This window comes from Zea mays, chromosome 1, assembly GCF_902167145.1.
Source record: "Zea mays cultivar B73 chromosome 1, Zm-B73-REFERENCE-NAM-5.0, whole genome shotgun sequence".
NCBI lineage: Eukaryota > Viridiplantae > Streptophyta > Magnoliopsida > Poales > Poaceae > Zea > Zea mays.
Genome location: NC_050096.1, coordinates 179,543,665 through 179,615,753, shown reverse-complemented (window position 1 = coordinate 179,615,753; position 72,089 = coordinate 179,543,665). Strand labels below are relative to the sequence as shown.

Below are 72,089 nucleotides of genomic sequence, written 5' to 3'. Positions count from 1 at the left end.
GTACCTCGGGAGCGCAACCCGAGCCTTGGTTATGTATCGAACGTACCCATGGTCATCCCTCGCTCTGTGTCTGAGGCGGTTGTGAACCCTTCGGGGGCCAGCCTTCGAACCCCTGATCAGTAGTGGGCGCGGAGCCCGAGTAGCCTGAGGCGGCCGTTGAACCCTTCCGAGGGGCCGGGCTTCGAACCTCTGACCAGTAGTGGGTGTGGAGCCCACGTGCTCTGAGGCGGCTGTTGAACCCTTCCGAGGGGCCAGCCTTCGAACCTCTGATCAGTAGAGAGGCTCGGAGCCTGGTTCCTTCACAAGGAAGGATCCTTTTCAGGGTATCCCCCTTTCCCGGTCCCTGTTGCAAGAGAGATAAAGAGGAAAAAAGGAAAAGGATACGAAATCGAACGATGTGGCGTACCTTTTCTGACGCGGTCATTATGGCAAAGGCGAAGCGTCGCCCGCTTCTCCTGCCAGAGGCGCCGCCTGTCCCGCCGCAGAGTTAATGCGACGGGGCGAGTGGTTCGCGGGGCGGCCATTGCGCGTGCGCGAGCCATTCGAGGAACGGAACACGGGCGCGTCGTCTTCACGCCGTGAGAGAGGGTTCTCTCGCTGCCCCTGGATGGGACGTGAGCTTGGCTGACGATGTGACCGCTGCTCCTGCCCACCTGCCACCGCCATTACTGCCGGCCCATTTTTGGCCGCATTGACCGTCGCGCTAGGCTGGCGCTGCTGGGTCGTGCGCTGGGTCGCCTCGAGTCGTGGTATTGGTTCCGCAGTCGAGGAGGCGCGGCGGTGGCGCAAGCGGCAGTGCAGCTGCATGCACGAAACATTCGGCGCGCCGGTTGCATGACGCGTGGGCCTGGGCCTCCATGCCGGGCGTGTTGGGAGTCGGAGAAGTGCGCCCACTTGGCGCGGTTGCATGCCGCCTGCATGGCTGCCTGCCCTTTCGCCTGCTGGTCTGGGCAAAAGTGGAGAGCCGCTTGTAACCGCTAGGCGGTTGTACGCACCGCGCACGGCGGTTTGGCTTCTTCTGCTCTGAGCCGGCTTGCATGACGTGTGGGACCCAGCCCCCGCGCCGTAGGGGAGGACCTTGGAATGTGTTGGAGAAGACTCAGCCCACGACGGCTGGGGACGCAAGTAGGGAGAGTCGCCTTTAAAAGGAGGGTGACCCCCTTGGAAGGCGACCATGTCTTCGCGCTCCCTTATGCATCGTGTCTTTCCACCTTCCAAGCCCCCGAATGGGGGATACCCGCCGTCTTTCCGCCTCGTCGTTGGAGGAACGCAACTCCGTGGGAGTTGGTACCTTTCAGCCATCGTTCGGCTTCAAGGATTTTCATCATGCAGCCCGGTTGCACCCCTCCACCGGCGGTCACCCAAGATGGTGACCTCCAGTTCGATGGCGGGGGAAAGCAAACCGGGCCGCGGCCTCTGCCCCTCCCTCAGCCTCAAGGATTTTCATCACCAGGGCTGGGGAGGGGAGTGTGCCGAGTTGGGGTCGGCCCCTGCGTGGGCGGCGGTCCGCTCCTTCCCTGAGTGATCGGGGGGAAGGGCGGGAGTCGTCCGTGGCACTGGCAGCTGCAGCGTGCCCGACTCTCTGAGCGGAGCGGCTTCGGAGCCGCTCCCGGTACCGCCTTCCGCCACGGCAGCTGGAAGAGGTTCCGCCGCCGCCGAGCTTGCCGGCGCCACCCGCGGACCGACCTCCAACTCTACGGCCTTCTGCCCGTCCTTGCCTCACGAGTTTGGGCACGGGCGGGGCCCTCCTGGCAGCAGCATCCGCCCTGAGGTCATCGCTGCTGCTGTTTGCCCCCCGGAGCAGAAGTCTTCATCGTCACCGCTACTGGGGCGGGCGACGGTGAGCCGTTCGTCAGTCTTCTGTTGCTCCGCAGGCCCCCCAGTCACGTGGGGTTGTTCCTACCTGCGGTGGTGGAACCGGAGTTCCGTTTGTAATGGCACTTCGAATGCCAGTGTTTTTGTTCATTGTGGCTGTCGAGGCCTGAACATGTATGTAATTTTGGCACGGAGCCGTGTTTTTTCCTCATTTTCGAGCACTAAGACTCGCCTGTTGGTTGTCTGAACCGCTTCACCAAGCGTGAGTCGCCCCGTGCAAAGGTGACGAGCGAGGTATCCGTATCCCGGAGGCGTAGGAGTCCCTCAACTCGGTCAGCCTTGTTGCCCGAGGCTTCTCTTGCTCATTTAAAGGAACCCCTCGGCCGCTCTTCGATGAGCCGAGGCCAGGGGTAGCGGTGTCAGCGCGAACAGAGGCAGAGTTGGCCCGAAAAGAAGACCTGGTCGGCCGTAGCCTGGCCGGGTTGTCCGTTAGCGGGACCGACGCTGGAATTGACCTGCCGAGGCCTCGGGTCGGGCTGATGTCCGCGGGGAACAGCCGGCCGAGGCCTCGGGGTGACCAGCCGAGCCGCCTGCCCGAGCCGGATTCTCGGAGAAGACCCTGGCGGCGATGGCCCGGGCGTGGCGATGACGCCGTCCTTCAGAGTGGAGATCTTCGGACCGCGTCGCCGTCCGAGGCTAGGTCGGACCTCACCGAAGGTGTTGTCGACGCCGAGGGTGCTGCTGCTCCCTTCGAGCGTCAAGATCCGAGCCTGCAGGATCGGATTGTCTTGTAGCGTGTGTTTCCTGCGGCCGCCGAGGCCAAAACACACCCTCGCCGTGTTGTAAAGCTGCGTCTCTTTTCCTCTTGTTTCGAGTATCTAGACTTTTTTGTCGGTAACAGAATTGTTTGTGCGAGCGAGAGTTGCTTCTCACGGAAGGTGACGAGTGAGGTATCCGTATCCCGGAGGCGTAGGAGTCCCTCGGCTCGGTCGGCCTTGCCGCTTACGCGCACTCTTACCCGTCCATGGGGTTCTGTCACCGACGCAGTTGAGAAGGCTCGAAGAATCGCTCCGGCAGAAGAGCTTCCGAGCGTGAAGACTTGTTCGGTCCGTGGAATCACTTATCCGAACGTGAGTTACTTATCGCAGAAGGTGATGAGTGAGGTATCCGTATCCCGGAGGCGTAGGAGTCCCTCGGCTCGGTCAGCCTTGGCTGCTTACGTGTACTCCATCGTTTTCGGGATCCACTTTCGAAGTAGTCGAAAAGCACGAAAGACATTCTGGCAGAAAAGATCTTTTTTCGAGGAAAATTTCGACGCAGAGGGGGTTCCCCCCCTTTTAGCCCCCGAGGGAGGGTCGGGCTTTGCCGAGGCAAGGCTGACCCTTCCTTGATGACTAAACTTTGCGTGGGAGCGAGGTATATGAACAACTTGAAAACATCTTAAGGGTAGAAGCGACGTAGCTGTTGGATGTTCCAAGCGTTGCTGTAGACCTCGCCCTGACTGTTGGCCAACTTGTACGTTCCAGGCTTCAGAACTTTGGCGATGACGAAAGGCCCCTCCCAGGGGGGCGTGAGCTTGTGCCGCCCTCGGGCGTCTTGTCGTAGCCGAAGCACCAGGTCGCCCACCTGGAGGTCTCGAGACCGGACCCCTCGGGCGTGGTAGCGTCGCATGGACTACTGGTACCGCGCCGAGTGTAGTAAGGCCCTGTCCCGAGCCTCTTCCAACTGGTCCAGCGAGTCTTCTCGACTAGCTTGGTTGCTTTGGCTGGCATAGGCCCTTGTCCTCGGGGAGCCGTATTCCAGGTCTGTGGGCAAGACGGCCTCGGCCCCGTAGACTAGAAAGAACGGCGTGAAGCCCGTGGCTCGGCTCGGTGTTGTCCTCAGGCTCCAAACCACCGAGGGGAGTTCCTTCATCCATCGCTTGCCGAACTTGTTGAGGTCGTTGTAGATCCGAGGCTTGAGCCCTTGTAGAATCATGCCGTTGGCACGCTCTACTTGCCCATTTGACATGGGGTGAGCTACGGCGGCCCAGTCCACCCGGATGTGGTGATCCTCGCAGAAGTCCAGGAACTTTCTGCCGGTGATCTGGGTGCCGTTGTCGGTGATGATAGAGTTTGGGACCCCGAAACGATGGATGATGTTGGTGAAGAACGCCACCGCCTGCTCGGACCTGATGCTCTTTAGGGGTCGGACCTCGATCCACTTGGAGAATTTGTCGATGGCGACCAACAGGTGCGTGTAGCCCCCAGGTGCCTTTTGCAAGGGGCCGACGAGGTCCAGATCCCACACAGCAAAAGGCCAGGTGATGGGTATCATCTGCAGAACCTGAGCGGGCAGGTGGGTCTGCCTTGCGTAGAACTGACACCCTTCGCAGGTGCGGACAATTCTAGTGGCGTCGGCCACCATCGTCGGCTAGTAAAAACCTTGTCGGAAAGCATTCCCGACAAGGGCTCGAGGCGCTGCGTGATGGCCGCAAGCCCCCGAGTGTATTTCTCGCAGGAGTTCCTGACCTTCGGCGATGGAGATGCATCGCTGGAGGATGCCTGAGGGGCTGCGGTGGTAGAGCTCCTTCTCATCTCCCAGCAAGACGAACGACTTGGCGCGCCGCGCCACCCACCGAGCTTCGGCTCGGTCGGAGGGTAGCTCCCCTTGGTGGAGATATTGCAGGTACGGGGTTTGCCAGTTTTGATCAGGCGCAGCCCCACTTAGCTCCCCCCCGACGTGCAGCGTCTCGCCCTCGGGGGCCGAGGGTACCTCGGGCCGAACCGAGGGTGCCTCGAGCCGAGCCGAGGGTGTCTCAGACTGTGCCGAGGGTACTTCGGGCTGGTCCGAGGGTGCCTCGGGCCGAGCCGAGGGCGCCTCGGACTGTGCCAAGGGTACCTCGGGCTGGGCCGATGGTGCCTCAGGCTCGGGCGTGCCGTCGATCTTGACGGAGGGCTGATGCAGATCTCAGGAGAAGACGTCCGGGGGAACCGTTGTTCGCCCCGAGGCTATTTTAGCCAGCTCGTCTGCAGTCTCGTTGTAGCGCCGAGCGATGTGGTTGAGCTCGAGCCCGTGGAATTTGTCTTCCAGGCGCCGAACTTCATCGCAGTAGGCCTCCATCTTCGGGTCGCGGCAGTGGGAGTTCTTCATGACTTGGTCGATGACGAGCTGCGAGTCACCGCGAGCGTCGAGGCGTCGGACCCCTAGCTCGATGGCGATCCGCAATCCGTTAACCAGAGCCTCGTACTCAGCCACATTGTTGGATGCCAGGAAATGGAGACGTAGCACGTAGCGTAGGTGCTTCTCGAGGAGCGAGACGAAGAGTAGGCCTGCGCCGGCTCCTGTCTTCATCAGCGACCCGTCGAAGAACATGGTCCAGAGCTCCGGTTGGATTGGAGCTGTTGGAAGCTGGGTGTCGACCCATTCGGCCACGAAGTCCGCCAGGACCTGGGACTTGATGGCCTTCCGAGGGGCAAACGAGATTGTTTCGCCCATGATTTCCACCGCCCATCTTGCGATCCTACCCGAGGCCTCCTGGCACTGGATGATCTCCCCCAGGGGGAAGGATGACACCACAGTTACCGGATGGGACTCGAAGTAGTGTCGCAACTTCCGCCGTGTCAGGATCACCGCGTACAGCAGCTTCTGAACTTGTGGGTAGCGGATCTTGGTTTCGGACAGTACCTCGCTGACGAAGTAGTCAGGCCTCTGAACAGGCAATGCATGCCCCTCTTCTTGCCTCTCGACCACAATCGCGGCGCTAACCACCTGAGTGGTCGCGGCGACGTAGACCAAGAGGGCTTCTCTGGCAGCTGGGGCACCAAGATAGGCGCCTTCGTGAGGAGCGCCTTCAGGTTCCCGAGGGCTTCCTCAGCCTAGGGGGTCCAAGCGAAGCACTCGGCCTTCCTTAAGAGGCAGTACAGAGGTAGACCTCTTTTGCCGAGGCGTGCGATGAAGCGGCTCAGAGCCGCGAGACATCCCATGACCCTCTGTATGCCTTTCAAGTTCTTGATGGGCCCCATGCTGGTGATGGCTGCGATCTTCTCTGGGTTGGCTTCGATGCCCCGCTCGGAGACGATGAACCCCAAGAGCATGCCTCGGGGCACCCCGAAGACACACTTCTCGGGATTGAGCTTGACGCCTTTCGCCTTGAGACATCGAAATGTCACTTCAAGGTCGAAAAGGAGGTCGGAGGCTTTCCTTGTCTTGACTACGATGTCATCAACGTAGGCGTCGACCGTGCGGCCAATGTGTTCGCCGAACACATGGTTCATGCACCGCTGGTACGTCGCGCCCGCGTTCCTCAAGCCGAACGGCATGGTGACATAGCAGTACATACCGAAGGGTGTGATGAAAGAAGTCGCGAGCTGGTCGGACTCTTTCATCCTGATTTGGTGATACCCTGAGTAGGCATCAAGGAAAGACAGGGTTTCGCACCCAGCAGTGGAATCCACGATTTGATCGATGCGAGGCAGAGGGTAGGGAACCTTCGGACATGCTTTGTTGAGACCAGTGTAGTCTACACACATCCGCCATTTCCCCCCTTTATTTCTCACAAGCACAGGGTTGGCAAGCCATTCGGGATGGAATACCTCCTTGATGAACCCTGCCGCCATTAGCTTGTGGATCTCCTCGCCTATGGCTCTGCGCTTCTCCTCGTCGAATCGGCGCAGAGGCTGCTTGACGGGTCGGGTTCCGGCTCGGATGTCCAGCGAGTGCTCGGCGACATCCCTCGGTATGTCGGGCATGTCTGAGGGACTCCACGCGAAGACGTCGGCGTTCGCGCGGAGAAAGTCGACGAGCACTGCTTCCTATTTGGGATCGAGCTAGGAGCCGATCCGGACTTGCTTGGAGGCGTCACTGCTGGGGTCGAGGGGGACGGACTTAACCGTCTCCGCTGGCTCGAAGTTGCCGGCATGACGCTTCACGTCAGGCACCTCCTTAGAGAGGCTCTCCAGGTCGGCAATGAGGGTCTCGGACTCGGCGAGGGCCTCGACGTACTCCACGCACTCCACATCGCATTCGAACGCGTGTTTGTACGTGGGGCCGATGGTGACGACCCCGTTGGGACCCGACATCTTGAGCTTCAGGTAGGTGTAGTTGGGGACGGCCATGAACTTCGCGTAGCATGACCTCCCCAGTACTGTGTGGTAGGTCCCTTGGAACCCAACCACCTCGAACGTCAGGGTCTCCCTTCGGAAGTTGGAGGGTGTTCTGAAGCAGACGGGAAGGTCGAGCTGTCCGAGGAGCTGGACACGCTTCCCGGGAATGATCCCATGGAAGGGCGCAGCGCCTGCCCGGACGGAGGACAGATCGACACGCAGGGGTCTGAGGGTCTCGGCGTAGATGATGTTGAGGCTGCTGCCTCCGTCCATGAGGACCTTGGTGAGCCTGACGTCGCCGCTGACGGGGTCGACGACGAGCGGGTATTTCCCCGGGCTCGGCACATGGTCGGGATGGTCGGCTTGGTCGAAGGTGATGGGCTTGTCGGACTAGTCTAGGTAGACTGGTGCCGCCACCTTCACCGAACAGACCTCCCGACGTTCTTGCTTGCGGTGCCGAGCCGAGGCATTCGCCGCTTGCCCACCGTAGATCATGAAGCAGTCGTGGACCTCGAGGAACTCTCCTGCCTGGTGATCTTCCTTCTTGTCATCGTCGTGGGCCCTGCCACCCTCCGCGGGTGGCCCGGCCCTGTGGAAGTGGCGCCGAAGCATGACGCACTCCTCAAGGGTGTGCTTGACGGGCCCCTGGTGGTAGGGGCACGGCTCCTTGAGCATCTTGTCGAAGAGGTTGGCATCTCCGGGGGGTTTCCGAGGGTTCTTGTACTCGGCGGCGGCGACAAGGTCTGCGTCAGCGGCGTCGCGTTTCGCTTGCGACTTCTTCTTGCCCTTCTTCTTGGCGCCGCGCTGAGTTGACGCCTCGGGGGCATCTTCCGAAGGGCGGCCCTGGGGCTGCTTGTCCTTCCGGAAGATAGCCTCGACCGCCTCCTGGCCGGAGGCGAACTTGGTGGCGATGTCCATCAGCTCGCTCGCCCTGGTGGGGGTCTTGCGACCCAGCTTGCTCACCAGGTCGCGGCAAGTGGTGCCGGCGAGGAACGCGCCGATGACATCCGAGTCGGTGATGTTGGGCAGCTCGGTGCGCTGCTTCGAGAATCGCCGGATGTAGTCTCGGAGAGACTCTCCTGGATGCTGTCGGCAGCTTCGAAGGTCCCAGGAATTCCCAGGGTGCACATACGTGCCCTGGAAATTTCCGGCAAAAGCTTGGACCAGGTCGTCCCAGTTGGAGATCTGCCCCGGAGGCAGGTGCTCCAACCAGGCGCGAGTGGTGTCGGAGAGGAACAGGGGGAGGTTGCGGATGATGAGGTTGTCATCGTCCGTTCCACCCAGTTGGCAGGCCAGGTGGTAGTCCACGAGCCACAGTTCCGGTCTCGTCTCCCCCGAGTACTTCGTGATAGTAGTCGGGGGTCGGAACCGGGTCGGGAACTGCGCCCGTCGTATGGCCCGGCTGAAGGCCTGCGGACCGGGTGGTTCGGGCGAGGGACTCCGATCCTCCCCGCTGTCGTAGCGTCCCCCACGCCTGGGGTGGTAGCCTCGGCGCACCCTCTCATCGAGGTGGGCTCGGCGGTCATGGTGGTGGTGCTCGTTGCCGAGGCGACCCGGGGCCGCAGGCGCGGTGTTGCGCGTGCGCCCGGTGTAGACCGAGGCTTCCCGCATGAATCGGGAAGTCGCGGCATGATGCTCCGAGGGGTACCCCTGCCTTCGGGAGGCGGAGCTCTCGGCGCGCCGGACCATGGCGCCTTCCAGGAGATTCTTGAGCTCTCCCTGGATTCACCGCCCCTCGGTGGTTGATGGCTCCGGCATCGCGCGGAGGAGCATTGCTGCTGCAGCCAGGTTTTGGTCGACCCCACTGGATGCGGGTGGCGGCCTGACCCTGACATCGTCGGCGATGCAGTGCTGGTAGCCCTGGGGTAGATGACGTATTTCTCCGGCCGGAGGTTGGCCCGCCCATGCCTGCCCGACGTCCCGGTGGATTGGCTCAAGCGCTCCTGCTCCCTCGTCGAGCCTGGTCTGCACCCCGCGGATTTGCTCGAGCTGTGGGTCATGGCCCCCCGCCTGAACGGGGACCACAACTAGCTCCCGTGGGATATCAACGCGAGGCACCGGCCTAGGGAGATCACCGTCCTCCGGCATGCCGAGATGGTTGCCTTCGGAGGGGCCCCCTAGATCGACGTGGAAACATTCGCGGCTTGGGCCGCAGTCCTCGTCGCCGACGTCACATGCGGTCATGAAGTCCCGCATGGCACTGGGGTTGCCAAGTCCAGAGAAATCCCAACAGAAGCTGGGCTCGTCGTCTTCCTCGGACCCAGAGGGCCCGTAGGTCGAGACGTCCGTCAGCCGGTCCCAAGGTGACCGCATACGAAACCCCAGAGGGTTTGGACTCGCCTCTACGAGAGCACCCGCCAAAGCGAAGCCGCTAGGCGGGTCGAGGCTGAATCCGAAAGACATGGGATGGGAATCGGTCGGTATCTCTTGGTCGACGGGCGGCGATGAGGTCACGTCGGGGACTGACTGCACCGTCGTCTCAGGTACGAGGGTGACGTCCAGCAAGCCTTTCGCGAGCGCGCTGGCATCGTCCGTTTGCCCGGAATCGGCGCGTTGCGGGGAGATGGCGCTCGTCTTCGTCTCAAGCGCGAGGTCGATGCCCGGTGCGCCCCCCGTTGGGGTGCTGGCGCCGTCGACTCGCTCGACAGCCGACGAGGCGCTGCCTCCTGCTTGTCCTTGGTTGCCCCGCCTCCTCCTCCGTCGGCGGGGGAGAGGACGGGGTGAGCTCGAATGTTGTTCTTCCACCACGCGGGGAAGACGTCGTCAATTCCGCCGCCGGCGGGCGGGCTGTCGGCCGCCATTGTCGCTGTCGCACGACGGTGGAAGGAGTATCATGTCGTAGCTGCCGTCGAGGGACACGAACTCAAGACTCCCGAAACAGAGCACCGTCCCGGGTTGGAGAGGTTGCTGGAGACTGCCCATCTGGAGCTTGACGGGAAGCTGTTCGTCAACACGCAGCAGGCCCCTACCTGGCGCGCCAACTGTCGGTGTTTTGAGACCGGGGGGTCCCTAAGCCGACGAGTGAATGTCGCCGCGTGCCCCAGCCCAGATGGGTCGACGCGAGGCCGAGCACGAAGGGGGGAAGTGAGGTGGCCGGAGACAGGCGTGAGAGAGGTGGGAATCCCGCGGCCTTCTTGTTCGTCCCGAGCCCAGGTCGGGTGCGCTTGCAGTAGGGGATTACAAGCGTCCACGCGGGAGAGGGAGCGAGCGGCTTCAAGCGAGCGCCTGTCTCGTCCTCGTCCCCGCGCGGCCAACCCTCTGTAAGAGGGCCCTGGTCCTTCCTTTTATAGGCGTAAGGAGAGGATCCAGGTGTACAATGGGGGGTGTAGCGGAGTGCTACGTGTCTAGCGGAGGAGAGCTAGCGCCCTAAGTACATGCCGTTGTGGCAGCCAGAGAGATTTTGGCACCCAGCTGGTGTGATGTCGTGGCCGTCGGAGGAGTGCTGGAGCCTGGCGGAGGGACAGCTGTCGGAGCTGTTGAGTCCTTGCTGACGTCCTATTGCTTCCGTAAGGGGGCTGAGAGCCGCCGTCGTCACAGAGTATGCGGGGCGCCATCATTGCCTATCTGGCGGAGCGAGCCAGATGGGACGCCAGTCTTGTTCCCCGTGGCTCGAGTCAGCTCGGGGTAGGGTGATGATGGCGCCTCCTGTTGACGTGGCTGGTCTGCGCCCTAGGTTGGGTGATGTGGAGGCTCCTCCGAAGCCGAGGTCGAGTCCGTCTTCCGTGGCCGAGGTCGAGTCCGAGCCCCTGGGTCGGGCGAGGCGGAGACCGTCGGCTGAGGCCAGGGCGGAGTCCGAGCCCTGGGGTCGGGCGAAGCGGAGTTCGTCATCTTCCGAGGCTTAGCCTGAGTCCGAGCCCTGGGTCGGGCAGAGCGGAGTTCGCCGTCTTCCGGGGCTTAGCCCGAATCCGAGCCCTGGGTCAGGCGGAGCGGAGTTCGCCGTCTTCTGGGACTTAGCCCGAGTCCGAGCCCTGGGTCGGGCGGAGCGGAGTTCGCCGTCTTCCGGGACTTAGCCCGAGTCTGAGCCCTGGGTCGGGCGGAGCGGAGTTCGCCGTCTTCCGGGACTTAGCCCGAGTCCGAGCCCTGGGTCGGGCGGAGCGGAGTTCGCCGTCTTCCGGGACTTAGCTCGAGTCCGAGCCCTGGGTCGGGCGGAGCGAAGTTCGCCGTCTTCCGGGGCTTAGCCCGAGTCCGAGCCCTGGGTCGGGCGGAGCGGAGCTTCCTATGGTGCCTGCGGCCGGGCCTGACTGCCTGTCAGCCTCACTCTGTCAAGTGGCACCGCAGTCGGAGCGGCGCAAGCGGTGCTGTCTTTCCGTCAGGCCGGTCAGTGGAGCGGTGAAGTGACGGCGGTCACTTCGGCTCTGTTGGCTGAGGGGCGCGCGTCAGGATAAAGGTGTCAGACCACCTTTGCATTAAATGCTCCTGCGATTTGGTCGGTCGGTGTGGCGATTTGGTCAGGGTTGCTTCTTGGCGAAGACAGGGCCTCGGGCGAGCCGGAAATATGTTCGCCGCTGGAGGGGGGCCTCGGGCGAGACGGAGGTCCTTCGGGGTCGGCTGCCTTTGTCCGAGGCTAGGTTCGGGCGAGGCGTGATCGAGTCCCTCGAATGGACTGATCCCTGACTTAATCGCACCCATCAGGCCTTTGCAGCTTTATGCTGATGGGGGTTACCAGTTGAGAATTAGGAGCCTTGAGGGTACCCCTAATTATGGTCCCCGACACAGCTGTTTGGCTGAGGGGTTTGGTTTGCCAAAAGCACTAGCTGAGTCTAAAATCAAGTTTTAGCTTTTCAAGTTTTAGTATGATCCTTTTAGACTAGATGTGTACCTAGCTATTCATACATGGTATCAAACATTTTATCAATCAACATCTTTTTGCCAGTCACCTCATTTCCACTTATTACTCAATGCAGTATAATGGATCAAGCAGTCTCATTAGCTGCGAGAAGCAGACGATTCGAATCGAGTTTTTATCCTTGCAAGGTAAACCTAAACACACGACATGTAGGGGCACTCCGTCCCCACACATATCAACCGTCCCCATCGATTCCCCGTCAGCAGATATGGGCTAACCGCCTTGGCGTACAATGCCTCACTGACCCCGACTGCCGTCGTGCAGTGACCGCACTTGTACCCACCATAACCGGAATGGGAGACCACGACTTAGGTCGCGTGAGGGGTAAAGTCCACTGCCAGGTTCAATCAGGTACTAGGCTTACCGATTTACCATATTTCTCGGCATGTGCTTAGTACGTTCAAACGCTTGACACAGGTATCCGCACGTTAATCCTTATTCCAATTTTCATCTTGTAGACCACGCGTCCCCATGGACCCGTGTCCAAAGACCATCACCATTCTGTTATCAAAGTGGATACAACCAATTCCTGACCTCGCGCGAGTGCTAGAAAAATCACTCGACTTCTACCGAGATCCTAATTAATAAAGCAGCTACTCGACCTAGCATACTAGTATTCATCTCAATAGGATTCTTGAGATCATGCAACTAGGGTTTAAATCAACTCCTACACTTAAGTGCACAATACAAGCCTACAAACATTAAGTGTAGTAAAATATCATATAGAACTGAAAGGGAATTAGGCTTACACCTAGTTCCTAAATAATTTTGGTGGTTGAATTGCCCAACACAAATAGTTGGACTAACTAGTTTGCTCTAGTGTATAAGTTATACAAGTGTCAAAGGTTCACAACAAGCCAATTAAAAAGACCAAAGTTGGGTTCAAAATAGAGAGCTAAAGGCATCCCGAAAGGCTCCCTGGTTTGGCGCACCGGACAGTGTCCGGTGCACCAGGGGACCTCGCGCAGAACTCCTCAGCCTCGGAAATTTTCAGAAGCCGGCAGACTATAATTCACCGGACTGTCCGGTGTACACCGGACAGTGTCCGGTGCTCCAAGAAGACGCGGCTCTGGAACTTGACAGCCTCGGGAAATCATAACGGCTGCTCCGCTATAATTCACCGGACATGTCCGGTGTACACCGGACTGTCCGGTGTAACAGCGGGGCAACGACTACTTCAGGCGCCAACGGCTACCTGCGACGCAATAAATGCGCGCTAGCGCGCGCAGTGGTCAGGCACGCCCATACTGGCGCACCGGACAGTCTACAGTACGTGCCCGGTGCGCCACCAGACATCCAGGCGGGCCCAGAAGTCAGAGCTCCAACGGTCGGAATCCAACGGCTTTGGTGACGTGGCTGTTCACCGGACTGTCCGGTGTGCACCGGACTGTCCGGTGCACCATTCGACAGCCAGCCTGCACCAAACGGCTAGTTTGGTGGTTGGGGCTATAAATACCCCCAACCACCCCACATTCAAGTCATCCAAGTTTTCCAGCTTCCAACCACTATACAAGAGCTAGCATTCATTGCAAAGCACACCAAAAGAGATCAAATCCTCTCCCAACTCAACACAAAGCCCTAGTGACTAGAGAGAGTGATTTGTAGTGTTCATTTGAGCTCTTGCGCTTGGATCGCTTCTTTTCTTTGGCATTCTTTCTTGTGATCAAACACTCACTTGTAATTGAGGCAAGAGACACCAATTGTGTGGTGGTCCTTGCGGGAAGTTTGATTCCCAAGTGATTTGAGAAGAGAAGCTCACTCGGTCTGAGGGACCGTTTGAGAGAGGGAAGGGTTGAAAGAGACCCGGCCTTTGTGGCCTCCTCAACGGGGAGTAGGTTTGCGAGAACCGAACCTCGGTAAAACAAATCCTTGTGTCACACTCCTTATTTGCTTGAGATTTGTTTTGCACCCTCTCTCGCGGACTCGGTTTTATTTCTAACGCTAACCCGGCTTGTAGTTGTGTTTATATTTGTAAATTTCAGTTTCGCCCTATTCACCCCCCCTCTAGGCGACTATCAATTGGTATCAGAGCCCGGTACTTCATTAGAGCCTAACTGCTCGAAGTGATGTCGGGAGATCACACCAAGAGGGAGATGGAGACCGGCGACAAGCCCACTACGAGCCAAGGGAGCACTTCATCGGAAGAGTCCCGCACCAAGAGGAAGGAGAAGAAGAAGGACTCCTCCAAACGGAAGGAGAAAAGATCTTCTTCTTCACACCACAAAGAGAAGAAGGAAAAATCTTCTTCCCACAAGTCGCATCGGAAAGACGACAAGCATAAGAGGATGAGGAAAGTGGTCTACTACGAGACCGACACTTCATCAACATCGACCTCCGACTCCGATGCGCCGTCCGTAACTTCTAAGCGCCAAGAGCGCAAGAAGTTTAGTAAGATCCCCTTACACTATCCTCGTACATCTAAACATACTCCATTACTTTCCGTTCCATTAGGCAAACCGCCAACTTTTGATGGCGAAGATTATGCTAGGTGGAGTGATTTAATGAAATTTCATCTAACCTCACTCCACAAAAGTATATGGAATGTTGTTGAGTTTGGAGCACAGGTACCATCTATAGGGGATGAAGACTATGATACGGACGAAGTGGCTCAAATCGAGCACTTCAACTCTCAAGCTACAACCATACTCCTTGCCTCTCTAAGTAAGGAGGAATACAACAAGGTGCAAGGGTTGAAGAATGCAAAGGAGATTTGGGACCTTCTCAAGACCGCGCACGAAGGTGATGAACTCACCAAGATCACCAAGCGGGAAACGATCGAGGGAGAGCTCGGTCGCTTCCGTCTTCGCCAAGGGGAGGAGCCACAAGATATGTACAACCGGCTCAAAACCTTGGTGAACCAAGTGCGCAACCTCGGGAGCAAGAAATGGGATGACCACGAGGTGGTTAAGGTTATTCTAAGATCTCTCATTTTCCTTAACCCCACTCAAGTTCAATTAATTCATGGTAATCCTAGATACACACTAATGACTCCCGAGGAAGTAATCGGGAATTTTGTGAGCTTTGAATGTATGATTAAAGGCTCAAAGAAGATCAACGAGCTTGACGAACCCTCCACGTCCGAAGCACAACCGGTGGCATTTAAGGCGACGGAGGAGAAGAAGGAGGAGTCTACAGCGAGTAGACAACCAATTGACGCCTCCAAGCTCGATAATGAGGAGATGGCTTTAATCATCAAAAGCTTTCGCCAAATCCTCAAGCAACGGAAGGGGAAGGATTACAAATCCCGTTCCAAGAAGGTTTGCTACAAGTGTGGTAAGCCCGGTCACTTTATTGCTAAATGTCCATTATCAAGTGACAGTGACAGGGACAACGACAAGAAGGGCAAGAGGAAAGAAAAGAAGAGGTACCACAAGAGGAAGGGCGGCGATGCCCACACGTGCCGCGTGTGGGACTCCGACGAGAGCTCCACCGACTCCTCCTCCTCCGACGAGGACGCCGCCAACATCGCCGTCACCAAGGGACTCCTCTTCCCCAACGTCGGCCACAAGTGCCTCATGGCAAAAGACGGCAAAAGGAAGAAGGTTAAATCTAAATCCTCCACTAAATATGAATCCTCTAGTGATGACAATGCTAGTGATGAGGAAAATAATTTACGTACCCTTTTTGCCGACCTAAACATGCAACAAAAGGAAAAACTTAATAAGCTAATCAGTGCCATCCATGAAAAGGATGATCTATTGGACTCCCAAGAGGACTTCCTAATCAAGGAAAATAAAAAGCATGTTAAGGTTAAGAATGCTTATGCTCTAGATGTAGAAAAATGTGAGAAATTATCTAGTGAGCTAAGCACATGCCATGACACTATTGCCAACCTTAGAAATGAAAATGCTAAATTAATTGCTAAGGTTGATTCTCATGTTTGTATTGATTCAACTTCCAATCCTAGAAATAATAATGTTGATTTACTTGCTAGGATTGATGAGTTGAATGTCTCTATTGCTAGCCTTAGAAATGAGAATGAGAAATTGATTGCTAAGGCTAAAGAATTAGATGTTTGCAATATTACAATTTCCAATCTTAGAGATAACAATGATATTTTGCGTGCTAAGATTGTTGAACTTAATTCTTGCAAACCCTCTACATCTACTATTGAGCATATGTCTATTTGTACTAGATGTAGAGATATTGATGTTGATGCTATTCATGATCACATGGTATTAATTAAACAACAAAATGATCATATAACAAAATTAGATGCTAAAATTGCCGAGCATAACTTAGAAAATGAAAAGTTTAAATTTGCTAGAAGTATGCTCTATAATGGGAGACGCCCTGGTATCAAGGATGGCATTGGCTACCAAAGGGGAGACAATGTCAAACTTAGTGCCCCTCCTAAAAGATTGTCTAATTTTGTTAAGGGCAAGGCTCCTATGCCTCAGGATAACGAGGGTTACATTTTATACCCTGCCGGTTATCCCGAGAGCAAGATTGGGAGAATTCACTCTAGGAAGTCTCACTCTGGCCCTAACCATGCTTTCATGTATAAGGGTGAGACATCTAGCTCTAGGCAACCAACCCATGCCAAGTTGCCTAGAAAGAAAACTCCTAATGCATCAAATGATCATAACATTTCATTTAAAACTTTTGATGCATCTTATGTTTTGACTAACAAATCCGGCAAAGTAGTTGCCAAGTTTGTTGGGGGCAAACACAAGGGCTCTAAGACTTGTGTTTGGGTACCCAAAGTTCTTGTTTCTAATGCCAAAGGACCCAAAACCGTTTGGGTACCTAAAGTCAAGAACTAAAATTGTTTTGTAGGTTTATGCATCCGGGGGTTCAAGTTGGATACTCGACATCGGGTGCACAAACCATATGACAGGGGAGAAGAAGATGTTCTCCTCCTACGAGAAAAACCAAGATCCCCAACGAGCTATCACATTCGGGGATGGAAATCAAGGTTTGGTCAAAGGTCTTGGTAAAATAGCTATATCTCCTAACCATTCCATTTCCAATATTTTTCTTGTAGATTCATTAGATTACAATTTGCTTTCCGTTTCGCAACTATGTCAAATGGGCTACAACTGTCTATTTACTGATGTAGGTGTCACTGTCTTTAGAAGAAGTGATGATTCAATAGCATTTAAGGGAGTGTTAGAGGGTCAGCTATACTTGGTAGATTTTGATAGAGCTGAACTCGACACTTGCTTAATTGCTAAGACTAACTTGGGTTGGCTTTGGCACTGCCGACTAGCCCATGTTGGAATGAAGAATCTTCATAAGCTTCTAAAGGGAGAACACATTTTAGGACTAACAAATGTTCATTTTGAGAAAGACAGGACTTGTAGCGCATGCCAAGCCGGGAAGCAAGTTGGCACTCATCATCCACACAAGAACATCATGACTAGTGACAGGCCACTGGAGCTCCTACACATGGACCTATTCGGCCCGATCGCTTATATAAGCATCGGCGGGAGTAAGTACTGTCTAGTTATTGTGGATGATTATTCTCGCTACACTTGGGTGTTCTTTTTGCAGGAAAAATCTCAAACCCAAGAGACCTTAAAGGGATTCTTGAGACGGGCTCAAAATGAGTTCGACTTAAGGATCAAGAAAATTAGAAGCGACAATGGGACGGAGTTCAAGAACTCACAAATAGAAGGCTTCCTTGAGGAGGAGGGCATCAAGCATGAGTTCTCTTCTCCCTACACCCCACAACAAAATGGTGTAGTGGAGAGGAAGAATCGAACTCTATTGGACATGGCAAGAACCATGCTTGATGAGTACAAGACACCGGATCGGTTTTGGGCGGAGGCGGTCAACACCGCTTGCTACGCCATCAACCGGTTATATCTACACCGAATCCTCAAGAAGACATCCTATGAACTCCTAACCGGTAAAAAGCCCAATATTTCATATTTTAGAGTTTTTGGTAGCAAATGCTTTATTCTTGTTAAAAGAGGTAGAAAATCTAAATTTGCTCCTAAAACTGTAGAAGGCTTTTTACTAGGATATGATTCAAACACAAGGGCATATAGAGTCTTTAACAAGTCCTCAGGACTAGTTGAAGTTTCTTGTGACGTTGTGTTTGATGAGACTAACGGCTCTCAAGTAGAGCAAGTTGATCTTGATGAGATAGGTGAAGAACAGGCTCCGTGCATCGCGCTAAGGAACATGTCCATTGGGGATGTGTGCCCTAAGGAATCCGAAGAGCCTCCACATGCACAAGATCAACCATCCTCCTCCACGCAAGCATCTCCACCAACTCAAAATGAGGACGAGGCTCAAGTTGATGAAGGAGAGGATCAAAGAAATGAGCCACCTCAAGATGACGATAATGATCAAGGGGGAGATGTAAATAATCAAGACAAGGAGGATAAAGAACCAAGGCCGCCACACCCAAGAGTCCACCAAGCAATACAACGAGATCACCCCGTCGACACCATCCTCGGTGACATTCATAAGGGGGTAACCACTCGTTCTCGTATTGCACATTTTTGTGAGCATTACTCTTTTGTTTCCTCTATTGAGCCACACAGGGTAGAGGAAGCACTCCAAGATTTGGATTGGGTGGTGGCGATGCAAGAGGAGCTCAACAACTTCACGAGGAACGAGGTATGGCATTTAGTTCCACGTCCTAATCAAAATGTTGTAGGAACCAAGTGGGTCTTCCGCAACAAGCAAGATGAGCATGGTGTGGTGACAAGGAACAAAGCTCGACTCGTGGCCAAGGGGTATTCACAAGTCGAAGGTTTGGATTTTGGTGAAACCTATGCACCCGTAGCTAGGCTTGAGTCAATTCGTATACTATTGGCCTATGCAACTTACCATGGCTTCAAGCTCTACCAAATGGACGTGAAGAGTGCCTTCCTCAACGGACCGATCAAGGAGGAGGTCTATGTTGAGCAACCTCCCGGCTTTGAAGACAGTGAGTATCCTAACCATGTCTATAAGCTCTCTAAGGCGCTTTATGGGCTCAAGCAAGCCCCAAGAGCATGGTATGAATGCCTTAGAGATTTCCTTATCGCTAATGGCTTCAAAGTCGGAAAGGCCGATCCTACCTTATTCACTAAAACTCTTGAAAATGACTTGTTTGTATGCCAAATTTATGTTGATGATATTATATTTGGGTCTACTAACGAGTCTACTTGTGAAGAGTTTAGTAGGATCATGACACAAAAGTTCGAGATGTCTATGATGGGCGAGTTGCAGTATTTTCTAGGATTCCAAGTCAAGCAACTCCAAGAAGGCACCTTCATTAGCCAAACAAAGTATACTCAAGACATTCTAACCAAGTTTGGGATGAAGGATGCCAAGCCCATCAAGACACCCATGGGAACCAATGGGCATCTCGACCTCGACACGGGAGATAAATCCGTCGATCAAAAGGTATACCGGTCGATGATTGGTTCATTGCTTTATTTATGTGCATCTCGACCGGACATTATGCTTTCCATTTGCATGTGTGCAAGATTCCAATCCGACCCTAAGGAATCCCACCTTACGGCCGTAAAACGAATCTTGAGATATTTGGCTTATACTCCTAAGTTTGGGCTTTGGTACCCTCGGGGATCCACATTTGATTTGATTGGTTATTCGGATGTCGATTGGGCGGGGTGTAAAATCAATAGGAAGAGCACATCAGGGACTTGCCAGTTCTTGGGAAGATCCTTGGTGTCTTGGGCTTCAAAGAAGCAAAATTCGGTTGCTCTTTCCACCGCCGAAGCCGAGTACATTGCCGCAGGCCATTGTTGCGTGCAATTGCTTTGGATGAGGCAAACCCTGCGGGACTACGGTTACAAATTAACCAAAGTCCCTTTGCTATGTGATAATGAGAGTGCAATCCACATGGCGGATAATCCCGTTGAGCATAGCCGCACTAAACACATAGCCATTCGGTATCATTTTCTTAGGGATCACCAACAAAAGGGGGATATCGAGATTGCATACATTAACACTAAAGATCAATTAGCCGATATCTTTACCAAGCCACTTGATGAACAAACTTTTACCAAACTTAGGCATGAGCTCAATATTCTTGATTCTAGGAATTTCTTTTGCTAAACGTGCACACATAGCTCATAAGTATACCTTTGATCATATCTCTTTTATATATGCTATGACTAATGTGTTTTCAAGTATATTTCAAACCAAGTCTTAGGTATATTGAAAGGGAATTGGAGTCTTCGGCAAAGACAAAGGCTTCCACTCCACTCTACTACTCATCCTTCGCCGTCGCTCCACATCACTCTTCGTCTTTGGTATAATCTTAACTCATTTATTTATGACCAAAGGGGAAGAAAGTACTTCGAGGGCTCTAATGATTCCGTTTTTGGCGATTCATGCCAAAGGGGGAGAGAGTGAGCCCAAAGCAAAAGGACCGCACCACCACCAATTTCAAAAATTTAGTTTTTCAAAGAGTATTCTCAATTTGTATCTTTTTTGTGCTCAAAAGGGGGAGAAAGTAGTATTTCAAAAATGATATATCAAAACCCTCTTGAACACTAAGAGGAGGATCTCATTTAGGGGGAGTTTTGTTTAGTCAAAGGAAAATCATTTGAAACAGGGGGAGAAAATTTCAAATCTTGAAAATGCTTTGCAAAATCTTATTCATTTACCTTTGACTACTTGCAAAAGAACTTTGAAAAGGATTTACAAAAGAATTTGCAAAAACAAAACATGTGGTGCAAGCGTGGTTCAAAATGTCAAAAACAAAGAAACAATCCATGCATATCTTGTAAGTATTTATGTTGGCTCAATTCCAAGCAACCTTTGCACTTACATTATGCAAACTAGTTCAATTATGCACTTCTACATTTGCTTTGGTTTGTGTTGGCATCAATCACCAAAAAGGGGGAGATTGAAAGGGAATTAGGCTTACACCTAGTTCCTAAATAATTTTGGTGGTTGAATTGCCCAACACAAATAATTGGACTAACTAGTTTGCTCTAGTGTATAAGTTATACAGGTGTCAAAGGTTCACAACAAGCCAATTAAAAAGACCAAAGTTGGGTTCAAAATAGAGAGCTAAAGGCATCCCGAAAGGCTCCCTGGTTTGGCGCACCGGACTGTCCGGTGGCGCACCGGACAGTCTCCGGTGCACCAGGGGACCTCGCGCAGAACTCCTCAGCCTCGGAAATTTTCAGAAGCCGGCGCACTATAATTCACCGGACTGTCAGGTGTACACCGGACAATGTCCGGTGCTCCAAGAAGACGCGGCTCTGGAACTTGGCAGCCTCGGGAAATCATAACGGCTGCTCCGCTATAATTCACCGGACATGTCCGGTGTACACCGGACTGTCCGGTGTAACAGCGGGGCAACGACTACTTCAGGCGCCAACGGCTACCTGCGACGCAATAAATGCGCGCCAGCGCGCGCAGTGGTCAGGCACGTCCATACTGGCGCACCGGACAGTCTACAGTACGTGTCCGGTGCGCCACCAGACATCCAGGCGGGCCTAGAAGTCAGAGCTCCAATGGTCGGAATCCAACGGCTTTGGTGACGTGGCTGGGGCACCGGACTATCCGGTGTGCACCGGACTGTCCGGTGCACCATTCGACAGCCAGCCTGCACCAAACGGCTAGTTTGGTGGTTGGGGCTATAAATACCCCCAACCACCCCACATTCAAGTCATCCAAGTTTTCCAGCTTCCAACCACTATACAAGAGCTAGCATTCATTGCAAAGCACACCAAAAGAGATCAAATCCTCTCCCAACTCAACACAAAGCCCTAGTGACTAGAGAGAGTGATTTGTAGTGTTCATTTGAGCTCTTGCGCTTGGATCGCTTCTTTTCTTTGGCATTCTTTCTTGTGATCAAACACTCACTTGTAATTGAGGCAAGAGACACCAATTATGTGGTGGTCCTTGCGGGAAGTTTGATTCCCAAGTGATTTGAGAAGAGAAGCTCACTCGGTCCGAGGGACCGTTTGAGAGAGGGAAGGGTTGAAAGAGACCCGACCTTTGTGGCCTCCTCAACGGGGAGTAGGTTTGCGAGAACCGAACCTCGGTAAAACAAATCCTTGTGTCACACTCCTTATTTGCTTGAGATTTGTTTTGCACCCTCTCTCGCGGACTCGGTTTTATTTCTAACGCTAACCCGGCTTGTAGTTGTGTTTATATTTGTAAATTTCAGTTTCGCCCTATTCACCCCCCCTCTAGGCGACTATCAAGAACAGGTTATGCATAAAACCGGGGCTTGCCTTTAATTTAACACTTAGGTAGTGTTTGCTGGGGGAGGTACTCGCTTGGCGAGCATCCACTGGTTAAGTTCATCCTTCCTTGGGTTGTCCACCATCTGCAGCTTGTGGTTGGCACCACGCCAGTTGCTCGATCATCCTCTCTCGGTCCTAAATGAGATGCAAGATGCATATGTATGAATACAATGAAAGATATCACAAGATATATAGTTACACGGTAGCGAACTGACATTTAATTGTAAGACACCGTAAACAACCACACGCTAACATTAGCTATTTGCACGTTATCAGCGTTTCAACATCAACACCATTAAAAAGACGACAACATTTTATTTAATTACGCAACCCAACTACGACATCACAAGTACGCGCATTTTATTTATTTGGATACGGCTTTTCATTAGTTCTTCTAGTGATCATACAAAAGCATCCCAAACACAAGTTTAACAGAGGACACAGCAAGCAAGCACATGAATCATGGAACATATGTTAACTTAAGTTTAGACATTACAAGTCTAAGTCCGTTAAGTGCTAACTAAGCATTTTAAGCCAAAAGGGTGAACTAACAATCAAATAAGCACTAGCAGAATTTTTGGACAGCAATACAGCAGTCACTTGTTTCAGTCATAACTCACAAGATATTTAACCAAAAATAGTAAACTAGGACTTTCTAGAAAGCTTGAAAAGTGTTTTACAACTTTGGTATTGTCATCACAGCATGATTAAACACTTAGCAAGGTCAAAAGGTGTTAACACAACAGCGCTGTCCAGATTTGGACAGATTCAGACTTATGACTTTAAAAATTCATAACTGAAGATTCAGGCATCCAAACAAGATGATCCTAGACTTTCTGGAAAGGTAATAAAATTGTCTACATATCATTTATAAACATCTTAAGGTGATTCAATATTTAACTAAGGATAAAATACACTAGAAGGCTTTGCTGTCCAGAATTGGACAGATCCAGTCTTCAGACTTTAAACATCCATAACTTAATCTTCAGATCACCAAAAAGAGTGATCCAAGACTTTTTGAAAAGCTTGGCAAAAGCACTACATAACTTTTATAATCACCAAGAATTGATTCTATGTTGAACTGAATCAAACAATTCAGTTTTCGAAATCTGTTCTGTCAGTGGACAGAACACAACAACCAAGTTGTAAAATTCATAACTCTTAAACCGTCAGGCCTTTAGTTATGAAATTTTAACACAAGCAAGATAAGAAAAGCATCTACAAATTTATTATAATCTACAAGAACTGATTCAAACATTAACTTAAGCAAACAGTACAGTCTCTGAAATCTGTACAGAAATTGGACAGATTCAGTTACTGAATTTGTAAAAAGCATAACTCCTAAACTGTCAGACCTATGGCTGTCAAATTTTAACACCAGCAAGATAATAAAGTTATCTACCACTTTTCTATAGCACATATCTACAGAAAACACAATTTAGTTTATCAAACATACAGCACACCGAAAACAGTACGTGCAGCCCAAAACAGCAATCAATACATTTCAGCTTCTATACAATTCAAGAATTGCGGCGTTCTAGAGACTTGAATTATTATAACACTTTGACATTTATTAGAGTTAAAATAACCAAGTGAGAACTAACAAGTGGACTTACTAATTTTTATCTGTGTCATTATGAGCACTAGAAGTACCATATTTAATTAACAACACATTCTCCCCGATAATCGATATCGAAGTGTTGTTCACATAATAATTTGCATTTTAACTTAGACCTCACATGAGCACTAATACTTTTCATCCGCGACTATAACCATACGTATTTAGACTACAACAAGCAAATCATCGTGAACACGAGCTTAACTAAAGTCATCTAACAAGTTGGTTAACCAGTATAAAACTTAGCAAGTATTTTAGACTTCGCAACTCAAAAACATAGGTGGGAGCAGGTTAATTAGTTTTTCTTAACCACTTTCTCAACTTAAACTGGACAACACCCAAGTCACTTAAAACACCATATTTTAGGAGACCTCACATGTCGAGCATCAATTTATAACCTAAGTGACTCAACCTCTATCACGCTTGACAACTACCACATCACCCGATTTATCTATTTAGAACACCGCCTGCCTGGCGTACTACTAGTACCCCGCATTTTGACTCGACTTAAAAACATAGAGGAAGCGATGACTACTTCGGCATGTCACCACCTCACTACACAAGCCAAAAATTATTATTATTTAACCACACGCCTAGATAAGCATGATTTCAATTCAACTTGCCCATATTTTAAATCTCGGCATAAGCTTGGCTATTGGCTAACGAAGTGACCATTTTCTAATTACCAACATACACCACCTTTCACCATTTGTGGATACTTGCACGACACACGGCTATTGTAATACATCACAAGTACATACAACCTCATCAGTAAAGCACCAGCACATTTCCAAAAATTCCCCGAGACTACGACGACAAGGCTTCGATCCACCATACAACAAAAATCATGATGAAGCCGATAGGTGCTATCAACTAATCGTTAAAAAAATACTAGACTTACTTCTCGCCTTGCCACTACAACACCCTTTAGTCACATGACCCTCGGAAGCCTCCTTCACACGGTTATATAATAGCGACCTAAACGTCGTGTTACACAATACATACATCTTTCCTCGTCGCGAGTATAACCATATTACGGCATATACCCGCGCACCTCAAATAAATATCTCATGCCACCACTACTATATCACACCACGGCACACACACACCTACGTGCACTAATTAAATCCTCGCATCCCATGTATTTCCAATTTACTCATCACATTAAACAACACAACATATTTGCTTACCAAAACGTGAAGGAAACCATGCTACGACATATAACCAAAACATTTTATACCCACACACACTCCAACACCAATGTACACCACATCGACAAAAAATATAATTGTACAAACTACAAATCACACACATCCAACCACATCGCATAAATTTCTATCGAAATATAAAAACATTTGAGTTCTTTTCTACTTCTTTTTCTTTCGCCACGAACTTCAATCCATACCAATACATTTTCTTACACATATACACGCATGCACAACATCGACCAAGGCTTAAATAGATTAATCCACAAAATACCAAGTGAACAACCTGGACGAATCGAGGCTAGTAACATGGGCTGTCCACAAGGCTTGGCGTTTCGTCGAACGGGCCAAGCGCGAAGCGCGGCGTCGACCACTAGCGAGGGTCGATGACATAGCGGACGGGGCTGTGCACAACACATTATTTCTCACGGGTATTCCGTCGAACAGCCAAGGGGCATTGAAGAGAACAGCAAGGGCGCTCAGCTATGGGGAGGGAAGCAGGGGCGCCATGGAGGTTGCTGCCGCTGCTTGGTGTTTTGAAGGGTGGGCTGTTGTTCTTCCCTGCGCTTGAGGGGTTTCCTGCGCACGAGCAGAGAGGGAGGGAGGTGCCATGGCTGCCACAGAGGGCGTCGGCCAAGGGAACTGCTCCCTGCGCGCAGGGGAGAAAAAGGCTCCCTGCTCTTAACGCAGTGGAGAAGAGGGGGCGTTGGGCAGAGGAAGAAGAAGGGCTTGGGCGCCATGGCTGAGGAGCTTCAGCGCGCCGAGGAAGGAGGGGGCGCGGTGGAGAGAGCCTGCAGAGCTGCGACCGAGCAGAGGCATTGGGGCCTGGGCGAGCTCGGCCATGGAGCTCCTGCGCGCCGGGAAGAAAAAGCACCCTGCTGCCGACGTCGTGGATAAGGGGGCGCTCCCATGGGTGCCCTGCTCCCGCGATGGCGTGCTGCTGCATCCTAGGGAGCCGAGGGGGAAGAATGGTGCTGTTGCTGGGTGGCCATGGTTGGAGCAGAGAGACCCGCGCCCATGGAGCAGGGAGGGCGTCGCTGGTGGCTGTTGCTGCTGTGAAGAAGAAGAGGCAGGGAAGAAAGAAGGTGGCGGCTGGGAAAAATGGAGGGGTGGGAGTGCAAAATTGCCAAGGGCAAGGGAAGGGGTCCATATTTATAGAGAAACCCTAGGGTTAGGGTTCCCTAGTGGGCCAAATGGGCCGAGTTAGGCTGGCCCAAAACACTCAAACGGGCTGCGCTAATTTATTTCTCGGAATAAAAATGCTCTCGCGAAAGTCGTCCGTGTAAAAATAGAGCGAGCTGGTGCTCGGTCGGACAGAACGACGGATTATCCGTACTAAGAATTTAAATTTGTTTAGCGTCGCTCGAAAACAAAATAATTTCTCGCACCCAATTAGGAATAAAATGAATTGAGACCGATTGGTTTCGGATTCGTGATCGAGATCAATCGGGTCGGGTTAATAAAATCATTGCCGGTGTTGATTTTCGCATTTCGGATCAAACACGGAGGTATTAAGCCGAGTCGGATAAAAATTAATTAGAGGATGACCTACTGAGTATTTCGTTTGAGAGTACGGACTCAGATTAATTTTTGGACATAGATCGAACATCGAGAAAATTGGATTCAGACACAGCTCGACTAACAACTGTCGAGCGCTTGATTAAACGAGCTTTAGACGAGATTTATAAATCAAGAATGATTAACAAGTTGGCATTCGTGCCGATAAATAAAAGTTTTAACAGGCTCCAAAATTGGCCTTCTATGAGACTGAGTAACTCCGAATTCGGTGAAACGTGAATGAATAATCTGGATAATCAGGGACATACGCGAGCGAGAAATAGAAATTTTTACTGAGCATCCGAGATTGGGATAAATCTCCCGATATAACGCGAAATAGACACCTGGGGTGTCACAGCCTTCCCCCCTTAAAAAGAATCTCGTCCCGAGATTCGAATGAGGATATTTAAGGGTGGAGAAGCATGTAACTCCCAGACTGAAGATAGATGCAAATTCATGAGAGGGTATCTCACAAGATACTGAAGACAGATTTGGTCAGAATATCGCGACATATCGAGACAAAATGCAGCGATCATTCTGAGAGTGTCCACAAAAGATAGCACATCGGTGTAGTTCTATAATGGATCGCAACTATTAATCGTGATACCAGCGTGTACCGAGCAGCTGAACCATGTGTGCACCATAGTAGGCTCTCGGTTTCGTCGCGGCACCATCAGTCGTTAGTCATGACACCATTACCAAACATAACCAATGAAAAATTTATGTGGCTTAAATTAGATGGAGCCCATGAGAATATGGCTCAGAAAATGTGACTGAAGTTGAGGCAAAGATTGTTGGCAAAAGAGCATCACCTGAGAATTTTCTTCAACTCAGAGAACTATTTTATGCCCATCACGGGGATTATCAGCCAAAGATTGATACGATTTTCAATATGAGGAGGAACCAACCATGAGATCAAGATTGATGAGCTTTTAGAGACATGAGAGAACTAAAGTCAATAGCATAATCCATTGAACCAAATGGATCCACTTCTTAGAGATAAAATCGATAAAACAACGTCATAATCCTCAGAGAAGGGGGTATGAGAATGATCAGAAATGGGAGGTTTAGGCGAGATCAACATCCGATACTTGAGAACAGGTTATAGCAGATAACCAGATAACGGGGCAGAATCGATGAAGGATCCAGGGATTCGGATGATAAGCCACAACATGATTCATAAAGGTAACGATTTACTAGATCCAGGTGAAAAGAGAGGCAGTCGCATGAGATCGCTTAGGATGAGCAGCAGAAAGGTTATGAAGATTTGGGGCAGGATCTATGGAATGAAACATGGCCTTGATAGGGTTTGCGCAACTAGACACCAAACGATTTTTTTGACACAAGTGCACAAGGAGACTTGGGTTGATCTAGCGGTCAAGCTATGGGCGTCTATAAGTTGTGCAGGTGCAATTTCAAGTGTAAAACACACAAGGGCTAGAAACACCAAAACAAGCACGTGATTTGATATTTTTTAAGGGTTTCACTAGGGAACCACTAGATTGTTTGGGGAAGGGGTCTTTTCATGAGCAGGACAGACAACATTTTTTTTGGTTAGAGGCAAAATGGACTAAACAACTATCGTACCTTCTAGAAAGCAAGGCAAGAGAAACACATATCACGACCTAGTCAAGAATTACCAATCCGATACAAGGTAAAACATTTCTTATAGTTCCTAACATAGCAGTACATCACATTATTCACAAGTTATTATTGGAATAAAGGTGAGAGAAGCATGTTGATGCATAAGAGACAATTATAATGCGACAATCATGATGCATGCTCATTCTAGTCGTCTTCTCAGACCTAACTAATTTTTCGGGTGCTTTTACGGCATCCTTATTAATAGTAGTAGCAGCCTTTATGACTTATATAAATATAGTCACCTAGCTACCCATCTATTTTCCTAAGGCTTCACGTCCTAGGTCTATCCTGATCGTCCTGACGATCTATCCAACATTGGTTTCTAAGCAAGTTTTACTTTAGAAAAGTTGGTAATCATGACTTATTGACTTCTCTGTGATGGTATTCGCTCCGATACCAGCTGTGGCGGAACCACCCGAATTATTCCAGCTTAAGTGCCCAAGTTGCACCCATAAGGGCAGCAACACACTTAAACAGGAATAACCCGTCAGTCCCTCGGATCTAGTCCGATAAAGCCACTTACCAGGATCGAATACCACTAGCTCACACGAAGGTGAGGCACAGAGAAATACAATAAAACATAATACCACAAATTTAATAAGTATCATTAGTGATTACATTATCAGAGTTTCAGAAATAATAACCATAAATTTTAATGCAGCGGAAATAACTAACGGAGAAAACCGAGTAACATGGCGAAGCCTGGCCACGCTACTCCTCCTGGTCCTCTCCTGTGGAAGCAGTAACCCACTCGACCATCTATCCCGGTGGCAGGGACGAAGGCCAAGTCACACCATCAACCAATCATCCTAAGGAGTACCTGCAAAAATTATGCCACAAGCAAGGCTAAGTATACTAATACTCAGCTAGACTTACCCGGTGTGAGGAGTCTACTCCTCTACCTCTAGACATGCAGCTGTTTGGCTGAGGGGTTTGGTTTGCCAAAAGCACTAGCTGAGTCTAAAATCAAGTTTTAGCTTTTCAAGTTTTAGTATGATCCTTTTAGACTAGATGTGTACCTAGCTATTCATACATGGTATCAAACATTTTATCAATCAACATCTTTTTGCCAGTCACCTCATTTCCACTTATTACTCAATGCAGTACAATGGATCAAGCAGTCTCATTAGCTGCGAGAAGCAGACGATTCAAATCGAGTTTTTATCCTTGCAAGGTAAACCTAAACACACGACATGTAGGGGCACTCCGTCCCCACACATATCAACCATCCCCATCAATTCCCCGTCAGCAGATCAGGGCTCACCGCCTTGGCGTACAATGCCTCACTGACCCCGACTGCCGTCGTGCAGTGACCGCACTTGTACCCACCATAACCGGAATGGGAGACCACGTCTCAGGTCGCGTGAGGGGTAAAGTCCACTGCCAGGTTCAATCAGGTACTAGGCTTACCGATTTACCATATTTCTCGGCATGTGCTTAGTACGTTCAAACGCTTGACACAGGTATCCGCACGTTAATCCTTATTCCAATTTTCATCTTGTAGACCACGCATCCCCATGGACCCGTGTCCACAGACCATCACCATTCTGTTATCAAAGTGGATACAACCAATTCCTAACCTCGCGCGAGTGCTAGAAAAATCACTCGACTTCTACCGAGATCCTAATTAATAAAGCAGCTACTCGACCTAGCATACTAGTATTCATCTCAATAGGATTCCTGAGATCATGCAACTAGGGTTTAAATCAACTCCTACACTTAAGTTCACAATACAAGCCTACAAACATTAAGTGTAGTAAAATATCATATAGAACAGGTTATGCATAAAACCGGGGCTTGCCTTTAATTTAACACTTAGGTAGTGTTTGCTGGGGGAGGTACTCGCTTGGCGAGCATCCACTGGTTAAGTTCATCCTTCCTTGGGTTGTCCACCATCTGCAGCTTGTGGTTGGCACCACGCCAGTTGCTCAATCATCCTCTCTCGGTCCTAAATGAGATGCAAGATGCATATGTATGAATACAATGAAAGATATCACAAGATATATAGTTACACGGTAGCGAACTGACATTTAATTGTAAGACACCGTAAACAACCACACACTAACATTAGCTATTTGCACGTTATCGGCGTTTCAACATCAACACCATTAAAAAGACGACAACATTTTATTTAATTACGCAACCCAACTACGACATCACAAGTACGCGCATTTTATTTATTTGGATACGGCTTTTCATTAGTTCTTCTAGTGATCATACAAAAGCATCCCAAACACAAGTTTAACAGAGGACACAGCAAGCAAGCACATGAATCATGGAACACATGTTAACTTAAGTTTAGACATTACAAGTCTAAGTCCGTTAAGTGCTAACTAAGCATTTTAAGCCAAAAGGGTGAACTAACAATCAAATAAGCACTAGCAGAATTTTTGGACAGCAATACAGCAGTCACTTGTTTCAGTCATAACTCACAAGATATTTAACCAAAAATAGTAAACTAGGACTTTCTAGAAAGCTTGAAAAGTGTTTTACAACTTTGGTATTGTCATCACAGCATGATTAAACACTTAGCAAGGTCAAAAGGTGTTAACACAACAGCGCTGTCCAGATTTGGACAGATTCAGACTTATGACTTTAAAAATTCATAACTGAAGATTCAGGCATCCAAACAAGATGATCCTAGACTTTCTGGAAAGGTAATAAAATTGTCTACATATCATTTATAAACATCTTAAGGTGATTCAATATTTAACTAAGGATAAAATACACTAGAAGGCTTTGCTGTCCAGAATTGGACAGATCCAGTCTTCAGACTTTAAACATCCATAACTTAATCTTCAGATCACCAAAAAGAGTGATCCGAGACTTTTTGAAAAGCTTGGCAAAAGCACTACATAACTTTTATAATCACCAAGAATTGATTCTATGTTGAACTGAATCAAACAATTCAGTTTTCGAAATCTGTTCTGTCAGTGGACAGAACACAACAACCAAGTTGTAAAATTCATAACTCTTAAACCGTCAGGCCTTTAGTTATGAAATTTTAACACAAGCAAGATAAGAAAAGCATCTACAAATTTATTATAATCTACAAGGACTGATTCAAACATTAACTTAAGCAAACAGTACAGTCTCTGAAATCTGTACAGAAATTGGACAGATTCAGTTACTGAATTTGTAAAAAGCATAACTCCTAAACTGTCAGACCTATGGCTGTCAAATTTTAACACCAGCAAGATAATAAAGTTATCTACCACTTTTCTATAGCACATATCTACAGAAAACACAATTTAGTTCATCAAACATACAGCACACCGAAAACAGTGCGTGCAGCCCAAAACAGCAATCAATACATTTCAGCTTCTATACAATTCAAGAATTGCGGCGTTCTAGAGACTTGAATTATTATAACACTTTGACATTTGTTAGAGTTAAAATAATCAAGTGAGAACTAACAAGTGGACTTACTAATTTTTATTTGTGTCATTATGAGCACTAGAAGTATCATATTTAATTAACAACACATTCTCCCCGATAATCGATATCGAAGTGTTGTTCACATAATAATTTGCATTTTAACTTAGACCTCACATGAGCACTAATACTTTTCATCCGCGACTATAACCATACGTATTTAGACTACAACAAGCAAATCATCAAGTATTTTAGACTTCGCAACTCAAAAACATAGGTGGGAGCAGGTTAATTAGTTTTTCTTAACCACTTTCTCAACTTAAACTGGACAACACCCAAGTCACTTAAAACACCATATTTTAGGAGACCTCACATGTCGAGCATCAATTTATAACCTAAGTGACTCAACCTCTATCACGCTTGACAACTACCACATCACCCGATTTATCTATTTGGAACACCGCCTGCCTGGCGTACTACTAGTACCTCGCATTTTGACTCGACTTAAAAACATAGAGGAAGCGATGACTACTTCGGCATGTCACCACCTCACTACACAAGCCAAAAATTATTATTATTTAACCACACGCCTAGATAAGCATGATTTCAATTCAACTTGCCCATATTTTAAATCTCGGCATAAGCTTGGCTATTGGCTAACGAAGTGACCATTTTCTAATTACCAACATACACCACCTTTCACCATTTGTGGATACTTGCACGACACACGGCTATTGTAATACATCACAAGTACATACAACCCCATCAGTAAAGCACCAGCACATTTCCAAAAAATCCCCGAGACTACGACGACAAGGCTTCGATCCGCCATACAACAAAAATCATGACGAAGTCGATAGGTGCTATCAACTAATCGTTAAAAAAATACTAGACTTACTTCTCGCCTTGCCACTACAACACCCTTTAGTCACATGACCCTCGGAAGCCTCCTTCACACGGTTATATAATAGCGACCTAAACGTCGTGTTACACAATACATACATCTTTCCTCGTCGCGAGTATAACCATATTACGGCATATACCCGCGCACCTCAAATAAATATCTCATGCCACCACTACTATATCACACCACGGCACACACACACCTACGTGCACTAATTAAATCCTCGCATCCCATGTATTTCCAATTTACTCATCACATTAAACAACACAACATATTTGCTTACCAAAACGTGAAGGAAACCTTGCTACGACATATAACCAAAACATTTTATACCCACACACACTCCAACACCAATGTACACCACATCGACAAAAAATATAATTGTACAAACTACAAATCGCACACATCCAACCACATCGCATAAATTCCTATCGAAATATAAAAACATTTGAGTTCTTTTCTACTTCTTTTTCTTTCGCCACGAACTTCAATCCATACCAATACATTTTCTTACACATATACACGCATGCACAACATCGACCAAGGCTTAAATAGATTAATCCACAAAATACCAAGTGAACAACCTGGACGAATCGAGGCTAGTAACATGGGCTGTCCACAAGGCTTGGCGTTTCGTCGAACGGGCCAAGCGCGAAGCGCGGTGTCGACCACTAGCGAGGGTCGACGGCATAGCGGACGGGGCTGTGCACAACACATTATTTCTCACGGGTATTCCGTCGAATAGCCAAGGGGTATTGAAGAGAACAGCAAGGGCGCTCAGCTATGGGAGGGAAGTAGGGGCGCCATGGAGGTTGCTGCCGCTGCTTGGTGTTTTGAAGGGTGGGCTGTTGTTCTTCCCTGCGCTTGAGGGGTTTCCTGCGCACGAGCAGAGAGGGAGGGAGGTGCCTTGGCTGCCACAGAGGGCGTCGGCCAAGGGAACTGCTCCCTGCGCGCAGGGGAGAAAAAGGCTCCCTGCTCTTAACGCAGTGGAGAAGAAGGGGCGTTGGGCAGAGGAAGAAGAAGGGCTTGGGCGCCATGGCTGAGGAGCTTCAGCGCGCCGAGGAAGGAGGGGGCACGGTGGAGAGAGCCTGCAGAGCTGCGACCGAGCAGAGGCGTTGGGGCCTGGGCGAGCTCGGCCATGGAGCTCCTGCGCGCGGGGAAGAAAAAGCTCCCTGCTGCCGACGTCGTGGATAAGGGGGCGCTCCCATGGGGGCCCTGCTCCCGCGATGGTGTGCTGCTGCATCCCAGGGAGCCGAGGGGGAAGAATGGCGCTGTTGCTGGGTGGCCATGGTTGGAGCAGAGAGACCCGCGCCCCATGGAGCAGGGAGGGCGTCGCTGGTGGCTGTTGCTGCCGTGAAGAAGAAGAGGCAGGGAAGAAAGAAGGTGGCGGCTGGGAAAAATGGAGGGTGGGAGTGCAAAATTGCCCAGGGCAAGGGAAGGGGTTCCATATCTTATTAGAGAAACCCCTAGGGTTAGGGTTCCCTAGTGTGCCCAAATGGGAGTCCTGAGTTAGACTGGCCCAAAACACTCAAAACGGGCTGCGCTAATTTATTTCTCGGAATAAAAATGCTCTCGCGAAAGTCGTCCGTGTAAAAATAGAGCGAGCTGGTGCTCGGTCGGACAGAACGACGGATTATCCGTACTAAGAATTTAAATTTGTTTAGCGTCGCTCGAAAACAAAATAATTTCTCGCACCCAATTAGGAATAAAATGAATTGAGACCGATTGGTTTCGGATTCGTGATCGAGATCAATCGGGTCGGGTTAATAAAATCATTGTCGGTGTTGATTTTCGCATTTCGGATCAAACGCGGAGGTATTAAGCCGAGTCGGATAAAAATTAATTAGAGGATGACCTACTGAGTATTTCGTTTGAGAGTACGGACTCAGATTAATTTTTGGACATAGATCGAACATCGAGAAAATTGGATTCAGACACGGCTCGACTAACAACTGTCGAGCGCTTGATTAAACGAGCTTTAGATGAGATTTATAAATCAAGAATGATTAACAAGTTGGCATTCGTGCCGAGAAATAAAAGTTTTAACAGGCTCCAAAATTGGCCTTCTATGAGACTGAGTAACTCCGAATTCGGTGAAACGTGAATGAATAATCTGGATAATCACGGACATACGCGAGCGAGAAATAGAAATTTTTACTGAGCATCCGAGATTGGGATAAATCTCCCGATATAACGCGAAATAGACACCTGGGGTGTCACAGCCTTCCCCCCTTAAAAAGAATCTCGTCCCGAGATTCGAATGAGGATATTTAAGGGTGGAGAAGCATGTAACTCCCAGACTGAAGATAGATGCAAATTCATGAGAGGGTATCTGACAAGATACTGAAGACAGATTTGGTCAGAATATCGCGACATATCGAGACAAAATGCAGCGATCATTCTGAGAGTGTCCACAAAAGATAGCACATCGGTGTAGTTCTATAATGGATCGCAACTATTAATCGTGATACCAGCGTGTACCGAGCAGCTGAACCATGTGTGCACCATAGTAGGCTCTCGGTTTCGTCGCGGCACCATCAGTCGTTAGTCATGACACCATTACCAAACATAACCAATGAAAATTTTATGTGGCTTAAATTAGATGGAGCCCATGAGAATATGGCTCAGAAAATGTGACTGAAGTTGAGGCAAAGATTGTTGGCAAAAGAGCATCACCTGAGAATTTTCTTCAACTCAGAGAACTATTTTATGCCCATCACGGGGATTATCAGCCAAAGATTGATACGATTTTCAATATGAGGAGGAACCAACCATGAGATCAAGATTGATGAGCTTTTAGAGACATGAGAGAACTAAAGTCAATAGCATAATCCATTGAACCAAATGGATCCACTTCTTAGAGATAAAATCGATAAAACAACGTCATAATCCTCAGAGAAGGGGGTATGAGAATGATCAGAAATGGGAGGTTTAGGCGAGATCAACATCCGATACTTGAGAACAGGTTATAGCAGATAACCAGATAACGGGGCAGAATCGATGAAGGATCCAGGGATTCGGATGATAAGCCACAACATGATTCATAAAGGTAACGATTTACTAGATCCAGGTGAAAAGAGAGGCAGTCGCATGAGATCGCTTAGGATGAGCAGCAGAAAGGTTATGAAGATTTGGGGCAGGATCTATGGAATGAAACATGGCCTTGATAGGGTTTGCGCAACTAGACACCAAACGATTTTTTTGACACAAGTGCACAAGGAGACTTGGGTTGATCTAGCGGTCAAGCTATGGGCGTCTATAAGTTGTGCAGGTGCAATTTCAAGTGTAAAACACACAAGGGCTAGAAACACCAAAACAAGCACGTGATTTGATATTTTTTTAAGGGTTTCACTAGGGAACCACTAGATTGTTTGGGGAAGGGGTCTTTTCATGAGCAGGACAGACAACATTTTTTTTGGTTAGAGGCAAAATGGACTAAACAACTATCGTACCTTCTAGAAAGCAAGGCAAGAGAAACACATATCACGACCTAGTCAAGAATTACCAATCCGATACAAGGTAAAACATTTCTTATAGTTCCTAACATAGCAGTACATCACATTATTCACAGGTTATTATTGGAATAAAGGTGAGAGAAGCATGTTGATGCATAAGAGACAATTATAATGCGACAATCATGATGCATGCTCATTCTAGTCGTCTTCTCAGACCTAACTAATTTTTCGGGTGCTTTTACGGCATCCTTATTAATAGTAGTAGCAGCCTTTATGACTTATATAAATATAGCCACCTAGCTACCCATCTATTTTCCTAAGGCTTCACGTCCTAGGTCTATCCTGATCGTCCTGACGATCTATCCAACATTGGTTTCTAAGCAAGTTTTACTTTAGAAAAGTTGGTAATCATGACTTACTGACTTCTCTGTGATGGTATTCGCTCCGATACCAGCTGTGGCGGAACCGCCCGAATTATTCCAGCTTAAGTGCCCAAGTTGCACCCATAAGGGCAGCAACACACTTAAACAGGAATAACCCGTCAGTCCCTCGGATCTAGTCCGATAAAGCCACTTACCAGGATCGAATACCACTAGCTCACACGAAGGTGAGGCACAGAGAAATACAATAAAACATAATACCACAAATTTAATAAGTATCATTAGTGATTACATTATCAGAGTTTCAGAAATAATAACCATAAATTTTAATGCAGCGGAAATAACTAACGGAGAAAACCGAGTAACATGGCGAAGCCTGGCCACGCTACTCTTCCTGGTCCTCTCCTGTGGAAGCAGTAACCCACTCGACCATCTATCCCGGTGGCAGGGACGAAGGCCAAGTCACACCATCAACCAATCATCCTAAGGAGTACCTGCAAAAATTATGCCACAAGCAAGGCTAAGTATACTAATACTCAGCTAGACTTACCCGGTGTGAGGAGTCTACTCCTCTACCTCTAGACATGCAGCTGTTTGGCTGAGGGGTTTGGTTTGCCAAAAGCACTAGCTGAGTCTAAAATCAAGTTTTAGCTTTTCAAGTTTTAGTATGATCCTTTTAGACTAGATGTGTACCTAGCTATTCATACATGGTATCAAACATTTTATCAATCAACATCTTTTTGCCAGTCACCTCATTTCCACTTATTACTCAATGCAGTACAATGGATCAAGCAGTCTCATTAGCTGCGAGAAGCAGACGATTCGAATCGAGTTTTTATCCTTGCAAGGTAAACCTAAACACACGACATGTAGGGGCACTCCGTCCCCACAAATATCAACCATCCCCATCGATTCCCCGTCAGCAGATCAGGGCTCACCGCCTTGGCGTACAATGCCTCACTGACCCCGACTGCCGTCGTGCAGTGACCGCACTTGTACCCACCATAACCGGAATGGGAGACCACGTCTCAGGTCGCGTGAGGGGTAAAGTCCACTGCCAGGTTCAATCAGGTACTAGGCTTACCGATTTACCATATTTCTCGGCATGTGCTTAGTACGTTCAAACGCTTGACACAGGTATCCGCACGTTAATCCTTATTCCAATTTTCATCTTGTAGACCACGCATCCCCATGGACCCGTGTCCACAGACCATCACCATTCTGTTATCAAAGTGGATACAACCAATTCCTAACCTCGCGCGAGTGCTAGAAAAATCACTCGACTTCTACCGAGATCCTAATTAATAAAGCAGCTACTCGACCTAGCATACTAGTATTCATCACAATAGGATTCCTGAGATCATGCAACTAGGGTTTAAATCAACTCCTACACTTAAGTGCACAATACAAGCCTACAAACATTAAGTGTAGTAAAATATCATATAGAATAGGTTATGCATAAAACCGGGGCTTGCCTTTAATTTAACACTTAGGTAGTGTTTGCTGGGGGAGGTACTCGCTTGGCGAGCATCCACTGGTTAAGTTCATCCTTCCTTGGGTTGTCCACCATCTGCAGCTTGTGGTTGGCACCACGCCAGTTGCTCGATCATCCTCTCTCGGTCCTAAATGAGATGCAAGATGCATATGTATGAATACAATGAAAGATATCACAAGATATATAGTTACACGGTAGCGAACTGACATTTAATTGTAAGACACCGTAAACAACCACACACTAACATTAGCTATTTGCACGTTATCGGCGTTTCAACATCAACACCATTAAAAAGACGACAACATTTTATTTAATTACGCAACCCAACTACGACATCACAAGTACGCGCATTTTATTTATTTGGATACGGCTTTTCATTAGTTCTTCTAGTGATCATACAAAAGCATCCCAAACACAAGTTTAACAGAGGACACAGCAAGCAAGCACATGAATCATGGAACACATGTTAACTTAAGTTTAGACATTACAAGTCTAAGTCCGTTAAGTGCTAACTAAGCATTTTAAGCCAAAAGGGTGAACTAACAATCAAATAAGCACTAGCAGAATTTTTGGACAGCAATACAGCAGTCACTTGTTTCAGTCATAACTCACAAGATATTTAACCAAAAATAGTAAACTAGGACTTTCTAGAAAGCTTGAAAAGTGTTTTACAACTTTGGTATTGTCATCACAGCATGATTAAACACTTAGCAAGGTCAAAAGGTGTTAACACAACAGCGCTGTCCAGATTTGGACAGATTCAGACTTATGACTTTAAAAATTCATTACTGAAGATTCAGGCATCCAAACAAGATGATCCTAGACTTTCTGGAAAGGTAATAAAATTGTCTACATATCATTTATAAACATCTTAAGGTGATTCAATATTTAACTAAGGATAAAATACACTAGAAGGCTTTGCTGTCCAGAATTGGACAGATCCAGTCTTCAGACTTTAAACATCCATAACTTAATCTTCAGATCACCAAAAAGAGTGATCCGAGACTTTTTGAAAAGCTTGGCAAAAGCACTACATAACTTTTATAATCACCAAGAATTGATTCTATGTTGAACTGAATCAAACAATTCAGTTTTCGAAATCTGTTCTGTCAGTGGACAGAACACAACAACCAAGTTGTAAAATTCATAACTCTTAAACCGTCAGGCCTTTAGTTATGAAATTTTAACACAAGCAAGATAAGAAAAGCATCTACAAATTTATTATAATCTACAAGGACTGATTCAAACATTAACTTAAGCAAACAGTACAGTCTCTAAAATCTGTACAGAAATTGGACAGATTCAGTTACTGAATTTGTAAAAAGCATAACTCCTAAACTGTCAGACCTATGGCTGTCAAATTTTAACACCAGCAAGATAATAAAGTTATCTACCACTTTTCTATAGCACATATCTACAGAAAACACAATTTAGTTCATCAAACATACAGCACACCAAAAACAGTGCGTGCAGCCCAAAACAGCAATCAATACATTTCAGCTTCTATACAATTCAAGAATTGCGGCGTTCTAGAGACTTGAATTATTATAACACTTTGACATTTGTTAGAGTTAAAATAATCAAGTGAGAACTAACATGTGGACTTACTAATTTTTATCTGTGTCATTATGAGCACTAGAAGTACCATATTTAATTAACAACACATTCTCCCCGATAATCGATATCGAAGTGTTGTTCACATAATAATTTGCATTTTAACTTAGACCTCACATGAGCACTAATACTTTTCATCCGCGACTATAACCATACGTATTTAGACTACAACAAGCAAATCATCGTGACCACGAGCTTAACTAAAGTCATCTAACAAGTTGGCTAACCAGTATAAAACTTAGCAAGTATTTTAGACTTCGCAACTCAAAAACATAGGTGGGAGCAGGTTAATTAGTTTTTCTTAACCACTTTCTCAACTTAAACTGGACAACACCCAAGTCACTTAAAACACCATATTTTAGGAGACCTCACATGTCGAGCATCAATTTATAACCTAAGTAACTCAACCTCTATCACGCTTGACAACTACCACATCACCCAATTTATCTATTTGGAACACCGCCTACCTGGCGTACTACTAGTACCTCGCATTTTGACTCGACTTAAAAACATAGAGGAAGCGATGACTACTTCGGCATGTCACCACCTCACTACACAAGCCAAAAATTATTATTATTTTAACCACACGCCTAGATAAGCATGATTTCAATTCAACTTGCCCATATTTTAAATCTCGGCATAAGCTTGGCTATTGGCTAACGAAGTGACCATTTTCTAATTACCAACATACACCACCTTTCACCATTTGTGGATACTTGCACGACACACGGCTATTGTAATACATCACAAGTACATACAACCCCATCAGTAAAGCACCAGCACATTTCCAAAAATTCCCCGAGACTACGACGACAAGGCTTCGATCCGCCATACAACAAAAATCATGACGAAGCCGATAGGTGCTATCAACTAATCGTTAAAAAAATACTAGACTTACTTCTCGCCTTGCCACTACAACACCCTTTAGTCACATGACCCTCGGAAGCCTCCTTCACACGGTTATATAATAGCGACCTAAACGTCGTGTTACACAATACATACATCTTTCCTCGTCGCGAGTATAACCATATTATGGCATATACCCGCGCACCTCAAATAAATATCTCATGCCACCACTACTATATCACACCACGGCACACACACACCTACGTGCACTAATTAAATCCTCGCATCCCATGTATTTCCAATTTACTCATCACATTAAACAACACAACATATTTGCTTACCAAAACGTGAAGGAAACCTTGCTACGACATATAACCAAAACATTTTATACCCACACACACTCCAACACCAATGTACACCACATCGACAAAAAATATAATTGTACAAACTACAAATCGCACACATCCAACCACATCGCATAAATTCCTATCGAAATATAAAAACATTTGAGTTCTTTTCTACTTCTTTTTCTTTCGCCACGAACTTCAATCCATACCAATACATTTTCTTACACATATACACGCATGCACAACATCGACCAAGGCTTAAATAGATTAATCCACAAAATACCAAGTGAACAACCTGGACGAATCGAGGCTAGTAACATGGGCTGTCCACAAGGCTTGGCGTTTCGTCGAACGGGCCAAGCGCGAAGCGCGGCGTCGACCACTAGCGAGGGTCGACGGCATAGCGGACGGGGCTGTGCACAACACATTATTTCTCACGGGTATTCCGTCGAATAGCCAAGGGGTATTGAAGAGAACAGCAAGGGCGCTCAGCTATGGGAGGGAAGCAGGGGCGCCATGGAGGTTGCTGCCGCTGCTTGGTGTTTTGAAGGGTGGGCTGTTGTTCTTCCCTGCGCTTGAGGGGTTTCCTGCGCACGAGCAGAGAGGGAGGGAGGTGCCTTGGCTGCCACAGAGGGCGTCGGCCAAGGGAACTGCTCCCTGCGCGCAGGGGAGAAAAAGGCTCCCTGCTCTTAACGCAGTGGAGAAGAGGGGGCGTTGGGCAGAGGAAGAAGAAGGGCTTGGGCGCCATGGATGAGGAGCTTCAGCGCGCCGAGGAAGGAGGGGGCACGGTGGAGAGAGCCTGCAGAGCTGCGACCGAGCAGAGGCGTTGGGGCCTGGGCGAGCTCGGCCATGGAGCTCCTGCGCGCGGGGAAGAAAAAGCTCCCTGCTGCTGACGTCGTGGATAAGGGGGCGCTCCCATGGGGGCCCTGCTCCCGCGATGGTGTGCTGCTGCATCCCAGGGAGCCGAGGGGGAAGAATGGCGCTGTTGCTGGGTGGCCATGGTTGGAGCAGAGAGACCCGCGCCCATGGAGCAGGGAGGGCGTCGCTGGTGGCTGTTGCTGCCGTGAAGAAGAAGAGGCAGGGAAGAAAGAAGGTGGCGGCTGGGAAAAATGGAGGGGTGGGAGTGCAAAATTGCCAAGGGCAAGGGAAGGGGTCCATATTTATAGAGAAACCCTAGGGTTAGGGTTCCCTAGTGGGCCAAATGAGCCGAGTTAGGCTGGCCCAAAACACTCAAACGGGCTGCGCTAATTTATTTCTCGGAATAAAAATGCTCTCGCGAAAGTCGTCCGTGTAAAAATAGAGCGAGCTGGTGCTCGGTCGGACAGAACGACGGATTATCCGTACTAAGAATTTAAATTTGTTTAGCGTCGCTCGAAAACAAAATAATTTCTCGCACCCAATTAGGAATAAAATGAATTGAGACCGATTGGTTTCGGATTCGTGATCGAGATCAATCGGGTCGGGTTAATAAAATCATTGTCGGTGTTGATTTTCGCATTTCGGATCAAACGCGGAGGTATTAAGCCGAGTCGGATAAAAATTAATTAGAGGATGACCTACTGAGTATTTCGTTTGAGAGTACGGACTCAGATTAATTTTTGGATATAGATCGAACATCGAGAAAATTGGATTCAGACACAGCTCGACTAACAACTGTCGAGCGCTTGATTAAACGAGCTTTAGACGAGATTTATAAATCAAGAATGATTAACAAGTTGGCATTCGTGCCGAGAAATAAAAGTTTTAACAGGCTCCAAAATTGGCCTTCTATGAGACTGAGTAACTCCGAATTCGGTGAAACGTGAATGAATAATCTGGATAATCAGGGACATACGCGAGCGAGAAATAGAAATTTTTACTGAGCATCCGAGATTGGGATAAATCTCCCGATATAACGCGAAATAGACACCTGGGGTGTCACAGCCTTCCCCCCTTAAAAAGAATCTCGTCCCGAGATTCGAATGAGGATATTTAAGGGTGGAGAAGCATGTAACTCCCAGACTGAAGATAGATGCAAATTCATGAGAGGGTATCTGACAAGATACTGAAGACAGATTTGGTCAGAATATCGCGACATATCGAGACAAAATGCAGCGATCATTCTGAGAGTGTCCACAAAAGATAGCACATCGGTGTAGTTTTATAATGGATCACAACTATTAATCGTGATACCAGCGTGTACCGAGCAGCTGAACCATGTGTGCACCATAGTAGGCTCTCGGTTTCGTCGCGGCACCATCAGTCGTTAGTCATGACACCATTACCAAACATAACCAATGAAAAATTTATGTGGCTTAAATTAGATGGAGCCCATGAGAATATGGCTCAGAAAATGTGACTGAAGTTGAGGCAAAGATTGTTGGCAAAAGAGCATCACCTGAGAATTTTCTTCAACTCAGAGAACTATTTTATGCCCATCACGAGGATTATCAGCCAAAGATTGATACGATTTTCAATATGAGGAGGAACCAACCATGAGATCAAGATTGATGAGCTTTTAGAGACATGAGAGAACTAAAGTCAATAGCATAATCCATTGAACCAAATGGATCCACTTCTTAGAGATAAAATCGATAAAACAACGTCATAATCCTCAGAGAAGGGGGTATGAGAATGATCAGAAATGGGAGGTTTAGGCGAGATCAACATCCGATACTTGAGAACAGGTTATAGCAGATAACCAGATAACGGGGCAGAATCGATGAAGGATCCAGGGATTCGGATGATAAGCCACAACATGATTCATAAAGGTAACGATTTACTAGATCCAGGTGAAAAGAGAGGCAGTCGCATGAGATCGCTTAGGATGAGTAGCAGAAAGGTTATGAAGATTTGGGGCAGGATCTATGGAATGAAACATGGCCTTGATAGGGTTTGCGCAACTAGACACCAAACGATTTTTTTGACACAAGTGCACAAGGAGACTTGGGTTGATCTAGCGGTCAAGCTATGGGCGTCTATAAGTTGTGCAGGTGCAATTTCAAGTGTAAAACACACAAGGGCTAGAAACACCAAAACAAGCACGTGATTTGATATTTTTTAAGGGTTTCACTAGGGAACCACTAGATTGTTTGGGGAAGGGGTCTTTTCATGAGCAGGACAGACAACATTTTTTTTGGTTAGAGGCAAAATGGACTAAACAACTATCGTACCTTCTAGAAAGCAAGGCAAGAGAAACACATATCACGACCTAGTCAAGAATTACCAATCCGATACAAGGTAAAACATTTCTTATAGTTCCTAACATAGCAGTACATCACATTATTCACAAGTTATTATTGGAATAAAGGTGAGAGAAGCATGTTGATGCATAAGAGACAATTATAATGCGACAATCATGATGCATGCTCATTCTAGTCGTCTTCTCAGACCTAACTAATTTTTCGGGTGCTTTTACGGCATCCTTATTAATAGTAGTAGCAGCCTTTATGACTTATATAAATATAGCCACCTAGCTACCCATCTATTTTCCTAAGGCTTCACGTCCTAGGTCTATCCTGATCGTCCTGACGATCTATCCAACATTGGTTTCTAAGCAAGTTTTACTTTAGAAAAGTTGGTAATCATGACTTACTGACTTCTCTGTGATGGTATTCGCTCCGATACCAGCTGTGGCGGAACCGCCCGAATTATTCCAGCTTAAGTGTCCAAGTTGCACCCATAAGGGCAGCAACACACTTAAACAGGAATAACCCGTCAGTCCCTCGGATCTAGTCCGATAAAGCCACTTACCAGGATCGAATACCACTAGCTCACACGAAGGTGAGGCACAGAGAAATACAATAAAACATAATACCACAAATTTAATAAGTATCATTAGTGATTACATTATCAGAGTTTCAGAAATAATAACCATAAATTTTAATGCAGCGGAAATAACTAACGGAGAAAACCGAGTAACATGGCGAAGCCTGGCCACGCTACTCCTCCTGGTCCTCTCCTGTGGAAGCAGTAACCCACTCGACCATCTATCCCGGTGGCAGGGACGAAGGCCAAGTCACACCATCAACCAATCATCCTAAGGAGTACCTGCAAAAATTATGCCACAAGCAAGGCTAAGTATACTAATACTCAGCTAGACTTACCCGGTGTGAGGAGTCTACTCCTCTACCTCTAGACATGCAGCTGTTTGGCTGAGGGGTTTGGTTTGCCAAAAGCACTAGCTGAGTCTAAAATCAAGTTTTAGCTTTTCAAGTTTTAGTATGATCCTTTTAGACTAGATGTGTACCTAGCTATTCATACATGGTATCAAACATTTTATCAATCAACATCTTTTTGCCAGTCACCTCATTTCCACTTATTACTCAATGCAGTACAATGGATCAAGCAGTCTCATTAGCTGCGAGAAGCAGACGATTCGAATCGAGTTTTTATCCTTGCAAGGTAAACCTAAACACACGACATGTAGGGGCACTCCGTCCCCACACATATCAACCATCCCCATCGATTCCCCGTCAGCAGATCAGGGCTCACCGCCTTGGCGTACAATGCCTCACTGACCCCGACTGCCGTCGTGCAGTGACCGCACTTGTACCCACCATAACCGGAATGGGAGACCACGTCTCAGGTCGCGTGAGGGGTAAAGTCCACTGCCAGGTTCAGTCAGGTACTAGGCTTACCGATTTACCATATTTCTCGGCATGTGCTTAGTACGTTCAAACGCTTGACACAGGTATCCGCACGTTAATCCTTATTCCAATTTTCATCTTGTAGACCACGCATCCCCATGGACCCGTGTCCACAGACCATCACCATTCTGTTATCAAAGTGGATACAACCAATTCCTAACCTCGCGCGAGTGCTAGAAAAATCACTCGACTTCTACCGAGATCCTAATTAATAAAGCAGCTACTCGACCTAGCATACTAGTATTCATCTCAATAGGATTCCTGAGATCATGCAACTAGGGTTTAAATCAACTCCTACACTTAAGTGCACAATACAAGCCTACAAACATTAAGTGTAGTAAAATATCATATAGAACAGGTTATGCATAAAACCGGGGCTTGCCTTTAATTTAACACTTAGGTAGTGTTTGCTGGGGGAGGTACTCGCTTGGCGAGCATCCACTGGTTAAGTTCATCCTTCCTTGGGTTGTCCACCATCTACAGCTTGTGGTTGGCACCACGCCAGTTGCTCGATCATCCTCTCTCGGTCCTAAATGAGATGCAAGATGCATATGTATGAATACAATGAAAGATATCACAAGATATATAGTTACACGGTAGCGAACTGACATTTAATTGTAAGACACCGTAAACAACCACACACTAACATTAGCTATTTGCACGTTATCGGCGTTTCAACATCAACACCATTAAAAAGACGACAACATTTTATTTAATTACGCAACCCAACTACGACATCACAAGTACGCGCATTTTATTTATTTGGATACGGCTTTTCATTAGTTCTTCTAGTGATCATACAAAAGCATCCCAAACACAAGTTTAACAGAGGACACAGCAAGCAAGCACATGAATCATGGAACACATGTTAACTTAAGTTTAGACATTACAAGTCTAGGTCCGTTAAGTGCTAACTAAGCATTTTAAGCCAAAAGGGTGAACTAACAATCAAATAAGCACTAGCAGAATTTTTGGACAGCAATACAGCAGTCACTTGTTTCAGTCATAACTCACAAGATATTTAACCAAAAATAGTAAACTAGGACTTTCTAGAAAGCTTGAAAAGTGTTTTACAACTTTGGTATTGTCATCACAGCATGATTAAACACTTAGCAAGGTCAAAAGGTGTTAACACAACAGCGATGTCCAGATTTGGACAGATTCAGACTTATGACTTTAAAAATTCATAACTGAAGATTCAGGCATCCAAACAAGATGATCCTAGACTTTCTGGAAAGGTAATAAAATTGTCTACATATCATTTATAAACATCTTAAGGTGATTCAATATTTAACTAAGGATAAAATACACTAGAAGGCTTTGCTGTCCAGAATTGGACAGATCCAGTCTTCAGACTTTAAACATCCATAACTTAATCTTCAGATCACCAAAAAGAGTGATCCGAGACTTTTTGAAAAGCTTGGCAAAAGCACTACATAACTTTTATAATCACCAAGAATTGATTCTATGTTGAACTGAATCAAACAATTCAGTTTTCGAAATCTGTTCTGTCAGTGGACAGAACACAACAACCAAGTTGTAAAATTCATAACTCTTAAACCGTCAGGCCTTTAGTTATGAAATTTTAACACAAGCAAGATAAGAAAAGCATCTACAAATTTATTATAATCTACAAGGACTGATTCAAACATTAACTTAAGCAAACAGTACAGTCTCTGAAATCTGTACAGAAATTGGACAGATTCAGTTACTGAATTTGTAAAAAGCATAACTCCTAAACTGTCAGACCTATGGCTGTCAAATTTTAACACCAGCAAGATAATAAAGTTATCTACCACTTTTCTATAGCACATATCTACAGAAAACACAATTTAGTTCATCAAACATACAGCATACCGAAAACAGTGCGTGCAGCCCAAAACAGCAATCAATACATTTCAGCTTCTATACAATTCAAGAATTGCGGCGTTCTAGAGACTTGAATTATTATAACACTTTGACATTTGTTAGAGTTAAAATAATCAAGTGAGAACTAACAAGTGGACTTACTAATTTTTATCTGTGTCATTATGAGCACTAGAAGTACCATATTTAATTAACAACACATTCTCCCCGATAATCGATATCGAAGTGTTGTTCACATAATAATTTGCATTTTAACTTAGACCTCACATGAGCACTAATACTTTTCATCCGCGACTATAACCATACGTATTTAGACTACAACAAGCAAATCATCGTGACCACGAGCTTAACTAAAGTCATCTAACAAGTTGGTTAACCAGTATAAAACTTAGCAAGTATTTTAGACTTCGCAACTCAAAAACATAGGTGGGAGCAGGTTAATTAGTTTTTCTTAACCACTTTCTCAACTTAAACTGGACAACACCCAAGTCACTTAAAACACCATATTTTAGGAGACCTCACATGTCGAGCATCAATTTATAACCTAAGTGACTCAACCTCTATCACGCTTGACAACTACCACATCACCCGATTTATCTATTTGGAACACCGCCTGCCTGGCGTACTACTAGTACCTCGCATTTTGACTCGACTTAAAAACATAGAGGAAGCGATGACTACTTCGGCATGTCACCACCTCACTACACAAGCCAAAAATTATTATTATTTAACCACACGCCTAGATAAGCATGATTTCAATTCAACTTGCCCATATTTTAAATCTCGGCATAAGCTTGGCTATTGGCTAACGAAGTGACCATTTTCTAATTACCAACATACACCACCTTTCACCATTTGTGGATACTTGCACGACACACGGCTATTGTAATACATCACAAGTACATACAACCCCATCAGTAAAGCACCAGCACATTTCCAAAAATTCCCCGAGACTACGACGACAAGGCTTCGATCCGCCATACAACAAAAATCATGACGAAGTCGATAGGTGCTATCAACTAATCGTTAAAAAAATACTAGACTTACTTCTCGCCTTGCCACTACAACACCCTTTAGTCACATGACCCTCGGAAGCCTCCTTCACACGGTTATATAATAGCGACCTAAACGTCGTGTTACACAATACATACATCTTTCCTCGTCGCGAGTATAACCATATTACGGCATATACCCGCGCACCTCAAATAAATATCTCATGCCACCACTACTATATCACACCACGGCACACACACACCTACGTGCACTAATTAAATCCTCGCATCCCATGTATTTCCAATTTACTCATCACATTAAACAACACAACATATTTGCTTACCAAAACGTGAAGGCAACCTTGCTACGACATATAACCAAAACATTTTATACCCACACACACTCCAACACCAATGTACACCACATCGACAAAAAATATAATTGTACAAACTACAAATCGCACACATCCAACCACATCGCATAAATTCCTATCGAAATATAAAAACATTTGAGTTCTTTTCTACTTCTTTTTCTTTCGCCACGAACTTCAATCCATACCAATACATTTTCTTACACATATACACGCATGCACAACATCGACCAAGGCTTAAATAGATTAATCCACAAAATACCAAGTGAACAACCTGGACGAATCGAGGCTAGTAACATGGGCTGTCCACAAGGCTTGGCGTTTCGTCGAATGGGCCAAGCGCGAAGCGCGGCGTCGACCACTAGCGAGGGTCGACGGCATAGCGGACGGGGCTGTGCACAACACATTATTTCTCACGGGTATTCCGTCGAACAGCCAAGGGGCATTGAAGAGAACAGCAAGGGCGCTCAGCTATGGGAGGGAAGCAGGGGCGCCATGGAGGTTGCTGCCGCTGCTTGGTGTTTTGAAGGGTGGGCTGTTGTTCTTCCCTGCGCTTGAGGGGTTTCCTGCGCACGAGCAGAGAGGGAGGGAGGTGCCATGGCTGCCACAGAGGGCGTCGGCCAAGGGAACTGCTCCCTGCGCGCAGGGGAGAAAAAGGCTCCCTGCTCTTAACGCAGTGGAGAAGAGGGGGCGTTGGGCAGAGGAAGAAGAAGGGCTTGGGCGCCATGGCTGAGGAGCTTCAGCGCGCCGAGGAAGGAGCAGGCGCGGTGGAGAGAGCCTGCAGAGCTGCGACCGAGCAGAGGCATTGGGGCCTGGGTGAGCTCGGCCATGGAGCTCCTGCGCACGGGGAAGAAAAAGCTCCCTGCTGCCGACGTCGTGGATAAGGGGGCGCTCCCATGGGGGCCCTGCTCCCGCGATGGCGTGGTGCTGCATCCCAGGGAGCCGAGGGGGAAGAATGGCGCTGTTGCTGGGTGGCCATGGTTGGAGCAGAGAGACCCGCGCCCATGGAGCAGGGAGGGCGTCGCTGGTGGCTGTTGCTGCCGTGAAGAAGAAGAGGCAGGGAAGAAAGAAGGTGGCGGCTGGGAAAAATGGAGGGGTGGGAGTGCAAAATTGCCAAGGGCAAGGGAAGGGGTCCATATTTATAGAGAAACCCTAGGGTTAGGGTTCCCTAGTGGGCCAAATGGGCCGAGTTAGGCTGGCCCAAAACACTCAAACGGGCTGCGCTAATTTATTTCTCGGAATAAAAATGCTCTCGCGAAAGTCGTCCGTGTAAAAATAGAGCGAGCTGGTGCTCGGTCGGACAGAACGACGGATTATCCGTACTAAGAATTTAAATTTGTTTAGCGTCGCTCGAAAACAAAATAATTTCTCGCACCCAATTAGGAATAAAATGAATTGAGACCGATTGGTTTCGGATTCGTGATCGAGATCAATCGGGTCGGGTTAATAAAATCATTGCCGGTGTTGATTTTCGCATTTCGGATCAAACGCAGAGGTATTAAGCCGAGTCGGATAAAAATTAATTAGAGGATGACCTACTGAGTATTTCGTTTGAGAGTACGGACTCGGATTAATTTTTGGACATAGATCGAACATCGAGAAAATTGGATTCAGACACAGCTCGACTAACAACTGTCGAGTGCTTGATTAAATGAGCTTTAGACGAGATTTATAAATCAAGAATGATTAACAAGTTGGCATTCGTGCCGAGAAATAAAAGTTTTAACCGGCTCCAAAATTGGCCTTCTGTGAGACTGAGTAACTCCGAATTCGGTGAAACGTGAATGAATAATCTGGATAATCAGGGACATACGCGAGCGAGAAATAGAAATTTTTACTGAGCATCCGAGATTGGGATAAATCTCCCGATATAACGCGAAATAGACACCTGAGGTGTCACAGCGGTGGTCAACATCATCCACGCCGTCAATCGCTTGTTGGTCCTACGCTCAGTGCATGAGTCCTTCAACTGGCGGTGGTGGAGCAACCGTACTACCACAGCGCATACACAGGACGTAGAGAACAACTCCAGAAGGTGAGCCCCAGATCTCCGCTGCCGTCTTCTCGCCTGAAAAAAGAGGGGCATCTCTATCTCCACCAGCCACTAGCAGGCGGCGGACGCTGCTCGCAGTAGGTAACGGCGTGCATCAGGGTAATATATTGCAAATAGTTTAGGGTTTCAGTTTCATTCACGAGTTTAGTACATGATTAATGTATTTTCTCGTTGGATTCTGAGCTCCCAACCTGATGATTAGCGTTGTTTGCACAAAGAACCGAGATCTGTCGTCGAAGACCACCTAACTGTTTCTCATGGCAGACTTGCTTGCTTGCTCTGGCTTGGTTCATTGACAATTTACCACTTCCTCAGTTCCTCTGTTCTATCATTTATGGTGTAGTTTTCCTGTGAGAAGAAACCTGTAACCACACATACACGCACATGCATGCCACTCATTGTTTGGTTCATTTAGTTATCATTTACTTTTGGCATAACAGCCACAATGAGCCACTTCAGGCTTCGGTCTGTTCTGTGATTAGCAGAACATTATGGGCTCTAAAGCAGGAGGACTTTTGAGGTATTTTGATGCCAAAATTTTTAGACATACCATCATTGAAGTTGCTCTGATCTGTACAACATTTACAAGATTTACAGAGCTTCAACTAAGTCAACTTGTTGAGTCGCTTGTTACATATCTTTTGCATATGGGAAAAAATAATAGATAAGGTACTTGGAGTTGGCAAACAATTGTTTGATATACCCTTTTTATATGCACTTGTTTTTGGTTACCAACCTGCTAGCTAATAACAAGTTTTCACTCATCTCTACCATTTTTCGGAATGGCGACGTCTCTTCGCTATATGTCAATCAAAGAGGTAGTGTGAGACACATATTGGCAACTGACCAAATGACTTCAGATATTTGGGGTCTCATCGATGTTCAAACATAGAATGCACAAAGTAGTCAGAAATGGTAATTATATTGTCATTGTTGTTACTGGTAGTGATGTTACTTGTTCTACTATCACGAAGGAGAAATTTGATCCAATTGGTGGGCCTTTGCCTAAACTTTCACAAGCTGATTCCAAGCAATGTGTCTGAAATCTTTTTCTTGTGTTGGTAACCACCAGATGCTTGTCAATTGTTAAACTTATTTTGGTTGGCTTATTTTCAAGAATAAATGATCTCTGGTAACTGAGGAGAATGTTGTAGATGTTGATTTTCCTTTTAGGAAGGTGAAGCTCTCCGATGTGGGTAGGGGGTTAGTACCCCTTTCCTCTCCTCTAGCGTGCTTAAGGAGGTATTGTTGGGATTTTTTATACTGATACTCAGTTGTATATATGTTTCTCAGGAATGGAAAATGTGCATATATGCTTCTGGTTGCAGTGAGATTGGCCTCGTCCAAGTTATGGGATCTGGTATGTTAAAGGATTCTGCCTGGTTATATTGATTTTATTATTAGATAATTAATTTCTCTCATAGACACACCTGTGTTTTACTTAAGCATGTTTTGATTTTGTTTCCTGTTTTAGCCATGAACTAGACAAGATTATAAGTTTACAGAGGCCTTACATCAAGAGAGTACAAGATTGCCATAAGGAAGTAAAGTCTTTGAGGAAAGTGACCTTATGAGAAGCTTGAGAAAATCAACTTGTGTGTGAGAAGTTTTGTCTACTTGTGCTAATTAGTCATATGATATTTTTAGTCATGAACTAGACAAGATCAGAAGTTTAAAGAGGTTTTACATCGAGTACAAGATCGCCATAAGGAAGTACAAGTCTTTGAGGAAAGTGACCTTATGAAAAGTTTGAGCAAATCAACTTGTGTGCGAGAAGTTTTGTCTACTTGTGCTGATCAGTCATACCTTGGAATATTGCTGAACTGTTGCCTTTGTTGCTCATTGGCTTCAATACTTCATACACCATCAAATGAGTCATGTGCAAAATTCTTCGAAGCATTAGTTCTTGCTCTAGAAGAACTTCATCAGGTGATTACTCTTTTGCTTTCCTTTATTGAATAATTAGCACATGTGCGTTCAAAAAAATTGCCACATGAATGAAATGATATATTCTTGAATTATTCTATTGAGTTTTTTGTTTTTATCACAACACCACCCTGGCGCGCTAGAGGCGGGGTCGAATCAGCAACGACGGCTGACATGACACTACCATCCAGTTGCTCACTGCTCAGGTTGATCTCCATGCTTGAGTTCTTGAAATGTTCTGCCTTAGGTGTGAATTACCATAATTGAAGTCTAGGGATTATTCTTGGTGCCTTTGTGATTTTTCTGACCATGAAATGGACCAGAGTTCCAATCTCTGTTGGTTTAGATGAAGTGGCAAGTTTTTGTTGTGTGTGTGTGTGTCTCTGATAAAAGGCACCCATATTTATGTCTGTGACATTAATCCAAATATGCTAAATGTTGGGAAAAAGCGTGTTGCAGAAAGAGGTCCCGAGCATGAACTTTTCTAATAGATTTTGTTGCCTCTGTCTCAAGTGTGGGTTATGTTGTTCAACAGTTGGTTTTTATTTCCAGGTTATAGCAAAGAACATTGTCTTAGCTGGATACAAGGAGATGCAGAAGCTCTGAGTTTTGAGGATGGATCTATGGATGGTTACACTATCGCATTTGGGATCAGAAATGTGACGCACATTGAGAAAGCTCTATCAGAAGCTTATAGGTCGGCTAATTTAGAACCCTAACAATTATTATTGCTCATGTTTAAATTATTACTGTTTGAACTTCAGTATATGTGTCTATTCTTCGTGATTAAGTTTTTTTGTCTTCGTGTGCAGTATCATGGATTAAGCTTTTTTATATTTTACCATGTTTGTTTAGTTGATGGTTCTGAAATGTCATTACTGTCATATCAATTGGCATATTTCAAAATCTTTTTTGCTTAGTTGATGGTTCTAAAGCAAGGGTGGAGGTTCCTATGCTTGGAGTTGAGTCATGTGGATGTCCCTATTTTTAAATAGATGTAAGTTTCGTCAATCATGTTTACTCGTCAATCTTTAACTGCTCTTTCAGATTTTCTGCCCTTCTTTTTTCAGTTATGATGCTTACTCGTTTTCTATGATTCCGGCTATTGGAGAGCTGGTTGATGGTGATCGGCAGATAGAAGACGGGCAACATGCTAACCAGGCCTGTGAACCTTGAACCTTGGCAGGAAAAGTTTGCTCAGATGATTCAGGAAGCCGGATTCCAGAGGGTGGAATATGAAAACCTCCTGAGCGGTGTAGTTGCCATTCATTCTGGACTGAAACTGTAGAGCTGAATACGGATGAATGTTTTTTCATGGGTACACCGCTTCTACAATTAGTAGTATTTGTTGTTTTTTAATGAATTCTATAATAGGTTCGGTGGCTTGTAAAAGCAGCTGGTGCTGGCTGTCAGCATCAGCACAATATGTAGAATAAGTAGTATTTGCGAGAAGTATGTGCTAGAGCAGTAGCGTCAGTGGCTATTTTGGCTTTTAAGCCAGCTGACCTCTTCCATTTGTAAAGCTTTTTCTTGGAAACGTGAAACCATCCAGAACATCAAATTAGTCTTATCACATACCTCCTCCAATACATTTTTTTGTTCTAAAAACAATGTCAGAGTTAAAATAAGATTGACTTAGCATCTGAGCTGACTTACCATCAAGGCAAAGATGTATTCACAGAGCAATAGCATGCTCGCTACCTTGGCAGCTTGGCCAAAAACCTCATCATGTCCACAGGCTGCTTCGGGATCAGGAGCCGCTGCGTGACATGAGCCAACAGAGACGTCTTCTTGGGTTTGGCCGGGAAGAGGCACGATTACAACGGAACATTGGACTTGTTGGACGACACGAGCCCTAGGTTGCTGTTGCTGCTGCCACCATGGCCAGACGAGCTGTCGTCGCCGTTGTCCTCTGCTCCACCTCCGCATGGAGACCCTTGATGTGGTCTGCTGCCACCATGGGCAGACGAGCTGTCATCGTCGTTGTCCTCTGCTCCACCTCCACATGGAGACCCTTGATGTGGTCCAGCCCGTCTGCACTCCTGCTACATGTTGAGGACCTCCCCTGGAAATTGGCGGACTAATACGACATGAATTGATGATCGGCCTTCGTGTCTAGCGCCACCGTGATCTCCCATTTGTCGCACACAGTGGCGGACATAGAACTAGAATTTATGGGAGCCCAAAAAGATCGTATTACAAAATTAAGCATGCCCATAAAAAACAAGTATTACATAAAATTAAAGTTTCATACCAATACACGATACATATTCAAAAAATAAACTATATGAACAAAAAAAGTAAACATATCATTGATTTTTTATTGGCCGAATCAAAATCTCTACAACTTATTAAGGCTGCAAGGGGTAGCCTGCCTCCCTTGCGTTCTGTCGTTAGACAATCTCAGTTGTCCGTTCTATCGTCCTGTGATCTAAGCCGCCCGATCCCATCCACCGACCCCGCAGACATCGTGCTCCCTTCTCCCACGAAATCCCCTTCACTGCACCCAAACTACCCCTCTCTGCGCCCCCGACATCCACGCTGCCTCAGCTGGCCGTCCAGCGCCCTCTCTGTGCCTCCCTCCCCACGTCGCCTCAGCCAGGCGCCATCGATGGTCCACTGGAGGCGGTAGGGGCGCATGCAGGGTCGCCGGGTGGTGTGCGGAGGACCAGAGGCGAGGGCGCGAGGCGATTGACGAGAGGCAGGAGGGGGAGCCGCTGACGAAGACGACAAGCCTAGGACCGCTCCACCGTCGCTGATATCCCGAGCCTGAGCGCCGCCGCGTGGCCTGCGTGCCGAGCGCGGGTGGGGGAGGGTTCGCGAGTGGGAGCATCGACGCTGAGAGGAAGACGAAGAAACGACAGCGACTATGTGCATTCGCTGGAGCTGTGAAAAGGTTAGATGATCGCAGCGGTGGAGGCTTCTGTTGGTCCAGGAAAAGCATTGTAGCTCTCCTATATCGAATTTTTTAGGAGACGAGATAGACGACGGCTAGCGTTGTGGGCTACATGTTTCCTCCTTTAATTTGGTGGGCGGGGAGCTGAGAGCAAGAGCAAAGCTGTGTGATGCGGCTGCTTCCTCCCCTTCCCTTCCCTTCCCTTCCTATGGGATGCGCGGAACAGAACTATGAACAGGGCAGGGTACGCGGCAGGAGCACTAGGAACGCCTCAACCGTTAGACTGACTAAAGGAGCAGCTAAGCTTCTGCGGATGAGTTGTGTGTCTGTGTGTGTTACAAAGAGAGAGAGAGAGGGTCAGGTTGGAGTGTGCTTCACTGGTGGAGAAAAGGAACGGTGGGGGAGAGGGGTGATGTGGTCTGGTGGATCCTTAAAAAGGTGATCCGTTCTCGTCGCACTCCACGGCGGCTGCCTTTACAGAGAAGACACTATCAGATATTTGGATATGAAACTCATCAAATTATTTCCTTTCCATTTATTATTGTTATTAGGTAAGTGCCCGTACGTTGCAACGGAAACATATAATATTATGATAATTTATATACAAATGTATGTTATAAGAAAAAGATTTTATAAATCCTAGCTAGCCATACATAAATTTTATTATTTTAATATAGTTATTTCGCCACTACATTGCAACCATCGGTACCATGCAAACTTCTATTTATGATTTTAATAATGCTATATCAATTACATCATTTAGATGCTAATATTATCACAACAAATTATAGACTTATACAAATCTTCTGTTAGTCCAGCTACAAGGGTCCTCGACACTGAGACACCTTACCTTCGTCCCTGTTTGTTTCGGCTTCTGGCAGCTTCTGGCCACCAAAAGCTACTGCAGACTGCCAAACGCTTAGCTTTTCAGCCAGCTTCTATACAATTCGTTGGGGGCAAAAACCATCCAAAATCAACATAAACACATAATCGGTTGAGTCGTTGTAATAGTAGGAATCTGTCACTTTCTAGATCCTGAGCCCTATTAATACCTTTATCTTCCTCCACACATAATCGTAATAATACCCAGATTCTCCCTACAGCCAGATTTTCAGAAAAGCTGGTCAGAAAAAAGCTGAACCAAACAGGCCCTTCATCTTTAGGGAAGAAGTGCTATGAAATCAGAAACAAACCTTCATTGACGGTCATCTTGTGATCTCAGCATCTTACCTACCCTAACCATTGATGACGGACACGGCGCGTGTGCTGGATGTGTGCAGGAGGCATCATCGTCGTCCCATTCACCCTTCTCTTCTTGGCTGTGTACATGAGTCGTCGTCGTTGGTGTGATTCTACATGACTGGCTGCTCACTTTTGAACCTTGTTTACAATCTTTAACTTGCAGCTCCCCGCCTGGTTGTTTTATTAAATGGATGATTTGGTAATTTTACTGACGCTTCTTTATTCTGATGTGGTAGGATTTTTTTTGAAACTTCAAGCTTCGACGCCCGACCCTTTGCATTTGTGGTATAGTGAAGATTGAACTATCGGGGAGAATGCAGAAATAATTTACAGATGATAGGTACTACATATGGTGAGTTCTCAACCTTTGATGTCAGTGTTTGTTGGTCACCTGTTTTTTGTTCATGGACTCATCGAACTGGCGCTCGCTTGTTTCTATGTATAGACAGATGAGGCAACTGGCCATGGTGTATATGCTGCTTCGACCTGTGCAGTTTATGGATGAAGACGAAGCTGACCTACAGATGCAAGCATTGTTTTCTATGGACCAGATCTTGTGTATCCAAATTGAACGGATTGTTCTGATAAATATAGTGTGAAAAGATAAATTATAATATTTGTTCTTGTGCGTCATCGCAACACATTTTGGTGGGGTAATATGAACTTTGATCTATTTTTCCAATTATATTCTTGGCTCTAACCAACTGATCCAAAATGTCACATTGATTGATCCGTGGATTTTGATACTTCTGAATGGAGATGTGTGTTGTGTAATGGCATCTGTATAGAGAGACAGTACACTCAGGGCTGGACCACTGACGACGAACCTTTGTGCAAACTTTGTCAAGGACTTTGCAAGTAACAACTCCTTGTGTTTCGAAGTAAATCCTGTTTTTTATTATAAACAAATAATATTTGGTCACAATAATATTGCTTTACTTGGTTTAGTGAAAGGCTTGCAAAGTCACCAGAATATTTTGAAGATCTATTCTGTGGTCTAGCTTGTTTCCAGGAATACAGATTAAGAACCAGTGGTAGGACCCTATGACAGTTGATTCTTCTTTCTGTTATCCACATAAGTGAACATATTTGTAGGTGCCATTGAATAGTTAGAACTATTTTCAGCTATATAAAATTAAAGAAAATTGCAAGTTAATTCACATATATGTAATAAAGTTTCTTAGTAATTATATGCAGGCACTGTTTGAAATAGAACGTGCCAAGTGCTCCTAATGCAAGCTCGATTGTTGCAAGCTTGTCAAACACATTAAACTCTTACCCTTGAAAAAGTGAGAAGAATACATCAGAAAGGTTGCTCCAAACATTGCAAGTACAAAGAAATTGTTCGTGTTGCACATTGATATCATGATTTTCCATGTTCTTTTGCAAATCTAGGGCTAACAGACGGCTCATCTTAACAGTATAACACACATTTGTACATAAGTTATCATAGTATTATATGTTTCCGTTGCAACGCACGGGCACTCACCTAATCTCTACTACTATTAAGGCTGCAAGAGTAGTCGGCCATTCCCATGTTCTGCCACCATTCCTGTTCTGCCATTCCCGTTCTGCCACCGTTCCCATTCCCATGTCTGTCATTCTCCTCCTGCAAAGCTCATTCCCATTCTCATTCCCCCGTACAGCCCATGTCTAGCTAAAATTAAAAAAAACACATGTTCTCAAGGGGATTTGAACCCGTGACCTCTTAAGCAAAGGCCAAGAGTAGCTATCACTACACCACATATGTGTTTATGTCTACATCTATGACATGAAACACATCTACTACATCTCTCACCAAGCTCACTTGCTACCCTTGCACAATGCGTAGTAGTAGATAAGTATCACCGAGATTCTTGAATTAGATTTTTGGATGGAGGTAATATTATTTAAAGAAGAGCTTTGCATGCAATTTCTTTTGTTTGAATAATGTATTATACTTAAATTCCTTTTTTTGCATGGGTGACATTTTTCTCCGTAATATTTTTTCCATAGATCAGACTTCTGAGTCATTTTCATAAACCAACGCCAAGCATGAATCCATGTTTCTTACTTGAAACCCCGAACAAACACCATAAGCAGGAGGCACTCACGTTGGCGTCGCTCATCGATGACGAGAAGAAGCTTGGCGACTGTCAGTTCGACCTCTAGAAGCAGTCCTACGTGGTCGCATGCGCCGCTGTGTACGACAAGCTCCCGCGAAGCCACCACTTGGACGCGGTCCAGAGCAGCTGCACCGCACTGTCCATCGTTAAGCAGGGAGGCCTCATGGTTGTCGCCAACATCGACGACTCTCGGGTTGTTCTGGACACCGCATCCGACGACGACGCCATCACGTCGTCTAGCTCATCGTCCACCTGAAGCCCAACCTACCACGTAAGTCGCTACTGACCGGACATGAATTCTTGTACGCTGGGACGATGGACGTTGCTGACGTTGTGTGAGTGTCCTCGAACATGATGTATGTAGTGGAGTAGCGCATCTGGTGGTGCAACGGCCAGGGGTACTACCTCGCTGATGAGCCCGGGGTACACTTCGTTTGGCAGCCCAACCAAGAGTCGTCGGTACTCGTCATGTCGCGCGCGTTCGACGACTACTATATCGAGGATTGTGGTGTCATCTTAGCGTCGGAGGTGACGCAGAGGAGGATCGACAACAGTGACCAGTTCGTCATCCTCGCCACCGTCAGGGTAGCTTTTGTGCCGACCTGCCTTTAATTCTCTTCGCAAACACACACATTTACCTTTTTGTTTAAGCAAGAACGTATGGTGGTGCGTGTCTGATGACTAACGATGTACGAGGAAATTTCTTCCAGCATATGTGGAACGTGCTCTCCAATGATGAGACCATACAAATCGTGGCATATATCGAAGTCTGCATGATACTGATGGTTACAATGTAGTGGTGAAACAACTAGATTAAAATAACAAAATTTATGTATGACTAGGATCACAAATTGATTATGAAACATTTTCTCATAAAAATATAACACACATTTTATATATAAGTTATCGTAGTATACTGGTATTATATATTACCGTTGCAACGCACGGGCACTCAGCTAGTAATAAACATAAGAACACAACAACAGACATATGGTCAGTCAACCACCAATACAACAATTCTTGAAGAGTTACGTCAATTGTTTCTTCACTACACTGCTATATATCTACGCATACATGATTTTTGATTTGGTCATATGAAAAACTATCTACGTTAATTGAAAATAAATAAAGGCAACACGCAACCCAAATAAAGTCAAAAGAGCTCTAGCCTCTAGCATATCTATAATTCAACAAGTGTTGCCACTAAAAAGCCTAAGATTTGAAGTTAATTTTCGTATATACCTTTTTTGCATTTTAACTATTTTTTCTATTTTTTTGTTTGGCCATGTCGACGATATAATCTCATTTTTAGACCCTCTTCTCCTCGCCACAAGCCATGATATCGAGATAACACGGCTCGGCGCTGAATTAATTTGAACGACTCACATGCAACATTATATTAACAAATTAATTATATATAGCATCATCAATTTAGCATAACTCCGATTTTAAGGTTTTTAATATGTGCGCGTATGAACCGATCCAACTACACAGAAATATAAGTGTGCATATGAATTAATCAATATGAAGATAGAAGGACGTGGAAAAATCGTTAATTATTTGTTATTCTGAAAAGTTCTATAATAGTAAAATTAATACATAAAGTAAATAAAAATCATAAAGTAAATAAAAATTCTATGGCGCAATCGACAGACTATCATGTGTGTGAGATGAGATATATGTGGGATGACAAATTTGTTGTGTTACATCATATTAAAATGGGACACTTATCTTATATAGGCACACATAAACCATGAATGAGTGACACATGCACATAATCTAGAAAAAATCTTAACAAATATATAAGTCTAAAGAATTCTTAATATACCATGACAACAAATATCTGAGCTCCATATCTTATCATTTTTTAAAACTGTCGCTAGAATTAAAATTCTTGAAACCGAAGCTATGCTAAATTAGCGATGTTATATGTAATTAATTTATTAATGTAATGATGTATGTGGGGCATTCAAATTAATTCTTCGTGTCTAGCTCGACGCCACTGATATTGGATTCGAGCTCGGCGCCAGGACATGTGGCGTCGAGCTATACACCACATAGGCATCGGTGGAGTCCTTGACATTCCACCTCGCGCCATAAGTCACGTCACCAAGCTGTGTTACCTCGGCACGGTAAGTTATGGCGTCGAGATAAAGGTACAAAGATAAAATTGGGTCGTTCAAAGGGCCTAACAAAAAAATTACAAAAAAGTATTAAAATGAAAAAAACATCGATCACCGACGGGGCAGGGTGGCAAGGGCGGCATCCAATCCACCAACGATAGGCACACTACCGGAAAACGAGTCTTTGCCGAGTGCCATGTAATTTGTCGAGTGTTTTTTTGTACTCGACAAAGAAGCTCTTTGGTGAATGTTTTCTTTATCGAACGTTTTATATTTGGCACTCGACAAAGAGTTTTTTTGTCGATTGTTTTTTCCAATAATCGACAAAGGGTTCTTTACTGAGTATTTTTTACACTTTACAAAGAATTTATTTGCTGAGTGTTTTCTTTTCGGCACTTGGCAATAATTTCTTTGTAGAGTATTTTCTTTTACACTAGGCAAACACAATTTTCGAATCACATTTTAAAGCAGTAAATTAGTTTAAATGAAAAAGTTTTTAACTACAAAATTGTATAACTCATCAGGATGTATAGTTTTTATTTTGATCATTTGTTCATATAATAAATTTAAAACAAATTTATTCACAAAACTTACATACCTTTCTTTCTTGTAGTTTATGAAATTACAAGAGAGTTGTATAAAATTTGTGAACAATATTAGAACTGAAAGGAAAATAGGGTCAAACCTTTTCCTAAATGATTTTGGTGGTTGAATTGCCCAACACAAATAATTGGACTAACTAGTTTGCTCTAGATTATAAGTTCTACGGGTGCCAAAGGTTCAACACAAACCAATATAAAGTCCAAGAAAGGGTTCAAATAGAAAGAAGCAAAACCAACCGAAGGCTGACCTGGTCTAGAGCACCGGACTGTCTGGTGCACCAGGGAGATCCACTCTGAACTGCTCAGCTTCGGGTTTTTGGGGAGCCACTCCGCTATAATTCACCGGACTGTCCGGTGTAGCACCGGACTGTCCGGTGTAGCACCGAACTGTCCGGTGTGCCATGCGGAGCAACGTCTACAGCGCCAACGGTCATCTGCAAAAGTGTACAGTAACAGTGAACAATGCGAACTGCGCGCGCAGAAGTCAGAGCAGACGCCAGAAGGCGCACCAGACAGTGAACAGTGACTGTCCGGTGCACCACCGGACTGTCTGGTGGCCCCACTTGTCAGAGCTCCAACGGTCGAACCCTAACGGTTGGGTGACGTGGCTGGCGCACCGGACAGTGTCCGGTGGCGCACCAGACTGTCTGGTGCACCCATCGACAGCAGCCTTCCCCAACGGCCACTTTGGTGGTTGGGGCTATAAATACCCCCCCAACCACCACACTTCAAGGCATCCAAGTTTTTTAGACATCTCACTCAATACAAGAGATAGTGCATTCAATATAAGACACAATTCAATTGAATCAAAGCCTCTCCAAGTCCCAATTCCACTCAAAGCAATTAGTGACTAGAAGAGAGAGTTTTGCTCGTGTTCTTTGAGCTCTTGTGCTTGGATCGCTTTTCTTCTTCCCCATTTCTTGTTCTCAACACCTTTGTAATCAAAGCAAGAGACACCAAGTTGTGGTGGTCCTTGTGGGGTATAAGTGACCCATTTGATTGAGGAGAAAAGCTCGCCGGTCTTTGTGATCAGTGGAGAGAGGGAAAGGGTTGAAAGAGACCCGGTCTTTGTGACCACCTCAACGGGGAGTAGGTTTGCAAGAACCGAACCTCAGTAAAACAAATCACCGTGTCATCCACTCTATTTCTTTGGTTGATTTGTTTTCGCCCTCTCTTTCGGACTCAACTTTATTTCTAACGCTAACCCCGACATGTAGTTGTGCTTAAAGTTTATAAATTTCAGATTTGCCTATTCACCCCCCTCTAGGCGACTTTCAATTGGTATCAGAGCCCGATACTTCATTAGAGCCTAACCGCTCGAAGTGTTGTCGGGAGATCACGCCAAGAAGGAGATGGTGACCGGCGAGAAGCCCGCCACAAGCCACGGGAAAGCTCCATCGGGGGAGTCCGATAACAAGGTGAAGGGATCCCCTTCACACAACAAGTTGCATCAGAGCGGCGAGAAGAAAAAGAAGATGAAGAAAGTGGTCTACTACGAGACCGACTCTTCGTCGCCATCCACCTCCGACTCCGACGCGCCGTCCGTCACTTCTAAGCGCCATGAGCGCAAGAAGTTTAGTAAGATCCCCCTACGCTACCCTCGCATCTCTAAACATACTCCTTTACTTTCTATCCCATTAGGCACACCACTAGTCTTTAATGGTGAAGATTATAGTAGGTAGAGTGATATGATGAGGTATCACCTAACCTCACTCCACACAAGCATATGGGACATTGTTGAATTTGGAGCACAGGTACCATCCGTAGGGGATGAAGATATGCGGACGAAGTCGCCCAAATCCGGCACTTCAATTCACAAGCAACTACTATACTCCTCACCTCTCTAAGTCGAGAGGAGTATATTAAGGTGCAAGGGTTGAAGAGTGCCAAAGAGATTTGGGACGTACTAAAGATCACGCACGAAGGAGATGAGGTGACCAAGATCACCAAGAGGGAAACGATCGAGGGGGAGCTCAGTCGGTTCATGCTCAACCAAGGAGAGGAGCCACAAGCTATGTACAACTGGCTCAAGATCTTGGTCAACCAAGTGCGCAACCTCGGGAGCACAAAATGGGATGACCATGAAATGGTCAAGGTTATTCTAAGATCACTTGTTTTTCTTAATCCTACACAAGTACAATTAATTCGTGGTGATCCTAGATACAAGCTAATGTCTCCCGAGGAGGTTATAGGAAAGTTTGTGAGCTTTGAGTTGATGATCAAAGGCTCCAAACAAATCATCAAGCGAGGCGCCAGCTCCACACCCGAGGTGCAACCCGTCGCATTCAAAGCGACGGAGGAGAAGAAAGAAGAGTCTACATCAAGTAGGCTCCCCATCAACGCCTCCAAGCTCGACAATGAGGAGATGGCGCTAATCGTCAAAAGCTTTCGCTAAATCCTCAAGCAAAGGAAGGGGAGAGACTACAAACCCCGTTCCAAGAAGGTTTGCTACAAGTGTGGTAAGCCCGGTCATTTTATTGTCAAATGTCCATTATCTAGTGACAGTGACAGGGGCGATGACAAGAAGGGAAAGAGGAGGGAAAAGAAGAGGTACTACAAGAAGAAGGGCGGCGACGCCCATGTATGTCTGGAGTGGGACTCCGATGAGAGCTCCACCGACTCCTCCTCCGACGAGGACGCCGCAAACATCACTGTCAACAAGGGTCTCCTCTTCCCCAACGTCGGCCACAAGTACCTCATGGCAAAGGATGGCAAGAAGAAGAAGGTAAAATCTAGAGCTTCTACTAAATATGCAACATCTAGTGATGAGGCTAGCTCTAGTGATGATCAGGATGATTTGCTCACACTTTTTGCCAACCTCAACATGCAACAAAAGGAAAAATCGAATGAATTAATTAGTGCTATTCATGAGAAGGATGAACTTTTGGATAGCCAAGAGGACTTCCTTATTAAGGAAAATAAGAAGCATGTTAAGGTGAAAAATGCATATGCTCAGGAAGTAGAAAAATGTGAAAAATTAACTAGTGAGCTTAGTATTTGCCATGACACCATCTCTAACCTTAGAATTGACAATGCCAAATTAATTGCTAAGGTTGAGAAATTAAATGTTTGTGATGATTCTCTTGTCAACCTTAAAAATGATAATGCTAATTTGATTGCTAAGATTGACAAGTTGAATGAATCACTTTCTAGCCTTAAGATTGAGAATGATAAATTAATGTCTAAGGCTAAAGATTTAAATGTTTGCAATGATTCTATTTCCAATCTTAGAAATGAGAATGCCATGTTACATGCTAAGATTGATGAATTAAATGTTTGCAAACCCTCTACATCCACCGTTGATCATGTTTCTATTTGCATGAGATGTAGAGACATTAATGTTGATGCTATCCATGATCACCTAGCTTTAATTAAACAACAAAATGATCACATAGCTCAACTTAGTGCTAAAATTAATGAGCATGAGATAGAAAATGAAAAATTTAAATTTGCTAGGAGCATGCTCTATAGTGGGAGACACCCTAGCATTAAGGATGGCATTGGCTTCCAACAGGGAGGCAATGTTAAGCTTAATGCCCCCAAGAAATTATCTAATTTTGTTAAGGGTAAGGCTCCCATGGTTCAGGATAACGAGGGCTATATTTTATATCCTGCTGGTTATCCCGAACATAAGATTAGGAGAATTCATTCTAGGAAGTCTCATTCTGTTTCCCATCATGCTTTTATGTATAAGAATGAGGTATCTAGTTCTAGGCAATCCACTCATGTTAAATTTCCTAAAAAGAAAACTCCTACTGCATCAAATGAGTCTATTGTTTCATTTAAGACTTTTGATGTATCATATGTTTTAACTAACAAATCAGGCAAAGTAGTTGCCAAATATGTTGGGGGCAAACACAAGGGCTCCAAGACTTGTGTTTGGGTACCCAAGGTGCTTGTTTCTAATGTGAAAGTTCCCAAGACCATTTGGGTACCTAAGAACAATTCCTAAATTTGTTTTGTAGGTTTATGCATCCAGGGGCTCAAGTTGGATAATTGATAGCGGGTGCACAAACCACATGACTGGGGAGAAAAGAATGTTCTCCTCCTATGAGAAAAACAATGATCCCCAAAGAGCTATCACATTCGGGGATGGAAATCAAGGTTTGGTCAAAGGACTTGGTAAAATTATTATATCACCTGACCATTCTATTTCCAATGTTTTTCTTGTACATTCTTTAGATTACAATTTGCTTTATGTTTCTCAATTATGCAAAATAGGTTACAACTGTCTTTTTACGGATATATGTGTTACTGTCTTTAGAAGAAGAGATGATTCAGTAGCATTTAAGGGAGTATTAGAGGGTCAGCTATACTTAGTTGATTTTAATAGAGCCGAACTCGATACTTGCTTAATTGCTAAGACTAATATGTGTTGGCTATGGCATCGCCGACTAGCCCATGTTGGGATGAAGAATCTTCACAAGCTTCTAAAGGGAGAACACATTTTGGGACTAACCAATGTTCATTTTGAGAAAGACAGGGTTTGTAGCGCATGTCAAGCAGGGAAGCAAGTTGGTGTTCATCATCCACACAAGAACATCATGATGACTGATAGGCCACTTGAGCTACTCCACATGGATTTATTCGGCCCGATATCTTACATAATCATCGGCGGGAGTAAGTACTGTCTAGTTATTGTGGATGATTATTCTCACTTCACTTGGGTATTCTTTTTACAGGATAAATCTCAAACCCAAGAGACCTTAAAGGGATTCTTGAGACGGGCTCAAAATGAGTTTAGCTTAAGGATAAAAAAGATTAGAAGCGACAATGGGACGGAGTTCAAGAACTCTCAAATAGAAGGCTTTCTTGAGGACGAGGGCATCAAGCATGAGTTCTATTCTCCCTACACACCTCAACAAAATGATGTAGTGGAGAGGAAGAATAGAACTCTACTTGACATGGCGAGGACCATGCTTGATGAGTACAAGACTTCGGACCGGTTTTGGGCGGAAGCAATCAACACCGCTTGCTACACCATCAACCGACTCTACCTTCACCGAATTCTCAAGAAGACATCTTATGAACTCCTCACCGGTAAAAAGCCTAATGTTTCATATTTTAGAGTCTTTGATAGCAAATGTTTTATTCTTGTTAAAAGAGGTAGAAAATCTAAATTTGCTCCTAAGGCTGTAGAAGGCTTTTTACTTGGTTATGACTCAAACACAAGGGCATATAGAGTCTTTAACAAGTCCACTAGACTAGTTGAAGTTTCTTGTGACATTGTGTTTGATGATACTAATGGCTCTCAAGTAGAGCAAGTTGATCTTGATGAGCTAGATGATGAGAGGCTCCATGTGTCGCACTAAGGAACATGTCCATTGGGGATGTGTGTCCTAAGGAATTCAAAGAGCCTCCACAAGCACAAGATCAACCGTCATTTTCCATGCAAGCATCTCCACCAACTCAAGATGAGGATCAAACTCAAGATGATGAAAATGAAGATTAAGAAGAGCCACCTCAAGAGGAGGACATTGATAAGGGGGAGATGCCAACGATCAAGACAAGGATGATGACGAGGGTCCAAGGCCGCCTCACCTAAGAGTCCACCAAGCGATACAACGAGATCACCCCGTGAACTCCATCCTCGGCGATATTCATAAGGGGGTAACCACTCAATCTCATGCCACACATTTTTGTGAGCATTACTCTTTTGTGTCTTCTATTGAGCCATACAGGGTGGAAGATGCATTAAGAGATTCGGATTGGGTGCTGGCGATGCAAGAGGAACTCAATAACTTCACGAGGAATGAGGTATGGCATCTTGTTCCACGTCCTAATCAAAATGTTGTAGGAACCAAGTGGGTTTTCCGCAACAAGCAAGATGAGCATGGTGTGGTGACAAGGAACAAAGCCCAACTTGTAGCCAAGGGATATTCACAAGTCGAAGGTTTGGATTTTGGTGAAACCTATGCACCCGTAGCTAGGCTTGAGTCAATTCGTATATTACTTGCCTATGCTACTTACCATGGCTTTAAGCTTTACCAAATGGACGTGAAAAGTCCCTTCCTCAATGGACCAATCAAGGAGGAGGTCTATGTTGAGCAACCTCCCGGCTTTGAAGATAGTGACTACCCTAACCATGTGTATAAACTCTCTAAGGCGCTTTATGGGCTCAAGCAAGCCCCAAGAGCATGGTATGAATGCCTAAGAGATTTCCTTATCACGAATGGATTCAAAGTCGGAAAAGCCAATCCTACTCTCTTTACTAAAACTATTGCAAATGATTTGTTTGTATGCCAAATTTATGTTGATGATATCATATTTGGGTCTACTAACAAATCTACTTGTGAAGAGTTTAGTAGGATTATGATCCAAAAATTCGAGATGTCTATGATGGGGGAGTTGAAGTATTTCTTAGGATTTCAAGTGAAGCAACTCCAAGAGGGCATCTTCATCAGCCAAACTAAGTACATTCAAGACATACTCACCAAGTTTGGAATGAAGGATGCCAAGCCCATCAAGACACCCATGGGAACCAATGGGCATCTCGACCTCAACACAGGAGGTAAATCCGTAGATCAAAAGGTATAATGGTCGATGATAGGATCTCTACTCTATTTATGTGCATCTCGACCGGATATTATGCTTTCCGTACGCATGTGTGTAAGATTTCAAGCCGATCCTAAGGAAGTTCACCTTAGGGCCGTGAAAAGAATCTTGAGATATTTAGTTCATACACCTAAATTTGGTCTTTGGTACCCCAAGGGATCCACTTTTGATTTAATAGGTTATTCAGATGCTGATTGGGCAGGGTGTAAAATTGATAGAAAGAGCACCTCAGGTACTTGTCAGTTCTTGGGAAGATCCCTGGTGTCTTGGGCTTCAAAGAAACAAAACTCAGTAGCTCTTTCAACCGCTGAAGCCGAGTACATTGCCGCAGGCCATTGTTGCGCGCAATTGCTTTGGATGAGGCAAACCCTTAGGGACTATGGCTACAAATTAACCAAAGTCCCTCTCCTATGTGATAATGAGAGTGCAATCCGCATGGCAGATAATCCCGTTGAGCACAGCCGCACTAAGCACATAGCCATTCGGTATCACTTTTTGAGGGATCACCAACAAAGGGGGGATATCGAGATAGCCTATGTGAGCACCAAAGAACAATTAGTCGATATCTTCACCAAGCCATTAGATGAGAAAACCTTTACCAAACTTAGGAATGAGCTAAACATTCTTGATTCTCGGAATTTTGATTGATACCTTGCACACATAGCTCATTTATATACCTTTGATCATATCTCTTTCATTTGCTATGACTAATGTGTGTTTCAAGCGTATTTCATGCTAAGTCATAGATTGAAAGGGAAATGGAGTCTTCAGCGAAGACAAGGCTTCCACTCCACTCCATCGTATTACTTCTCCTTCGCCGTCACTCCGCTTCGCTCTCCACTTTGGTATAATCCTTCACTCATATATTGTTTGCCGAAGGGGGAGAGATTTTCAAAAGGGCTCTAAAGACTCTGTTTTTGGCGATTAATGCCAAAGGGGGAGAGAGTATTAGCCCACAGCAAAAGGACCACACCACCATGCCAATTTCAAAAAATTTCGAAACTAGTCTAAGTGTTAAATGTTGTTTTCAATTGGTATCTTTGAAATTAGTATTCCTCTAAGAAATTCTATCTCATTTGATATATATATCGTAAGGAGGAGTTTTTCAAAATTGGTATCTAAAATATTTGATCCTTTTTCAATTTGAAAAACCCTCTTGAACTCTAAGGGGAGAATTTCATTAAGTGGGAGTTTTGGTTTAGTCAAAGGAAAAGCATTTGAAACAGGGGGAGAAAATTTCAAATCTTAAAAATGCTTCTCAAAATCTTATTCATATACCTTTGACCATTTGCAAAAAGACTTTGAAAAGAATTTCCAAAAACATTTGCAAAAACAAAACATGTGATGCAAGCATGGTCCAAAATATTAAAATGAAGAAAGCAATCCATGCATATCTTATGAAAATATAAATTGGTTTAATTCCAAGCAACATTTGCACTTACCTTATGCAAACTAGTTCAATTCTGCACTTATATATTTGCTTTGGTTTGTGTTGGTATCAATCACCAAAAAGGGGGAGATTGAAAGGGAAATAGGGTCAAACCTTTTCCTAAATGATTTTGGTGGTTGAATTGCCCAAAACAAATAATTGGACTAACTAGTTTGCTCTAGATTATAAGTTCTACAGGTGCCAAAGGTTCAACACAAACCAATATAAAGTCCAAGAAAGGGTTCAAATAGAAAGTAGCAAAACCAACCGAAGGCTGCCCTAGTCTGGCGCACCGGACTGTCCGGTGTGCCACCGGACAGTGTCCGGTGCACCAGGGAGATCCACTCTGAACTGCTCAGCTTCGGGTTTTTGGGGAGCCACTCCGCTATAATTCACCGGACTGTCCGGTGTAGCACCGGACTGTCCGGTGTGCCATGCGGAGCAACGACTACAGTGCCAACGGTCGTCTGCAAAAGTGTACAGTAACAGTGAATAGTGCGAACTACGCGCGCAGAAGTCAGAGCAGGCGCCAGAAGGCGCATCGGATAGTGAACAGTGACTGTCTGATGCACCACCGGACTGTCCGATGGCCCCACTTGTCAGAGCTCCAACGGTCGAACCCTAACGGCTGGGTGACGTGGCTGGCGCACCGGACTGTCCGGTGCGCCCATCGACAGCAGCCTTCCCCAACGGCCACTTTGGTGGTTGGGGCTATAAATACCCCCCAACAACCACACTTCAAGGCATCCAAGTTTTTCAGACATCTCACTCAATACAAGAGCTAGTGCATTCAATACAAGACACAATTCAATTGAATCAAAGCCTCTCCAAGTCCCAATTCCACTCAAAGCAATTAGTGACTAGAAGAGAGAGTTTTGCTCGTGTTCTTTGAGCTCTTGTGCTTGGATCGCTTTTCTTCTTCCCCATTTCTTGTTCTCAACACATTTGTAATCAAAGCAAGAGACACCAAGTTGTGGTGGTCCTTGTGGGGTCTAAGTGACCCATTTGATTGAGGAGAAAAGCTCATTGGTCTTTGTGATCGGTGGAGAGAGGGAAAGGGTTGAAAGAGACCCGGTCTTTGTGACCACCTCAACGGGGAGTAGGTTTGCAAGAACCGAACCTCGGTAAAACAAATCACCGTGTCATCCGCTCTATTTCTTTGGTTGATTTGTTTTCGCCCTCTCTTTCGGACTTGACTTTATTTCTAACGCTAACCCCGGCTTGTAGTTGTGCTTAAAGTTTATAAATTTCAGATTTGCCTATTCACCCCCCTCTAGACGACTTTCAAGAACCACCATGTTGGATGAGAAAATGACTAAACAACCATAATAAGATTTGTAGATCTTGAGAATACATAGAGTTTTGTATTTTCCAAGTTTTTTATTTGAAGTCATCTTGTTTACGAAAACTACGTCTGATTTTAAAATTAAAAAAATTGAATTTCTAAAACAACCTCGGATGGAAAAATCACCAAAATGAAAGTTGTAGGTTTTGAAAAGCTATAAAACTTTGTAGTTGACAACTATTTGATTTGAAATCATTTGGTCACGCAAAACTATATTTGAATTTGAAATTCGAAATTTTCAAATGGCCTCGAATGAAAAAACCACCAAAATAAAAGTTATAGGTCTCAAAAAATTATTTAGCTTTAAAGTAGTTGAAAACTTTAAAATTTAAAATCATCTTATCATATAAAAATATGTTTGAAGTTTTGAAATTTAAAATTTAAATTTTGTAAATGATCTCGGATGAAAAAACTATAAAAATGAAAGTTGTAGGTCTCAAAGAGTTATGCAACTTTGTAGTTAACAACGTTTTCATTTAAATTCATTTAGTGACTTAAATAATCAATTTACTCTAGAGTTGCTATAATACGTGGGGAAGAAAACGTAATATAGACACAAGTGATATAAGAGGTGGAGTTGTAGAGGAGGTTGTGCGTGAGAGAGATTGCGAGTTTGAATCTCACAGGCCACAAAACACGTGAATTACATTAAAAATGGTGGAAATGATAGGGCAATGGGTAAGACAATGACACTGGTTGGTGGATTGTTCCCGTAATTAAAAAAATTGTTTTTAGGTTTTTTGCGATTCTTAATTTATTACGTGTTTTTTATCGAGTGTTTTTGACAGTCGGTAAAGTTTTTGACGAGTGCCCGAAAAACACTTGATAAAAATCTTTTACCAATAAAATATTGCCGAGTGTAACACTCGACAAAATCTTTACCGAATATCTAACACATTCGGCAAATAAGTCGAGTCTAGTAGTGGCATGCGCCGGTGGTGCACAAGAGAAATACGGCGGCAACGGACAGCTGACGAGCAACAGAAGCCATAGCGTCGATCAGAACGAACAGCTTCAGTAGGATGATGTAAGATCAGGTTCACAAATTGTTATCACCGTAACTCATAACTAACAGAAATAATTAGCATGTAAGATCGAACAACGTACTCTATGTCACACCGAGTTTCAGGGGCAATAAGACCCGAACACGAGCACAATCACCAAGTGTGCTAGGACCAAGTCTCACACATATGATGACTCATGATACAGAAACGAATGTCACATCTTTATTATATAATAGGAGTTCTGTACAAAATAAATAAATAATTACATCATAAGGAGACAACGATGCAACAACTCAAAGTTGATTGGGAGACGACGGCCTAGACCCCTCACGAACTCATCACAACATCCTTCATTTGTCTCATCCTGCGGTACTGGTCCTTGACCTGTGGGGGTGTGAGACAACAAGGGTGATGTCATATACGTTCATCACTCAACAAGTTGTGGGGAATAATGTGCATGAACTCGCCAAAGGTGGGAGCTCATGTGAAGTGTAAGGCTTACCAGAGAGGATGGTTGAAGCTGAGCATTGCTTTTAAAGTTGGTCAAAATTTTATTAGCAGTTACTAAGTGTAAGTAGATACCAATCCAAATAAG

At 45.7% G+C, this 72,089-nt stretch overlaps 4 protein-coding genes and 2 pseudogenes across 6 annotated transcripts; 2 read left to right on the top strand and 4 right to left on the bottom strand.

The window, feature by feature from the left end:
• Positions 1-24,870: 24,870 nt before the first annotated feature.
• On the bottom strand, positions 24,871-25,701 carry LOC111590554 (uncharacterized). The gene has a single exon (XM_023301307.1). The coding sequence runs from the start codon at positions 25,684-25,686 to the stop codon at positions 25,159-25,161; it is 528 nt and encodes a 175-aa protein (XP_023157075.1). The 5' UTR covers positions 25,687-25,701; the 3' UTR covers positions 24,871-25,158.
• Positions 25,702-32,534: 6,833 nt separating this feature from the next.
• On the bottom strand, positions 32,535-33,528 carry LOC109943469 (uncharacterized). The gene has a single exon (XM_020546546.3). The coding sequence runs from the start codon at positions 33,461-33,463 to the stop codon at positions 33,002-33,004; it is 462 nt and encodes a 153-aa protein (XP_020402135.2). The 5' UTR covers positions 33,464-33,528; the 3' UTR covers positions 32,535-33,001.
• A 6,854-nt stretch (positions 33,529-40,382) lies between these two features.
• On the bottom strand, positions 40,383-41,496 carry LOC109943468 (uncharacterized). The gene has a single exon (XM_020546545.3). The coding sequence runs from the start codon at positions 41,309-41,311 to the stop codon at positions 40,850-40,852; it is 462 nt and encodes a 153-aa protein (XP_020402134.1). The 5' UTR covers positions 41,312-41,496; the 3' UTR covers positions 40,383-40,849.
• A 6,846-nt stretch (positions 41,497-48,342) lies between these two features.
• Positions 48,343-49,326, bottom strand: LOC100383747 (uncharacterized). Its single transcript, NM_001176383.2, has one exon. The coding sequence runs from the start codon at positions 49,145-49,147 to the stop codon at positions 48,686-48,688; it is 462 nt and encodes a 153-aa protein (NP_001169854.1). The 5' UTR covers positions 49,148-49,326; the 3' UTR covers positions 48,343-48,685.
• Positions 49,327-51,556: 2,230 nt separating this feature from the next.
• Positions 51,557-52,155, top strand: LOC103640622 (uncharacterized; annotated as a pseudogene). Its single transcript, NR_161273.1, has 2 exons — positions 51,557-51,627; positions 51,742-52,155. The product of NR_161273.1 is annotated as an uncharacterized protein (transcript).
• Positions 52,156-52,573: 418 nt separating this feature from the next.
• LOC103640621 (ubiquinone biosynthesis methyltransferase pseudogene) lies at positions 52,574-53,768 on the top strand (annotated as a pseudogene). The gene is made up of 2 exons (NR_161272.1): positions 52,574-53,190; positions 53,264-53,768. The product of NR_161272.1 is annotated as a ubiquinone biosynthesis methyltransferase pseudogene (transcript).
• The last annotated feature ends 18,321 nt before the right edge of the window (positions 53,769-72,089 follow it).

Bases quoted from the DNA above. Each gene is read 5' to 3' on its own strand.
- LOC111590554 (XM_023301307.1), bottom strand. From the start codon at position 25,686: ATGCAGCAGCACGCCATCGCGGGAGCAGGGCACCCATGGGAGCGCCCC.
- LOC109943469 (XM_020546546.3), bottom strand. From the start codon at position 33,463: ATGCAGCAGCACACCATCGCGGGAGCAGGGCCCCCATGGGAGCGCCCC.
- LOC109943468 (XM_020546545.3), bottom strand. From the start codon at position 41,311: ATGCAGCAGCACACCATCGCGGGAGCAGGGCCCCCATGGGAGCGCCCC.
- LOC100383747 (NM_001176383.2), bottom strand. From the start codon at position 49,147: ATGCAGCACCACGCCATCGCGGGAGCAGGGCCCCCATGGGAGCGCCCC.